The sequence below is a fragment of the Lampris incognitus genome, chromosome 1 (genome assembly GCF_029633865.1).
Source record: "Lampris incognitus isolate fLamInc1 chromosome 1, fLamInc1.hap2, whole genome shotgun sequence".
NCBI lineage: Eukaryota > Metazoa > Chordata > Actinopteri > Lampriformes > Lampridae > Lampris > Lampris incognitus.
The window spans coordinates 11724469-11795745 of NC_079211.1; the positions used below are offsets into that span (position 1 = coordinate 11724469).

The following is a 71277-nucleotide window of genomic DNA, read 5'->3' on the forward strand; positions in this document are numbered from 1 at the left end:
CCTCCGGCTTGGCTGGGCATCCCTACAGACACAACTGGCCATGTTTGCGGGTGGGAAGCTGGATATGGGTATGTGTCCTGGTCGCTGCGCTAGTGCCTCCTCTGGTCAGTCGGGACGCCTGTTTGTGGGGTTGGGGGTGGTGTGGTCCTGCCATGCGTTATGTCCCCTGGCGAAACTCCTCAGTGTCAGGTGGAAAGAAGCGGCTGGCCACTCCACACGTATCGGAGGAAGCAAGTGGTAGTCTGCAGTCCTCCCCAGATCGGCAGAGGGGGTGCAGCAATGACTGGCGACGGCTTCGAAGAGTGGGGTAGTTGGCAGAGTACAGTTGGGGAGAAAGGGGGGGGGTAATAAAACAAAATAATGGAATGAATTCAACCAAAGTGTCATAGAGGGGTGTGTGTATGGGGGGTTTCTTTACAACCCAACACACCAGGTGATTTCACCCATTAGTCTGCATCTGGTGTGGTTGGCGGGTTGAATGAAAACCTACGCACACACAGATCTTCACAGCACATCACTGAGTTGAGTGACAAACTGGAATAAGTGTAACACCCAACTCAATTTGACAGAACAAGTTTTGTTTTTTTGTAACATTTGGTCATTTATTTTCACTTGGTCTCAATTTGTAAAGTACATCTGACAAATTTGATTTTGACATTTGCAGACTCTGCCTTCCACTCTACCAGCTCAGTACATCTGTCCAAATAAAACGCTCAATCTCCAAAAACATTGAAGCAAATGTACAACTTGATCGGTAAAATAATCAAGAACACAATCTCAAGACATTTAAAATGCTCCCAAAAAAGGGTCAGATGCTGTGACTGGTCAGGGCTGGCTCCAGAGTCTCCAGAGGTCCTAATGAATATTTACAGTTGCTCTGTTCACATTTAGATGTGACTTTTGAGGACAAAAATCATCAAAAGCCAAAAAAAAAAAAAGCCTTCAGTGGGCACTCAGCACTTAAACATACGGGTCAAGGATTACGTGTGACTTGCCCAATTAGATATGAATGTTAAAATGACACCCTGGAAATCCTGGACCATTCCAGTATCGAGCAACCCCTCCCACCTCAAATGTAACACAAACGATACCCAAACTGCTTTTTAGCTTTTTTTTCTGTGAGTGCAGTTTTGTAAAGGAATCACAAGAAAAGGTAAACTAAGTTTGGCATGAAAAAACATGACAAAAATAAAGAAAATCCGCCAACAGGATGAATCTTCAACATAGTCAGTGGTGCAATACCCTGAACAGTTCATGATGTCAAATAGCATTTTGTTCAAAATTACCAAAAATTGACAACCCCCCTCCAAATAAAACCTCTCTGTTAAGTAGTCATTGTTAGATGGTGTTAACTAATTCAGAGATAGCAAAATTCATTTGGGTGCACAAATTCAAATTGTAGAGATGAATTAGTAATGAAATAGCCTTGATTTGTCGCAGATATTTTTCCTTCAATAAATTAAAAAAGAAAAAAAAAAGAAATGCACAGGACATTATACAGATTCACACAGGGCACCACTGATCCGTTCTCCCTACACGCGACCCTTTATGAAGTGCAGCATGAGTAACGGAGGTTGATTTCCCACGCCTGAAGTGCTGGCGCTAGACAGGGGATGGAATGAACTTTGATATGATCTCAAATGAGGGACACACGGCCTTAAAGACGGAATCAGGTATTAAATGGACCATGTGAACCTAAATTTGCACCTTCATCTTAAAAAAAAAAAACGGCCAAAATTCTCCGCTGTGATGTTAGTTATTCTGAGACATATTGGATGGATGGTGTTTTGGGGGGGGGGGGGGGCACACACAAAAAAAAAGTTCTTGAATGTTTTCCGTCTACTTTCAAATACCCATTACAGTAACTTCATCTTTTGAATTGCTAATTTATTTTGATCTTTACTGAAATATGATGTGACAAACAAAACTACTTATCTGGTTGTAATCCTCCTTTTACTTGACCAACTGGCATTAATTTGACTGAACAGGAGCAGGAGCAGGACATGGCAGAGACATGACAACGTGGCTTTATCCAGGTAACTTCGTGTGAGTTTAGATACTGAATGTGTCTGGGAGAATCTCAAAGATTTCACTTTTACAGAAAAACAGCCTGTGTGAGAATGCCAAGAACTGTATGTGTATTTCAAGTGTGTGTGTGTGTGTATGTTTGTTTGTGTTAAGGTCCGCAGTTTATGTTATCCATGTTCCATCATGAGTGAGGCAGTCTTCTCCTCTTGCTTTCGTTGGTTTCTTTGTATAAGGGCCTGTAGCGTAGTCCACTGGGTCCCTCGCTTTCCCTCTCCTGTTCAGTCCAGTTGGGTCTCCATCTTTACTGAAGCGCCACCGTCCAGTCTGCCCCAGCATTCATGCCGGGCTTGCGAAGCGTCAAAACTGACATGGAGGAGTCAAACTCAAACTCCACTTGGCGCTCCTGACCATCTGCAGAGAGAGAAAGCAAAAACACATGGGGACAGAGTGAGTCTACGAACATGTATAGAAAAGCCATCCAGCCATTAAAAATAAAACTATAAAATAATAGGAAGAAATCTCTTTCAAGCAGAGGACTGGATGTCAAATAAAGTTCTTCATAACCCAGCATTTAGCCCTCCTAGAAAATGTTTAATTTGCAGAAATTTAAGGAATGATTTTGACTGACTAGCTTCATGGTTACAGGGCATATTAACAAGGGAAAATTACATGGAGGAACATAAAAGCGGATGTCACATTTCTGTCAGACAGGCCAATAAAAGGTAAATAATTACCATCTAGTAATATATAGTAATATTTTTAATCCACATATTGCACTTTGGCCCTCTACGTTAAATTTCTCATGAAACAGCATTGAAACACTGTTAACTGACATATATATCTGAATGAAACAGAACTGTGGCACTTTGTGAGGGCAGGGAGATTGATTTGACTGAGAGTCAATCACAGCAGGACATTTCTGGAAAAATTTAGACACTGATACGCTATTGGCTAGTTTCAATTTGGCAGAAGATCACTTGTCTTCTCTTTATCTTACTCCCACACCTGCAAGTGCAGGCTGATGTAAAAAATATCATATTTGTCAGAAAGAAGAGACATTAATCTTCGAAACACAAAAACAAAATAAAAATAAAATTGATTTTTTTGATGAATTTCTGTGCAGATACGAGGAAACAAGAATAAATACATATTTTTAATTTCAGTGGACCTATAAAACCTTGAGTGACACATGTAGTGAGCCTTAAACCAATGATGGCGCGTGTGCAATTTGTAACCTGTGTAAAACAACCACATGACAAACGCTTCATGCACTCACCAGAAGTCTTGAGGGTGACCTTGCTGGGCTTACTGGCTCCCAGTATGAGGATGCGTTCAATCCAGGACTGGGTAGAGTATTGTGCATCTGGAGCCAGATTACTGTGAAGGAAAAAGGCGAGAACTAAATATTTAAGTACAAAACAATGTTTAAAAAAAACTGGAAAGTACATTTCCCGGAGAAAACATGTAGGCTAGCTCCCTGGGTGATTTATATGGGGGAATTTTTTCTTTAAAGTTAAATATCCTCATGTATACAAATTTCAACAAGTCTGGACATCTCCTCAAAGTAGCCAAATGTTTTCAAGTATGAAGGACTGATTAAAGCCCTTTTTAACAGAACTAAGACAGACAATACTCCTAAAACCCACATAGAAGAAAGGATGTTGTTGGCAAAGGACAGTCTCCTGTGAATGAACTCCTTCTTCTCAAAGTTGAAGGTGTGGCTGTCGTCAATGTAGAGCTCCCCCTCTGCAGCTCTCTGTCACAGAAAATCAGTCAGTCGGTTACATATCAAATAGGACACTGCTACCGGCTGGCCTGAGCGTTTAAACAGACATGGAAGGTACAAAAAACTCAAAAGTGCTAGACATCTTTGTGTTACCTGGGGGCCGAGGGCCACGTATAAGGTGTAGGGATCATTTTCCATGCACGAGGAAGACCTGCGAACTCTGACTTTCCTGGGAATAATGGATCCACCACGCTGGAATACAGGAATCTGGCAGTAAAGCAGAGAGGAGTCCACCATTATAAGTCAGAAATGGAAAAACCTATGTGCTCTTCAGGGATGCGAAGGAGCTCCATAAAGTAGAAAAATGTTAAAAAGTTTTCGTTTAAAGGGGTGAATGTGGACAATCTGCAACTACATGCACACATTTACACAGACAGACACAGGAAATGAGTGTGTTTGTTGGACATTGTGTGTACATCGTCTTACAGAGCTCATAGTGACAGGAATGTAAAGGTTCTGGGCTCCATTGTGTTTCTGGAAGGTGTGGACATCAAACCAGACCTAAGACAGAGAGAGGAAGACAGAATGACAGGTTAGAATATGGCTTAACCAACAAAACCTTCCATTTGCACTCATTCTAATGGTATATTGTATAAAAGTGCTTCTACTTGCATCAAATAACTCAAGTGTTTTTCCTTGATAAGGTCATGCTAACTTTGTTGAAATCATATCACCAGACAACAGAAGAGACTGCTGCCTGTAAGGCCGCTGTCCTTATTTTTGCGGAGTGCTGGAAGAGAGGGTGGCTTTCTCACCTCTCCTTTACCAGGCAGGTATGCAGTGACTCCCCTGGCCCCCTCCTCAGTCACAGGGTGCACAAGCAGGTCTCTCCCTGGGCAAAACATAGTGGAGTCAGACTACAGTGTATTGATTACATGTTAGATGTGTGGCTACTGGCTCTGAGGCCCAATATTTGCTCTCTCTTAAAACATCCAACAGAGATTATCAAGTACAGATGGCAACAAGCAAAAAGATATCTTAAAGTCCGTATCTGTACCAAAAGTTAATAGTTGAAGCAAAAGTCTAGGACAACACTGGCAAACACACTCCAATCCCCACCGCCCCCGTTTTTCTCCCCAATTGTACCCAGCCAATTACGCCACTCTTCCGAGCTGTCCCGGTCGCTGCTCCACCCCCTCTGCCGATCTGGGGGAGGGCTGCAGACTACCACATGCCTCCTGCGATACGTGTGGAGTCGCCAGCCGCTTCTTTTCACCTGACAGTGAGGAGTTTCGCCAGGGGATGTAGCGCGTGGGAGGATCACGCTATTCCCCCCCGAACAGGCCCCCCGACCAACCAGAGGAGGCGCTAGTGCAGCAACCAGGACACATACCCACATCCGGCTTCCCACCCGCAGACACGGCCAATTGTGTCTGTAGGGATGCCTGACCAATCTAGAGGTAACGCGGGGATTCGAACCGGAGATCCCCGTGTTGGTAGGCAACGGAGTAGACTGCTATTGCTACCTGGATGCCACACTTCCTCAATTTAACAAAACCAGAGGCTGAACATCAACTTTAAAAGAACTTTTCATTCACATAATTATGCAAGTAAAACTGTTAGATAACAGGTAGCGATCAGCAGTTTGAGCCAACAGAGAAAGCAGATGGAATAAACTTACGGACAATGTTAGGGAACACAGAAAAATATTACAGCTTGGTATTATTAAATATTACAGTTCAAGACCATTATGAAATTCAGTGATCAACTCAGGCCAGTGGCCGCTATTCAAAAATGAGGTGATGATCAATAAATTAAAAGAGATTTAATACTTAATCCAATAGTATCAAATCAGCAAAATCTGAATAATATGAAGCAGCACGTTCAAATTCACTTAGATATCAAATTTGTATTTAGGGATAGACACTGGATGCAGGTTTTCCAAGTTATTTGAAAATAGTTTCCAATAAATTCAAAAATCAAGTCTCCTGTTTTTCTCAGTTTAGGGAAAACATGACAGCTTTTGCATGCACTTGTCCCACTGCCTCTGACTCACCAATCAAGAACTGGTTGTCCATTGCAAACGTAGCAGAGTCCTGAGGATACTCCACCCACAAGGGTCTACAACAGAGATTAGAAGGATGGTGAGATATTGAAAACACACCAACAGACACACACACACACACACACAAAACCTTGTGCCTGTACCTCATGACTGGATGTCCAGTGTGATATGCATGGTGGAACAGCTGGTACCAGTAGGGCAACAGAGCATAGCGCTGGCGCACCACCTCACGGATCAGCGCAGTGTTCTCAGGGCCAAAGAGCCAGGGCTCGCGGCGGGGGGTGTCCAGGTGGGCGTGGGCCCTGAAGAATGGTTGGTAGGCTCCTGTCTGATACCAGCGCACCAGCAACTCACTGCTGGGAGTCTTGAAGAACCCGCCCACATCCGCTAAGAGACAAACAAGGTGGATATTAATCGACAGACAATACACCTGGGTCATTACCGATGTGTAAAAATTATTTAATGAAAATAAGGTGCCAAAGTGAAGCTCTGCACAAAGAATAAATCTGCAGTGAAAACCTCATTGGAGCTTCTATTTTTTAAGAAAGTGAAGGCCATGGACACTGTTAACCAGGATTATTTCCTTTCAACATAAGCCAAAGGAAAAATTCTGAATAAGCTCCCACAAAATCAGTAGCGCTAGGAGGAGTGTCGATGCACCAGCTTTACTATTTTAGTGAACCTACATTAGCTGAATATTTTGAAATGTTTTACTGGAAAGGAGTGTAATTATATTCTCTGGACTAAGCACCAGACCTAGAAATATTAAATATTTAAATCAGAAAATGGGAGTATACAATCCTGACTCTTAGGGTGATTTACCAGCAGTTATCAAACCTACCAACCTAAGATGACCAGTCATGACAATAGGTTTCTGTCCCCATGGTTACTGAAGCCACCCATCTAGCCTGGCTAACATCGGCTAATGCAGTGTTTGCGATACCTGACATTGTACACATATTTAATGGCTCCATTTTGGCATAAAGCACACCATCTGCTGCCACACCTTAGGAGTCGTTATTTAATGAATATCTATGCATATGAGAATCAGAAATTCTTTTACTACCATGTGCATTGCATGCATTAGGAAATTAGCTTGGTGTTGTTGGTACAAGAGAATAAAAGAATAAAACAAGATAAAATAAAAACAAAATAAAATGGGCATATGAAAAAATATATACATTGCACATACGTGTGCACGCGCGCGCGCGCACACACACACACACACACACACACACACACAGATAGATAAATAAATCAAACAGATCTAGAAAAAAAAACCTCACCAACTACCAGCTGATCTCCAACCCTCTTTTTCTCAGTAAAATCCTGGAAAGAGCAGTTGCTGCCCAACTCCATCAGCACATTTCCAACCACGAGTTCTATGAACCCCTTCAATCTGGCTTTAGAGCACACCAGAGCATGGAGAACACCCTTATCAAAATCACCAATGACCTCCTCATCACTGCTATTTCTGGTCACATCAGTACTTTCATCCTCCTGGACCTCTGCAGCCTTCGACACCGTTTCCCATATCATCATCCTAAAACGCCTCACCAGTGCAGCGCTCTCCTGGTTCCCGTCATATCTCTCTAACAGGAAACAGTCTGTCACCATCAGAGACTCTAGTTACACCCTGGCCCCAGTCAACCAAGGCATGCCCTAAGGCTCTATGCTTGGACCCCTCCTCTTTACCATCTACATATTCCGTATTGGTCAGATCATCCACCACCATGGTTTACGCTTCCACTGCTATGCTGATGACATGCAGCTGTATCTCAGCACTAAATAAGACAGCACTCATGCTTGTGGCTCCCAAGGCGCTGCTCCGAAAGGTTGGAGATCTTCTCCTCGACATGGATGGCTGCTCATTCTGCTCATCCCCAGAGGTCTGGAACCTGGGTGTCATTCTGGACTCCACTATCTCATTCAAGTCACACATCAAATCCATCACTAAATCTGCTGTCTTTCACCTCAAAAACACCTCCTGACTCCAGCCATCACTCTCAAACTCTGTGGCTGAGACCCTCATCCATACCTTGCAATGAAGCCCTGTCTAGGGTACCCATCAAAGCCCTAGACAGGCTTCAGTATGTGCAGAACTCAGCTGCCAGAGTTCTCACCCACACCAAGCCCTGGCAGCACATCACCCTCTAGTATCCATCAGACCTCCTCCACCCCTATATTCCATCCCGGAATCTGCAGTCCACAGACCCAGGCCTGCTTTCCATTTCCCAGACCAGCCTACGGACTTTTGGGGACAGAGCCATCGGTGTAGCAGCCCCGACCATTTGGAACTCTCTCCTAGAAGAGATCCACAACGCTGCTTCTTTGGACACTTAAAAAACTCCTGAAAACTCACTTTTTCATCCAGGCCTTTTATCTCTACTTGCTTCTATCATCCCCAGCAATCTTTGCTATTTTTATTTTCTGTTCTTGAATTTTTTGTTTCGTCTGCTCCACTATGTGTAAAGCATCCTTGGGTCACCTGAAAGGCGGTATATAAATTTAAGTTGTATGCAATATTCTAAATAAATGATGTGATTCGCTCGATACAAACAGGGTATCTATGTATGAAAATCCAGGATGACATCTACTAGCAGATGCAGTAATAGTTGGTGGACTTGTGTAGCCAGAAAATGTAAAATGTAAATTTCATCCTTTTGGTTACTTTTTACCCTTGAATATTAGGACATAAGACAGCCCTTGCCCTGAGCAGATATAACTATAACAAATATGATTTTTAAGTTTGGCTGAACTTTATTTTTGGCGAAGATCATTTTGAGCACTCATTTTTGTGGTTTTGTTGCTAATTAGAGGTCTAATTTGCAGAGCCATGGACCACAAAAGTTTCAAGTTGCTATTTTTTTCAGTTTGATCAGTTTTACAGCATCAGTGGTGGTTGAATGTCTGTATCCAAGCAAACTGAATCAAACCACCAGACTTGAAAAGTTCAACTCTAGACTTTGTAAGACTCTTCTCTTTTTCTAGCACCTTGCTATAAGGCAAGTGACGCTTACCCCCACAGAGAGAGATCCCGACCAGACCCAGACTCAGACACATGGGGATGGAGATCTTCAGATGTTCCCACTCAGCAGCATTGTCGCCTGTCCACACAGCACCTGCATTCAGATACACATGCACGCACGTACACGCACACACCTCGAGTCAGGTTTACACAAGCTGAATGCTACATGTTCCTGCTCTTTAATGGCTCAGCAGACATGTAAGACATGATTCAACGCTATTAGAATGGCTTGTTCATTAAATATGTGACCCAGTTTGAACAACAAATGTTATCTCAGATTGTTTGATAAAACATCACCAGTACATGCACCAGCCTGGCCACAGCTTCATGTAAACAAAATGCATTTAATCTTGTGATTTAAAAAAAAAAAAAGTGTGCCAGATTGAAATGCAGGTCAGCATAGCAGAGAAATAAAAGTAGATGGACAATAGAGAAAAAAATAGAGGGCTCACCATAGCGCTGTGACCCAGCAAAGAAAGCCCTGGTCAGGACAAATGGGCGCTCCACTCCCCCTGACCTCTGGATCAGGCCTTCTGCTGTGGCCATTTGCTATAGCAGTGTATACAAGACAGTTAGATCGCATTGGACACAAGACAAAAAGTTACAACGCACACAAATGTGAAAGATACAAAATGGCAAACGTACCACATAGAAGCCATAGAGGTTGTGCACGTCGCGATTCTCCCATGCGCCATGCATGGCGTCCTTGTGCATGGTGACCTCCGGCCCATTAAACACTGACGGTTCATTCATATCGTTCCAAGTGTACAGGTTCTTCATGGAGCCCTGGGGAAAGAGAGCGAAGGGTCATAATAAAGCTGAGAAGAATAAGGACTGAACATGGACATATTAACTTTCATTGCAATGGATCGAAGCTCATCTATGGCTCATCTATGGGCCATCTCATTGAAATCCTGCACATGGCACAACAGCTGACATTTGAAATTCTTCTCTTGGAAGCATTGTAGGCAACTAATTTATGTACACAGTCATGCACTGGTTATATTTTCCCCTTTCCAAAAAGATGAGGCAGAATTGTAGGGGTATTGAGCGTACCTCATACTGATCATAGGCAAACATGCTAGCCCACCAGGATCTCATCTCTGGGTTGGTGAAGTCTGGGTAGCCTGCATTACCTGAAGGGTTTCATCAAGGAACAAAGAAGCCATTATTTTCATTCGTTTCTAAATAACCCGAATGACCCCAATGAAATTAAAATATTTGCTTGACAGTGAATAGTCAATTTTATTTGTATAGCCCATTATCACAAATTAGCCTCATTTGCATGTGCTAAGAGTTTAATAATTCTCTTGCAACTTAGCAAAAATCAAGTCAACTGAACAGTTTATTAATAGTACAAAATAACAAAGCTATAATCCTCAAGATTTAGATGCAAACAATTCTCAACAGCTAATCCAAGATTATCTAAATCTTGAATGTTTTGTGGTTGCTCATTGTAACGGTAATTGCTGGGTTGGACACTCCCAGGAAAAACCAATCATCACATAGTGTTTTACATTTTCATCACAGCAGCAAAATGCAAACTAATAACAAAGGCAGGGACAAGTTTGAAGAAGCAACAAACTTGCTGTGGCAGAATAAGCTCATTAAAAAACCTGTACTGAAATACAACTGCATTAAATAGCTATCTTCTGGACAGTCAACGTCAAGAGAGAATTTCCTTTGATAAAATAATGGACTGTCAATCTCTTACCAGGCCAGCACCAGCCCTCGTAGTCTCCTCCATCTTTATTTTTTACGTAGAAGCCCCGAGAACGGATCTCATTGTGGATCTTGTAATTGCTGTCTACTTTGATGTGAGGGTCCACAATGGCCACCATCTATGGACAGATAAAGAAAAAGTGTGCATATACACTACCGTTCAAAAGTTTGGGATCACCCAAACAATTTTGTGTTTTCCATGAAAAGTCACACTTATTCACCACCATATGTTGTGAAATGAATAGAAAATAGAGTCAAGACATTGACAAGGTTAGAAATAATGATTTGTATTTGAAATAAGATTTTTTTTACATCAAACTTTGCTTTCGTCAAAGAATCCTCCATTTGCAGCAATTACAGCATTGCAGACCTTTGGCATTCTAGCTGTTAATTTGTTGAGGTAATCTGGAGAAATTGCACCCAACGCTTCCAGAAGCAGCTCCCACAAGTTGGATTGGTTGGATGGGCACTTCTTTGAGCAGATTGAGTTTCTGGAGCATCACATTTGTGGGGTCAATTAAACGCTCAAAATGGCCAGAAAAAGAGAACTTTCATCTGAAACTCGACAGTCTATTCTTGTTCTTAGAAATGAAGGCTATTCCATGCGAGAAATTGCTAAGAAATTGAAGATTTCCTACACCGGTGTGTACTACTCCCTTCAGAGGACAGCACAAACAGGCTCTAACCAGAGTAGAAAAAGAAGTGGGAGGCCGCGTTGCACAACTGAGCAAGAAGATAAGTACATTAGAGTCTCTAGTTTGAGAAACAGACGCCTCACAGGTCCCCAACTGGCATCTTCATTAAATAGTACCTGTTAGAGCCTGTTTGTGCTGTCCTCTGAAGGGACTAGTACACACCGGTGTAGGAAATCTTCAATTTCTTAGCAATTTCTCGCATGGAATAGCCTTCATTTCTAAGAACAAGAATAGACTGTCGAGTTTCAGATGAAAGTTCTCTTTTTCTGGCCATTTTGAGCGTTTAATTGACCCCACAAATGTGATGCTCCAGAAACTCAATCTGCTCAAAGAAGTGCCCATCCAACCAATCCAACTTGTGGGAGCTGCTTCTGGAAGCGTGGGGTGCAATTTCTCCAGATTACCTCAACAAATTAACAGCTAGAATGCCAAAGGTCTGCAATGCTGTAATTGCTGCAAATGGAGGATTCTTTAACGAAAGCAAAGTTTGATGTAAAAAAAATCTTATTTCAAATAAAAATCATTATTTCTAACCTTGTCAATGTCTTGACTCTATTTTCTATTCATTTCACAACATATGGTGGTGAATAAGTGTGACTTTTCATGGAAAACACGAAATTGTTTGGGTGATCCCAAACTTTTGAACGGTAGTGTGTGTATATATATATATATATATATATATATATATATATATATATATATATATATATATATAAAAAACAAACTAGTGACAAAAAAAGAGTAGAGGAGAAAGGTGACCTTTTGAACCCTTTTAGTGAGATCTGTTGAGATTCTAGTGGGCACAAATGAGGATCCCGTTCCTTTTCTAAGAGAGTGAGTAGCGATGTCTTTCTTTTTCTGTCCTTCAGCACTATCCTTACCTTGCGTTTCTTGACCATAAGAGCCTCCAGCATGTCTTTGGGTGTGGCAAACTTATGCGGGTCCCAGGTGAAGTAGCGCTTGCCGTCCGTGTGCTCGATGTCCAGCCAGATGAAGTCGTAAGGGATGTCGTGCTGGTCGAAGCCTACGTCCACAGACTGCACATCCTCCTGGTCATTGTAGTTCCAGCGGCACTGATGGTATGCCAGGCCCGCCAGGGGAGGGAAGGCTTGGGTGCCTGGTGGAAAGGAGGACAAAATGAGCTTGCCATTAGGCTAGGAAGGCTAAGACAGTCATTTCTTTGGGGGCAAAGACAGGCTAGTTGGTCAAGATCCATGAATACCCACACTGAAAACAGACCTCAGGCAGTACCAAAGCGGGATTGGCTTTAAAACAAATTACAACAAATTTAAAACCTCGAGGACCACACTTGAAATGAGTGCCTATTTCACATGTGAACAGGTATTTTTTTCCAAGCAGTGTCAAACAGATTTTTGCTTGATTTCTTTTAAACAAAGACCCCAAACTAATGGTGTATATGTCTTTTGTTGGATCACATAAATAATCATGACAACACTGTTGTGAACCTATAAAGAAGGATACGTTCATTTATTGTGGTTTTTGTAGGCTTAAATGATTGCCCATTGGACTATCTTGAAGCCCAACAAGAACATTTAGCAAAGCGGTAAGTTTCTCGATACTAAAGTAATCAGTTAAGTTTTTGTCTGTGTGATTCTAAATGATGCCTGACATTTGGGGTGGGGAAAAAAGAAGTATCCTTTAAGAAAGAGCAGCGTTTCTTAACTGTTCCCAATGTGACAGAAGGCTTCTGGTTTTTAGTGTCTAGAACCAACACAGCAGTGAAGGCATGGATCTAGTCCCATGTGTGCTTGTCAGGAAAATCTGGGAAAAACACATCCAAATCTCCACCCACACAGGCAATTAACTGCATGCTCCTATCACCTGTGAGGGAGGCATATTGGGAGAAGACATCATAGGGCGTTGGTCCCAGCATGATGAAAACGTCGATGATACCGCTCTCAGAGATCCAACGCACATCTGTCTGTGGCGTCTCACTGGAGCCCTGCACATAGTCCAGCATCTTCCCAAACACTGTCTGGAGACACAAACAATGGAGTGAGTGGAATGATCAATAGACACAGACAGAGAGAGAGAGAGACAGAGAGAGAGACAAATGAACAGTAAATGGAACAATATGGTAGTGAGGCAGATTAATCCTGGGCCTGTTGTTACCTTTCCTGCTGTGTTGGAGCTGATGTCTACCCATGTCTCTGCAGCATTGAGCCAGAAGATGCCGGTGGTGCGCTGGGCATTGTGGGCTAGCATGACTGGGACAGCGCCATACAGAGCCATTGGGTTGTACAGCTCATACTGGAACACATCTAGATTATAAAGCCGGTATGGCTCCCCACCGCTGAAACACACATGTATACACACCATGTAAAAAGTTATTAGACAACTGAATAAATATTTCAAAACTTGCTCACTACATTGACACTCCTCACTGAGTATTAAAAAACCAAACTGTCAGCGGTAACATGCAGCATGTTTTAAAAATACCATAATAGTAAAATTGCTATAGACAACACTGGAAACACATGGAGGTCAAAGTGTTAACACGTTTTTAACAATGGAGAACAATTTTGCCTGCTGGGCGATTTTCTTCATTTGGGTATACTACAACAGCAGGTGCTACATGATGCCGTGGAGGGTAAGGACATGAAGACCGCAAATGAACTTAAGTCAATTTCCCATTTGAAAACGTGATTGACAGGCATGCCATTGCCACTCACTCTGTGGTTTTTAGTTTGAGGGTGTCCGCATGTTCTGGAATGCCATAGACGTGCTCCACCCCAGGTAGAGAGAAATCTAAACTGATAGAGGAGGGGCCTGAGGAGGGAGAGCAAAAAAAGCATGGGTTAGCTAAGGCATGATAACAAACAGGAAGTGTAAAACTTTCTATAAGGGTCATTCGCTACCCCAAAAACAGATTTCATTAATCATTTTTATTCAGGGCATCCAGGTAGTGTAGCGGTGTATTCCGCTGCCTACCAACATGTGGATCGCTAGTTTGAATCCCCATGTTACCTCCGGCTTGGTCGAGTGTCCCTACAGACACAACTGGCTGTGTCTGCGGGTGGGAAGCCGGATGTAGGGTATGTGTCCTGGTCGCTGCACTAGCGCCTCCTCTGGTCGGGCGGGGCGCCTGTTCGGGGGGGGGGGGGGTAGCGTGATCCTGCCATGCGCTACGTTCCTCTGGCAAAACTCTTCACTGTCAGGTGAAAAGAAGCGGCTGGCGACTCCACATGTATCGGAGGAGGCATGTGGTAGTCTACAGCAGTGTTTCTCAACCGGGGGTACGCGGACCCCTAGTGGTCCGTGGTGTAATTGCAAGGGGTCCGTGAAAATAAAATATCTTTAAAAAAAAGATCCTATGACATTTATAGAAATAGGATTATTTTACTCAAATGTGACTGAGACCTTTATCTACCTAAACTATAAAGGGTAACAGGACTTTTTTCTGTAATTACATCTGTTTCACAAGTGTAATTTATTGTATTTTAATAAGCGATCTCGCTCCCGTTTGCATTGTTAAAAGTTACTGCATAAAAATTCTGTTGTTACATATATCTGAAAGTTACTGAATACATATTCTGTTTTGTTACATATATCTGAAAGTTACTGCATAAGAATTCTGTTTTGTTAACTATATCTAAGTTACAACTGAAAGCTCTTATTTTTGCCCCAAAGAGTGAATAAATGCTATAATGCAATTTAAAATGCAGTTTCTACTGTTTCTATCAAATTGCAACCCCCCTCCCCCAAGATCAGGTGGAGGGGTCCTCAGGATAGATCAAAAATACGCAGGGGGTCCAGGACCCCAAAAAGGTTGAGAACCACTGGTCTACAGCCCTCCCCGGGTTAGCAGAGAGGGTGCAGCAGCGACCAAGGCGGCTCGGAAGAGTGGGGTAATTGGCCGGATACAATTGGGGAGAAAAAGGGGGAAAACCAAAAAAAAATAAAATAATAGAAATAAAAAATGTATTCAAGGCAATCAATACTGTTATCTCAAAGCTAGGTTGGTGGATGAAGCAAGCAGGAACCATTTTATCAGCCAACAACACTACCAGTACGACATGTCCCATTTGATTCAAATTCCAAGTTAAACTTTTTCTCTCATATTGCGACGTCTCTAGTCCCAAAATGAAAAAAAAACAAAAAACAAATAAAAATGCAAAGATCAGTTCCACAGCGAGACTTGCTGATGCAGCAGATTTTAAAGCATAAGCACCAAGCAGAGACCAGAGGAGAGCAGGGGCAGAGACGCAAGGATACCCACCATTGGGTTTGCTGTCTGAATGCGATTTAAACGTTTCCTCCCACATCCCATCCTCCACCTTCTCCTCATCATCTTTTGCGGTCTGCTGAGAGAAAGAGGGGCAAACGATGACAGTGTTAAGAGTAGAGGAGAAAAAGGTATGGATATAAAGGCTTGTATTTCAGTGTTGAAGCTCACTACCTCCTCGGCCTGATTTGCCGGATCAGCTTCCTCTTTCTTCTCAGCCTCCGGGTCCGCTTGACTGCTTCACAGCAGCAAAAGGGAAGGGTGGGGATGCAAAGAAAGAGAGATGTGTCACAAAAAGGAGTTGCACAGTACTCATCCGTAACAAGATATGGGAGAAAAATCTCCCTGTGATATAAGAAATACAAAAAAAGAGACTGGTAATTGGAACTTTATGCCACACTGCTAGCTAACTAGTATTCTACTACATCCTACAGGATTTCACACTAATGACAAAGGGGATTGTGCAACTCCCTACCTTGTGGCTATATCAAGCTCTGCATCAGGGGACAAGACCTCTAGAGGCTGCAGCATCTAATACCCGCAAGTCTTTTTAAAGAACAAACTCTGCTCATTGGAGCCATCACATTACAGGGTTGGGAGGAGAACATTTCACCAGACCCCTAAAACGTGTCTTGGTTCTGTTTGAATCTTGGGTGGCCAATAACACGTTTAAATTGCATAATGAACAGAAATCTGGTGCACAAGTACAAAAAGGAGTTGTGACCAAATCTCTCTGCAGTAAACTATGAACTACAGCATAACCACAAAGAGAGGTGTCATTGTTGGATTTGGGGGACAGGGCTACAAGTCTAAAAGTTGGATATATGGAACCACAGGGACATAACCTACAGATGTATGTAGGGTAGAGTGCAATGTTCTTGCTTTAATTCTAAGTTAGTCCAGACACATCTCAGTTATCTATCTATGCATTATGTATTTTTTTCAGCAAGTGCATCAAGATCTCAGAAAAGGAAAAAAAAAGAAAACCAAGACGATTTAAGTTAGCCTAGCTGTTTGCGAAATTCAGTAAATCATGCAATTGTAGAGTTAGATTAATTTGCTACTGTCTGGCTACTAGAGTTAAATTCTAGGGACGTTATTCAGTTAATAAACACAGATCTGACATGACAAATAAAATATAGTGGAAATCAGTGCCATGCCTGCAGCAGGTCTAAATCTCAGGCTTTTCTCAGGATGATTTCACTTTTTTTGTTTCATGAAATGAGCTAAAATCATTATGCAGACTGCTCCCCCGAACATGTGAAGATGGCCCACTATGAAATAACAATTTGGCAATTTGATCTTCAAACCCATTTTGACTCAAATACTGCCATGCGCAAACTCTCTCACTCTCACTCGCACGCACGCACGCACGCGCACGCACACACACACACACACACACACACCTACCTCTTGCTCACGCATACCAGACTTTCCGTTCAGTACTCATTGCTATGGGAGATCTAGTAGTCCCTACTTGTTACATAACTATCGGAAGCATTAGCACAAGAAACAGAATACACACTTACAAAGCTTAAGGGTCTTTACCTAGAGAATACCCACTTGATATTATCCCACACGCTAGCCACTGTGCTAGTTACTTTATAGGAGAAACTAGGATGATAGGGAGAAGAGGACAGAGCAACGAGTCAGAGACAATACTGGAAAAATAAAACCATTTCACGGGAACAAAAAGAGAATCATCCTTTGGGTGAGGATGATTAAACACAAGGGCTGGTCAAGAGGTGTGTATGTGTGTTTGTGTGCCTGGATTCTCACGTGTCCTTGCGCATCCTCAGGTGCTCGAAGGCCAGCAGACCACGGGAGTTTAGGGACATTAGTACCTCATGCCCCTCCATGATGTCTAATCGGAAGGGCTGGGCACTGACGATGACTCTCTGGGACTCCGCCCCCAATGACAGAACCACTCCATTCTCATCCTTGGACAGGAGAGACAGGCTGCAAGAGGAGAGGAGCAAGATGATTTAAGTGGCCGTATCATGTTCTGTTGTTTACTCAACTAAAGCAGAATAAAGAAAGCCTTGTCAGTTGCCACTTTGCCCTGCGGAACATCCCCTTAATTAGTAAGAACTTAAAGCTACAACCCTGAAGACTATCATTTTTGTTTAACCCTACTGAAACCTATGGACAAATAACATTAAAGCTTCGACAGTGCTGTTACGCCAACGCCTTCTCTTCTGCCAAACAAATAAGGCCTGTTGAGACATTCAGCTTACTGATGTTATAGTATCTGTCAGTAAAGGTCTTCTACAAGCTTGGTCTACCATATATGTTTGCTAGTAACAACAACTTTGCTTCCACTTCAAACTCGCTGCTACTTGCCCTCTTCTACATTTGGCTTTCTTTTTGAAGATGTAAGAAGCTTTGTGCAGTTTCATCTTACCTGGTAAAATCCTAACTGACAGTAACCATTAAAATGTGTAACTGCAAAAGTGTCCATGATTTGGATATTTGTGGACAAGCTATTGCCTTAATTCTACCCATGAGAGTATCAAAAAGGACATTTTTTTGCATTTAAATCTACAGGATTAAAGCTTCAGGTAAGTAAGCCAATAAATATAAATAAATCAAGATTTCAAAGGATCCAAGTAACCTATCACAACATGTTCCAATACAGCCAAGTCATGCAAATGATAACTCTCAAAAACTCTCTAAATTTTAAACTTGAAAATAACATCTGACACACCCGCAGTGAGCAACTATACCAAAGATTGGAGGGGAAGAAACAATTTGAGCTGATGCCTGCAAGTTAAGTTTCAGTGTCAAAAGGTAGAAAGCAACAGCAACACATGTCATCAGCCAAACCCACACCACCACTAATGAACACGCTTTTCTTGTAAACCAGAACACACCCATCTTACATGTGTTCAAATTTATCACTGTCCTCTGATAACACCCACTCATCTGTCAGATCCTTGTCTACACCCTAGCCATCCATCTGTCAGGCTCACGAGGGACTTACGGCTCAGTAGGCGGCTCCTGGATGAGCACATCTGGGACCTCAAAGCGAGGCTTCAGTGGCTTCAGCTCATTAATCTTCACCCTTGTCATGTTGCCCTGGAGACGATAGAGCTCCAGCAGCAGACGCACCTTCAATAAATGTAGAAAGAGGTGAAAGAGGAGGAGAAAAAGAGAGATGAGAAAGTGAGGGAATAATGCAAAGGCATTTTATTACCATATCGAAAAAAAATGAAGTATCGCACAAGGCATTTCATTGTAACTTTTGTTAAAAGTTTAATTACCATTCTGTAATATCAATTGGTCAGTGAGAGGTAAATATGGGAGGTAGATCATGCAAAATACATCATTTGCAAGATTACAAATCCAAGGTTGTACATACATAACAGATTATTTCCCTCACTGAACCCCCCTTTCACGAAGTGTTTGTGGTATACCTTGTTGTTGTCATTGATGAGCTGCAGGGTGAGCCTGGTGTTGGTCAGCTCCATAGTCTCTAGCAGCGCTCGGTAGGGGGACTGGCCAGGCTTCAATGCTCGCTGACGCCTACGTTGACAAAAGAACACTTTTCACCATGGACTATTTACACTTTTCTTTTTCAAACAGCAGCACTGTTCTAGTGTTGCTCCTCTTCATGTTCTGTGTCTTTGTACCAAGTTCACTCACTTGCAGAAGGCACTCTGATCGCAGGTCTTGAAATTCCCCCGATCTACAGCCCACGTCCCACTGAGGCATACAGCCAGCCAAAGCACCAGGGCAGGCACCATCCTACAGACACATAACAGATGGACAGACGCCAAATTAAAGATTAGGTCACTGTCACAATGTAAGTGGTTGCAAGTTAATATTGGAGATTTGCCAGAATACCCTAAGAATTTGCTTAAGCAAATACTAGCAATTAATGGAGAGGCTTCTTATGTAGAAACGGGACAAGTGAGCTAGCTATGGAGAAAACAATGGACTTTGATCTGCTTGTGTCCTCCAGAGCTCAACCATTTCCTGTTTCCAAATTCTCTTGCGTAAACATCATTAGAGCGTTACATTTATTTTCACAAGTCGTTAAAGCTGCGACTTAGAACGTAATTTTCGCGTTATACATTTTGGTAGAATACGTTGTTTAGGAACAATCTGCCGCCGTTCTGTCAAATTTAAATTAGTTGGTGAGGTTATATTGAATTAGCTATTCAGCTACTGCTAGCTGACACAGTAACCGGTATTCTGGTGAAACGCAGCAGCATGAATGGATTGCTAATATTATTTTACTTTAAAAAATAATAAATTAATCTATCATTGACTCTTGAAAACCGATCAATGGGGTGACCAACGATAACATTTCATTTAACGCCAGGTACCGAAAAGCAGTGGGGTAGCTTGCTAACTTGGCTAACGAGGCTGTCAAGCCGCTAATTCAATTGGGGGATCTCGACTTTTCCCAGACGGTGTGACTCTTCCTACTTGCGATATAAATTATCTATTGAACGATTCGATTTCAGGTTTCGTAAGTGGGTTGCCACAGACACAAACTTTTAGCTGATGCGCGCCGACAAAACATCAGAAAAATGTTAAATACGCTATTAAAGAGCCTAACCGCTTTGTCTTACCTCCCATTGAAAGCGGCCATCTTGGTAATACTCCCGTTTAGCCACGCCCCTTGGAACTAGGACTGGGGCTGAACCAAAAGTCTCGAACCAGAGGGGTGTCAACTTTGTCATTTCACAAAAACAGCGGCGTATGGATGCTGTCGCAAAGATTACAATGTCAACTTAGTTTCGTCAACCAAAAGTATCAACATGTTTATTTTTTACCCTAAGGTGACCTACCTAAATTGTGAAAACAAAGATTTGATGTTTCGGCTCTACGTGGCTTTACCCTCTCCGACACAGACACGTCAGCTCGAAAGCCCAGGCCAGCAGGTCATTCATGGTCAATGCGGGCTTTGCAGGGTCGGCTGCATTCGGATCGGGTCTACGCATGTAACCGCGATTCCCTATGTCGCTACTAATTTGAACACGTTGCAACAACAGAAGAATGTTGTAAATAATGTATAAGACTGACAGGACACAGATTTAGACCAAAGGGACATTTATTTTTTTGAAATAGTCAAAACTATAATTGGCGTTTATAACAAGTCATATTTTGAATTGGATCAGAGAGAAAAAAGTACTTTGTGATGACGACGTGTAAATTATTTGATAATCTTTAAAAATTTTAGAGTTTCATTTCTCAACCCAAATGAAATATTAAGGCTATATTTTGTTGAGTAATATGGAATAAAAATATTAAAGGGGCAAATACTGTAATAAAACATGTTGGGTATGTGCCATTCATAGGGCCTCTTTTTTTTGTTTTTACAGGAAACAAAAGTTACAAAAGACTTGACTCTAAAGGCAAGATACAAAAAGTACACATACATAAAGAGCTACACTTGAAATGAACTTTACAACGTTAACAACTTTGCAGTCCATTCATCCAAGATCACAACATAGTACTCTTGCTCCCGTTCACTCTTTATCCTGAACCAGCAATTCCATCCGCCCCCCCCTACCCTTTTCAGTGTTTCCCTTGCTCTTAGAGTTGAAACCGCCAGCACAGGTGTCCCAATCTATCAATGTTTTTATGCAGAACACTATGAATTGGAGCCACATATCTTGCCACGTCGCCATCCCGTGAGAAATCCCTGCAAAACAGGCCCTTCTCTGAGCTGAAGACAAACTTTTGGGGCATGGGCCCATTGCCCCTCACATACTCCCACACAGCCAGCAGCAGTAGCCTCACCTCAAAGGGAGTGAGGTAGGGGAAGGCCTCATGGACGTTCTCCAGCACGGGAGGCAGCAGCTGGCCCTCTCCCATGCAGGACACCAGTAGGCAAGAAGCCTGGAGATGCCATGGAGAGTCTGTGGCCAAGGCTTCTCGAGATGCCTCCCAGTGGGCCAGAAGGGTGGCCAGGAGGCCCCGCAGCACCACAGAGCAGTAGCAGAGAGCTGGCCGCCCAGCCGCCACCACCTGGAGCAACGGGAACAGAACGGGGTGGGCCTCAAAGCAGCGGCGGATGTGGATGTCTCGCTCTACTGTGGTGCGGGCATGCTCCTCTGGTGGCCACAACAGCTCACCATTGGCCACGTCTGAGCAGATGTTTTCAACCAGCGTTACTGCCACGACCTTGGCCGCCTCTGCGTTGATTGGCGGTGGCTCGTCGAGATCAGACAGCTGATGGCGAGAGCCGTTGACACTGCCGTTGAGGGCAGAGGAGCTGCAGCACTGGATGGTCACAGCCAGCAGGGTCTGAACGTTCTGCAGAGAGATTAGTATGACAGCAAATTAAGACACATGTGGTCTTGACAGACAAAATACTTCAGCAGCATATTTAAAAACAACTGGAGATATCAAACAAAGTATAGTAACCTTGGTCATCTTACAGACAAGTAGCTGATCACATGTGACTGACATGGCTGGTGCAACAATATAAACACACGTCTCACCTGGATGACTCCAGCTGGGTCAGGGAGTAGTTTGGCTGTGCGGACCTTCAGCCCCTTACCGATCACCCCAGCGTGGAACACAGACCACACACTGCCGGAGAAGTTTACGGTGGTGCCAAATCGGCAGTTGACATCCAGGAGGGAGGCTCCAAGGTCAGGGGAAAGGGATGGGGAAAGCGGGGGATCACCAGCCATGTCTGCTATCTGCCCCCCAAACAGATCAGCATTGCCTTTGTGCAGTGACCCCTCCACCAGCTGCTGTAGCACTGACTTGAGGGTGAGCGGAGAATAGGCTGCCAAGCGGGACAGGAGCAAGACCGAGCAGTTCACCGCCTCTCCTGCTTGCTCCCCATCCCTTCCCACCTTCCCTCCTTCTCCTCTCCTCCGCAGCACCAGGAAGAAGTGAGTGACAGCAGCACGGGAGAGCAGGAGCAGATGTGCTGGAGAGCAAGTGCGAGGGAGGGGACTGGAGGACAGGAGACGGACAGCAGCATAGGACACGGCTGGGTCACCGTGGAGGAGGAGCGGACAAAAGTCATGGAGGTGTCCCGAGACAGCTGAGCCCACCTGGATGACCATGGAGGATTGGATACCTGCTGCTCCCCGCCTCTCTTCATCCTGGCTCTGGATGGCTGCTGCCAGGTTGATCAGTAGCTGCCGAAGCTGCCGGGGCCCGAGAGTGTGGGTGTGGATCTGGGCCACGCAACGGGTCACAGCTGCAGGGATGAGGCCCGGCAGGCAGGTGGAGAGTGGGGTGTGGAGCTGCCAGGCCAGGGCCAGCTCCTCTGGGTTGCGGGCCTGTGTGAGTAGCTGGCAGAGGGCTTCCGTCGCCACACTAGGGCCGCCATACACTGAGAGGAGGCACAGCAGCTGATGAAGCCAGAGGTGGCGCTTCCTCTCCAATCGCAGGGTCTCAGCACACAGTTCTCCAACATGAGCCTGGAGCTCTTCCAGGAAGGGAATGACTCTCTGGGCCTGGGAGGAAGCAGAGTGATGGGGGCTGCTTTCGCTTCCTTCTGAGCGGTTATAGACCAGCTTATGGAGGTGCAGTAGCAGCATCTGCAGTAGGCGGTCGCAGGCTTCACGGACCCCCTCATGAGGGGAAGGCGTAGGGCCAGAGATGATGACTGAGGCCGGAGTGGCCGTGTCGGCCAAGAAGCGGAGGACCCGTGCCCCTCCTGAAGGGCTCTGGCTGATGAGGTGGACGGCCAGGCCCAGCATGTTGTCCAACTCCTCCCTGGGAAGGCCCTGGAGCAGAGCCTGCAGCTGGAGGAGGACAGGGGGCCTGAGGAGTTCCACCAACTCTGCTGAAACGGCGCCCAGCAGAGTGGGGGACAGCGCGGCTAGCTGGAGGAGGAAGGGCACTGCTGCTCGGCGGAGCTGAGGGGAGCTCTCCCAGGAGGAAGAGGATGAAGAGGGAGAGAGGGGGCCTGAAGGGCTCAGACTCTCTTGGAACATCCTGAGCAGCTCCCGGCGGATGCTCTCAGAGTGGTGTGCTGCCAGGTGACCCAGGATTCCAACAACTGAGCCAATCTTGGGAACTCTGTTGCATTTGTCACCCCCTACCGGCCCAAGGTTTTGATCCATGGAGCCATGTGAGCAGTAATCCTTGAGGCCACAGGCAAGGACCCTGCTGATGATGGTTCCTGGGAAGGCGGAGCCAATATGGGCAACCACCCAGTCGAAGTGTGGGGAGTGCTGGACGGAGGTATCCAGAAGGGCATCCACACAGGCATCTGGGCACCAGGCCAGCATGGCAGCTAAGCACTGGGAATATGCCTCCATAAGGGAGCGGGTAGCGGCGCAGGACATCCAGAGTTGAAGCAACTCATTGAGGCTGGAGGAGTGGGGGGCGGCCCTGCGCCCAGCATGTTTGCTACTCAGCTTGCCCAATAAATCCACGGCCCAGGCCGACACCAGAGGGGCCCAGGCACGGGGGTTAAGATGGATGAACTCAGACAGCACGCTGTGTACCTCCTAGAAACAGACAGGAACTCGGTATTAATTTGATGATTAACTAATTTGATAACATTTTATTAGAAGGATAAACCCCTTGAGATGAACCATCTTGTTTTCAAGGGGGTCCTTAACACAAATATACAGAAAATACAGGAAATAAAGTAAACAACACAAATACACTCGAACATACACAGACAAAAGCTCTCCCGGGGCTAGCCACTCCGTCACCCAATGGTTCCCTTAAAATCCCAAAATACATACAGTAAATGTACACATACCCATACAAAGCTATACATGCATTAATATGCACCTACACATTACAGATTGATTATTTCCATATCTCAAGTATAATTAGAAGCAAGAGCAAGCTGTTTGAAGATGGATAAAAAGCGATGTCTTAAAGGGATGAAAGCAAGTAATAGATTCAATTGAACTGGCCAGGTTGCTCCAATCAGATGGAGCTTTAAATAAAAGCATAGCCCCCCCATTCCCTTAGAAATTCTAGGAATGAAGAAAAAAGGACGCTCAGTATGCCTCAGACTATACATGATCAATATGGAATTAAAATTGTTTTACGTAAGAAAGATAGTTAAAGAAAATCCATCTAAAAATAAATTGGAACCAGTGAAAATGTCTTCCTAGATTTAGGTTTTAACCAATTTCATGACTCATACATAAAACGGTGATGGGTTCTACAAGGACACCTCAAAACAAATCTACAGAGACTATTATAAACTACATTGACAGGTTGAAGATTTGTTTCTGATGTGTTCTGATAGACAACATGTGCATAATCTAGTATTAGTAATATCAACTGTGAAACAATTCTTTTCCTGACCTGTAGTGTGAAACAGTTAATAGAACGCCATAACATTCTCAGGCTGCAATTTATTTTCTTTATGACTGAGTCAATACGGGGCTTAAAAGAAAGATGAGAATCAAGCCAGAGACCCAAATATTTAAATTCCTCCAGTCCAGTCTAAGAAATTAATCGTCCAATTGGTCAAAGGCAAAAGGTCAGATCTGTTGCCAAACAACATATGATAAGACTTATTCAATAGAAGTTTGTTAAAAGAAAACCATATTTGAGCGGCAACAAAATCAGCCTGGAATGTACACTGGATTTCTGAGATGTCAGGCTTAGAAGAATAAATCCTAGCAACATCTGCATATAATAAAATATGACAACCAGAGCATATTTGGGTGAGATCATTAATAAAAATGGAGAACAGCAACGGCCCTAGATATAAAACTTCTGGTACGCCTTTTTCCATGATGATAAAATCTAACTGACTGCCCTGAAACGAGACAAACTGACATCTACGGTGAGGATATGAACTGAACCAAAGTCAAGTAAAGAATGTTTTGAAAGAGCAATAACACAAAGTTTGTCAAGGTGGAGGTAGTGATGAACCACCTCAAAAGCCTTACTGAGGTCTATAAATATTGTGCCTGAAAGCATATTGTTGTTCAATGAAGTGGATACATTATTGTTGAGTTTTAAAAGAGCAGTGAGGGGGCGTCCGGGTAGCATGGTGGTCTATTCCTTTGCCTATCAACACGGAGATCGCCAAATTGAATTCTGGTGTTACCTCTGGCTTGGTCAGGCGTCCCGACAGACAAAATTGGCTGTGTCTGCAGGTGAGAAGGTAAGTGTCTTGGTCGCTACGCTAGTGCCTCCTCTGGTTGGTCGGGGCGCCTGTTCAGGGGGGAGGGGGAACTGGGGGGAATAGCGTGATCCCCCCACGCGGTATGTCCCCCTGGCGAAACTCCTCACTGTCAGGTGAAAAGAAGCGGCTGGTGACTCCACATGTATCAGAGGGGGCATGTGGTAGTCTGCAGCTCTCCCCGGATCGGCAGGGGGGTGGAGCAGAGACCAGGACAACTCGAAGAGTGGAGCGATTGGCCGAATACAATTGGGAAGAAAAAGGGGGCGGGGGGGGACTGAAATCAGATTGGTATAGAGATAAGAAGTGAAAGTCATTAAGTTATTGAGATAATTGATTAAAAATTATCTCGTCTCATCTCATAATCAGCTGCTTCTCCGGGTTCAGGTCACGGTGGTAGCAAGCTAAGTAAGGCTCTCCTGATGTTCCTCTCCCCAGTAACGCCCTCCAGCTCCTCCTGGGGGATCCCAAGGCATTCCCTGGCCAGTTTGGACATGTAGTCCCTCCAGCGAGTTCTGGGTCTACCCCGGGGTCTCCCCCCCAGTTGGAAGTGCCCAGAAAACCTTCAAAGGAAGGTGCCCAGGAGGCATCCTAACCAGATGCCCGAGCCACCTCAACTGGCTCCTTTCGACGTGAAGGAGCAGTGGCTCTACTCCGAGCTCCCTCTGGATGTCCGAGCACTTCATCCTATTCTCTAAGGCTGAGCCCAGACACCCTATGGAGGAAACTCATTTCAGCCGCTTGTATCCGCGATCTCACCCTTTCGGTCGTTACTCAAAGCTCATGACCATAAGTGAGGGTTGGAATGAAGATTGACTGGTAAATTGAGAGCTTTGCCTTGCGGCTCAGCTCCCTCTTCACCACAACGGTCCAGTACAACGTCCGCATTACTGCTGATGCTGCACCAAGCTGCCTGTCAATCTCCCGCTCCATCCTACCCTCACTCGTGAACAAGACCCCGAGATACTTGAAGAACTCCTTCACTTGAGGCAACAACTCATCCCCAACACGGAAGGAGCATCCACCATTTTCTGGTAGAGAACCATGGCCTCAGACTTGGAGGTGCTGACTCTTTTCCCGGCCATTTCACACTCAGCTGCAAACCGCCCCAGTGCACGCTGGAGGTCATGTTCTGATGAAGCCAACAAAACCACATCATCTACGAAGAGCAGAGATGCAATTCTGAGGTTCCCAAAACGGACTCACTCCTCACCTTGGCTGCACTTTGAGATCCTGTCCATGAATATCATGAACAGAATTGGATACAAGGGAAAACCTTGGCGGAATCTGACACCCACCGAAAATGTGTTTGACTTTGTGCCGAGAATGCGGACACAAGAATGCGGACACAGCTCTCACTTTGGTTATACAAGGACCGGATAGCTTTCCTAACTGACCTGGTGCCCCATAGTCCCACAGTACCCCCCACAGAGTGCCCTGGAGTACACAATCATAAGCCTTCTCCAAGTCCATAAAACACATGTAGACTAGCTGGTCAAACTCCCATGCCTTCCTAAGCACTTCCGCAAGGGTAAAGAGTTGGTCCGTTGTTCCACGGCCAGGACGGAATCCACATTATTCCTTCCTCCTGGATCCGAGGTTCAACAATCGGTCAGAGCCTGCTTTCCAGCACCCAAGAGTAGACTTTCCCAGAGAGGCTGAGCAATGTGATGCCCCAATAATGGAACACACCCTCCAGTCCCCTTTTTTTAAATACGGGAACCACCACCCCAGTCTACCATTCCACAGGTACTGTCCCTGACCTCCACGCGACACTAAAGAGGTGTGTCAGCCAAGACAGCCCAACAATGTCCAGAGCCTTCTGCATCTCAGGGCGAATCTCATCCACACCTGGAGCCTTGCCACCGAGGAGCTTCTTAACTGCCTCAGAGACATCTGCCAGGGATATGGGTGGGGCTTCCCCCAAGCTTCAGGCTCTACCTCCTCCACTGAGAACGTGTTAGCCAGGTACAGGAGCTCCTCAAAGTGTTCTTTCCACTGCCCAATTAAATAATTTAATTTAAAAAATTTTGGATTAAAAATTAATTTTTCAAAAATTAATTTTGGTGTATGGCAACTGCACCTCAGTAGACCAGAAAGCTCTGCAGCAGGTCGTCAAGGCAGTCCAGCATATCACCGGTACCCAACTCCCAGCCATAAAAGACCTTTATCAGAAACGCTGCCTTCGAAGGGGTCTCAGCATCAGCAGAGATCCCACCCACTCCAACCATGGACTGTTCTCCCCCCTGCGCTCTGGGAGGCGCTACAGGAGCCTCAGAGCCCGCAAAACCAGGCTCAAAAACAGCTTCTTTCCACAAGCCGTTGCCCACCTGAACCTGGCCACCCACTGAATGTCTGTAGATATTTTTAAATATTTTGTACTCTTGCTCTTTTCTAACTTATTTTTAGCTTTTGGTCTTCATGTGTGTATATCTTATATTGTGTTTGCTGTGTTTGTCTGTGTCTGTCTTGCACTGTTTGGTAAAGCCACAGCCCTCATTTAATTTTTAACATGTGCCTACGCATTGTTTTTAATGACAATAAATTGAATTGAATTGAAAAACTTTTTCTATACTGTTAATAATGGACATAGGTCTATAGTTATAGAGATTGAGAGGGTCACCACCTTCAAGAAATGGCGTAACTCTGGCACATTTCTAAATTGATTTGCTATGACAATGTCCTGGCAGCCTGTCCAGGGTGGTGCCCCGCCTGCCACTCAATGACTGCTGGGATAGGCTCCAGCATCCCCGCGACCCTGAGAGCTGGATAAGCAGTTTGGGTAATGGATGAATGGATGGAATTACAATATGGTGGCTATGTCCAATGTTCCCACCCATCTTAGAACCATGTTCCAGGAAATTACTAAAACATTAATATATTTTTTACAAATATTCTTAAACTGAAAAGTGTCTCCTCGTGGTGATACTCCATAGGGGGGAAAATTCCTAAAGCAATGTGGGAGCCAATGATAAAGAAATGTCTTTTATGAAGAGAGAGATTGGGAAAGACCAAACCCAGCCACTGAGAATGCACAAGCCAGTGCAATCTTTTTTCTTTTTTAAAAAAAAATGTTCCCCCATTTTTCTCCCCAGTTGTACTTGGCCAATTACCCCACTCTTCCGACCCATCCCGGTCGCTGCTCTACCCTCTCTGCTGATCCGAGGAGGTTTGCAGACTACCACATGCCTCCTCCGATACATGTGGAGTCTCCAGCCACTTCTTTTCACCCAATGGTGAGGAGTTTTGCCAGGGGGATGTAGCACGTGGGAGGATCACGCTATTCCCCCCAGGTCCTTCTCCCCCCTGACCAGGCGCCCCGACCAACCAGAGAAGGTGCTAGAGCAGCAACGAAGACACATACCCAAATCCGGCTTCCCACCCGCAGACACAGCCAATTGTGTCTGTAGGGATACCCGACCAAGCCAGAGGTAACATGCAGATTTGAACCGGCGATTCCCATGCTGGTAGGCAACGGAATAGACCACTATGTCACCTGGACGCCCTAAGCCACTGCATTCTTAGTGCCAGTCCCAAGCCCGGATAAATGGGGAGGGTTGCGTCAGGTAGGGCATCTGGCATAGAATCTTAGCCAAATCAAATATGCGGATCATAAATCAGATTTCCATACCGGATCGCTCGAGGCCCGGTTTACTAAGGACCGCCACTGGTACTGCTAGCCAACAGGGTGTCAGTGGAAACAATGCTAATGTTGGGTGAAGGAAAAGGAGAGGGTGAAAGCCTGTGCATAGGCAGCAGGAGAGGAGGAACGGTAAGATTGTGGAGGTGAGAGTCGGAATTTTTAATGTTGGCACTATGACTGGTAAAGGGAGAGAGCTGGCTGACATGATGAAGAGAAGGAAGGTATACTGTGTGTGCAAGAGACCAGGTGGAAGGGGAGTAAGGCCAGGAGCATCGGAGGTGGTTCAAACTCTTCTACCATGGTGCGAATGGCAGGAGAAATGGGGTTGGGGTAATTCTGAAGGAAGAGTATATCAAGAGTGTGCTGGAGGTGAAGAGCATGTCGGTAAAAGCGATGAGTATGAAGTTGGAAATCGAAAGTGTGATGATGAATGTTATCAGCACATATGCCCTGCAAGTTGGGTGTGAGAGAGAAAGAAGAATTCTGGAGTGAGTTGGATGAAGTGGTGGCGATGTGCCAAGGAGGAGAGAGTGGTGATTGGAGCGGACTTCAATGGGCATGTTGGTGAAGGAAACAGAGGCAATGAGGAGGTGAGGAGCAGGTATGGTGTCAAGAAGAGGGATGTTTAAGGACAGATGGTGGTGGATTTTGCAAATAGGATGGAAATGGCTGTTGTGAATACATATTTCAAGAAGAGGGAGGAACACAGGGTGACATACGCATAAGAGTGGAGGAAAGTGCAAAAAGGTGGACTATATCTTATGTAGGAGGTGCGATCTGAAAGAGATTGGAGACTGCAAGGTGGTTACAGAGGAGAACGTAGCTATAGGATACCTTTGGAGACCAAGAAGAGGAAGAGAGTGAAGGCAGAGCCAAGGATCAAATAGTGGAAGTTGAAGAAGGAAGACTGTTGTGTGGAGTTCAGGGAGGAGTTAAGACAGGCACTGCGTGGTAGTGAAGAGTTGCCGGACGGGTGGGCAACCACTGTAGAAATAGTGAGGGAGACAGCTAGGAAGGTACTTGGTGTGTCATCTGGACAGAGGAAGGAAGACAAGGAGACTTGGTGGTGGAATGAGGAAGTACAGCAAAGTATACAGAGGAAAAGGTTGGCAAAGAAGAAGTGGGATATTCAGAGAGATGAAGAGCATAAACAGGAGTACAAAGAGATGCAGCCTAAAGTGAAGAGAGAGTTGGCAAAGGCAAAGGAAAAGGCGTATGGTGAGTTGTATGAAAAGTTAGACACTAAGGAAGGAGAAAAGGACTTATACTGACTGGCTAGACAGAGGGACCGAGCTGGGAAGGATGTGCAGCAAGTTAGGGCGATCAAGGATAGAGATGGAAATGTGCTGACAAGCGAGGAGTGTGTTGAGAAAGTGGAAGGAGTACTTTGAGGGGATGATGAATGAAGAAAATGAGCGAGAAGGTTGGATGATGTGGGGATAGTAACCTGCATGTACAAATAATAATAATAATGGTAATAATAATAATAATAAAATACATGGAACCACTTTGCTTTTGATAGTCAATTACCCACCTAAAAACATCTCACTTAAATTGAGAACAAACAAATACTTCTCCAGTATATAGTCCACAACAACAGTTGGTCATGAAAGACTGCCCCCCTTTATTCAAACACTTCAAAAAACAAAACAAAACAGGTATTTCAGTGCTTACAGCAACCAACAGGTTTAAAGTCAGAACAATTTAAACGGCAGCATTCAGCACTGTAACAAACATACAAAACTATCCTTTATAGTGCAGCTATGTGCAAATGGCACTGTAAAACACAACTTAAATATGTATAACAATCCAAATAAATAACCTAACATTAACAAACACAGTTGAAACTGACACTGCTGACCTAGCTGCTTTATTTTTAACAATCGTAAAAATACAACCAAAAAAATCACTTTGCCATTTCTCTGAAGCAAAGCTCTTGAACATATTAAGTTTGCTCACATAACCATGAGGGGTAAATTCTTCTTTAGGAACATAAGCTCCGCCGTCAGCCTGCTCCTACTTACATCAATAGTAACTGAGGCTGTGCTAAAGAGCTTCTCACTCTACAATTGTGCAGGCAGCACAGAGAAATTTAGCTACCCTGGCTGCCAAGGATGGCAGTTGAGGTTGGCTGGCTTTCCAGTAAAGCAAGGGATTGTCCGACCGTGGAATAGTTGCCTCAATGAGGTAGGTCTGCACTTGAATATGTGCACTTGTGGTTATCCCAGGACCAGGTAATACCATGCTATCCACCTGGATTTTGCTGGTAGTTGTGCCTGAAGCCTCCATCCATGGAGTCTTGTCTGCTGGCCCGGAGGCTGTAGTTTCAGATGTCGTCTTCAACACTTCCTCCATCTTCCCCACCTCTGCCATTAATACTTCCTTTCCAAGTCTCAAAGTGTCTGTATTTGTTAAGTACCTGGTATGAAAAAAATATATCAAATATTAATAGTCAAATAATTTCTTTAATGTCAAGTTATTTGTCTGTTCTTATACTGGATATGTGATTTGTGAAAATAATGAAATGGAAGTGGAAATTCCATAGAGGTGTGAGGAATTTATTACTCTCATTCTCTCTCTCTCTCTCACAACACAATGTTGAATCAGATTATAACACAGAAATTCCCTTACCTGTCTTTGTAATGTGGATCCAGCAGAGTTGCAACCGAGTATAATGGCTCAGATTCCATGTTGTTAAAACGTCTGTTGACCACGTCAAGGAGGGTACTTTTCATTGTCTTAATCCTCTGGTCAGCTGCGTTTTCCCGACTCAGAGCACGTTTCAAGACACACAATGGGGATGACATCAACTACAGATGCGGAGGAGGCACTCACCTCCCTTGTCATCTCCTCAAAAGGCCCCACTGGTTTGCTGTTAGTGTGGCCGACAGGTCATATTCAGCCATATACGCAGACAGTGCCCGTTTCTGTGCAATGAGGCTTTCAATCATGTACTGGATACTGTTCCACCTAGTTTGGACGTCCTGCTGCAGACGCTTAGGCTGTATATTTAGCTCTACTTGGATGTCTGCTAACCGTGAATAGGCAAGGGGCGAGTGTTTGAAGTGGCCTACTATTTTTCTCCCATTGGCTAGTGCAGTGTTTCCCAACCCAGTCCTCAAGGAACCCCAATCCTGCAGATTTTCTTTGCAACCCTGAATAAGTTCCTGTTTGTAGTTATTCAACTAATCAGCAATGAATTATGTCAGATGTTGCACACCTTGCATAATTAAGTGCTGTGAGATGATTGGTTGAGAGAGTAAGTACAAGCAGGGCTACCTATGCAGGGTTACAATGAAAATGCTGGGCTAGTGCGTCACTTACACTGTGCTGTGACAACAGTCCCTCATGCACAATTAGTTGCAGTGTGTGTGTGAAGCATCCTAAACTCGCCACGCCAAGCTGATCCATAGCCTTCTTCATATTTTGTGCATTATCCCTTAAAATTACATGCACTTTGTTTTTATTAATCTTCCATTCATGCAGCATTTCCTCAATGGCTGCCGTAATGGAATCCCCTGTGTGAGCCATGAAACTCCCGAGCATAAAACACCGCTTCTTTAAAGGTAAAATACGAGTCTATCCAATGCGCGGTCAGACTCAACAAGGACATTGGACTCATGTCTGAGCTCCAGGTGTCTGTTGTGAAACTAACCGTGCCTACATTCTCCAAGAGTTTGGAGAGAAAATTGTAAACTTCGTTGTGCATATAAGGGATAGCCTTTTCCGTTATATAATGGCAAAGTGTAGCGAAGCTCAAGGTGTTCAATTCAGTGTTGAAACCCCACATTTTCTACCACCAAAAGGGGTTGGTCGTCCAGGACAATAAACTCAACTAGTTTCTCCATTATCGATTTCGCCGTGTTGCTGTCTGGGGGCAGTTTCTCTCGCCTTTTTATTGACTCCATCAGTGTCTGCTGTTGGAGCGTTTTGCTTTTCTTTGCAGCGGTTGCACGCAGAAATTCCTGGTGTTGTTCCATGTGGTGTTTTTCCAAATGCTTTATGAAGTTTGTGGTGTTAAACCGACCAACAGCACTGCCACCCCTCAAACATTTGCATTGCAAATTTTGCATTCGGCTGTTGGATTTTTTTCCTCTTTAAGGTTGCAATACTTCCACACCACTGACATGACTATTCCACAGGTAGTTAACGCTCATACACATGCAACTAATTGGCTACTACTGTTGTTATCACTTGACAAACTGCACCGCTTAACCGGAAATGCGCAGCATGGGAAGTGCTAATATGAAGAGGCCAGAAAGATAAAGAAGAAGAAGAAGAAGATATAATATAGAAGCATTTAGGCAATGGTTTAAGCTAGATTTCCCCATGGTTTGTTTCGGATAGGTATCAGATAATATTTTTTTCTCCCCTCCAATATCCGATTCAGCATTCTGGGCCAGTATTGACCCGATACTGATGCCGTGGATTGGATCGGGACATCCCTACTTGTAACCATACCTAAGCAGGTACTCCGAGGTTTTTCATCTATTGATTATAATTGATAAGTGGAAATGCACAAGCATGATTCAGGCATAATGATATCATGCCACCCTTACTTGTATGATATCCTCAAGATTGCAGCCCACTGCAGCAGTGGGGTCGGCCTCGGTCTCCAGGTTATGGAAGAAGGCAGAGACGTGCTCGTCGTACACGCCTCTCAAATGCTCCAGCACCGCGCTTCGGCAGGCCGGGACGGAGCGCAGCAGGCGTAGGGCGCAGCGGGCATGCTCCCGGACACTCAACTTCCTGCCCTGAGCGGTGTCAACACCGCTGATGAAGGATTTGATCTCCTGGGACAGTTCTTGAGTGCTGGCAGGGGAGGAAAAAGAAGAGAATATTGGAAACAGGTGGAAAATGTGGATCAATAAGAAGAAACAACTGAAAGAAAGGTGAAAGGAGAGAGAAATGTTCTGAGGGTGGATGAGTTAGAGAGAGCAATGGGGACCTCATGCCACAAACATGTTTTCTTAATCTTCAAAAATTATTCTTTTTTTTTTTGCCACTTTCCGCCTTTATTTGATAGCAATAGTCGAGAGAGAGGAAAGGCAGGGGAGAGAGAGGGGATGACATGCAGCAAAGGGCCCGGGCCAGATTCGAACCCACGCCACAGCAGTAAGGACTCAGCCATATGTGGTACGCGCTCTACCAGGTGAGCCACCGGGACGCCCCAGTGAACATTTTTATACATTTTGTCAGTTTTCTTCTTTTATCATTACCTTTTTAATCTGTCCACTTTTACTTGATGTAAAGCACATTACAATTAAATATATTAAATGTTGTTCAGACTTAACTGGTTGATAAAACATTACAATGTAATATATGAAATGGTTGTTTAGAGTTAACGGATTGATAAAACATCCATCTATCCATCCATCCATCCATCCGTTATCCAAGCCACTTATCCCAATCGGGGTCGCGGGGATGCTGGAGCCTATCCCAGCAGTCATTGGGCGGAAGGCGGGGAGACACCCTGGACAGACCGCCAGTCCATCACAGGGCCCTAATAATACTAATACTAATAATAATGATAATAATAATAATAAACATTTTATTTAAAAGCATCTTTCATGACACTAAAGGTCACCTTACATCAAATACAATAAAACAAAGCAGTAAAAAATGTTAGTGCAAGCAACAATAAAACACACAATAGGCAACAGAGCACACATCAGCAGGAGTTTGAAAAATGAATTTGATGCTGTTAACATGTGTGTGCTAGTTAAAAAGGTGGGTTTTAAGCACAGCGTTACAATACAACGTTACAATGTGATATATGAAATGTTGTTTGGAGTTAACCGATTTGATAAAATGACTTAAACCTAGCTTCTCGGTATATGAGTCAAATAGCAACTTTCATTGGGTTTTTATGTGAGGGTACAGTCTCTGTAAACAGTTTACTATAAATACTGTGACTTGGTTGTGCGAGGCGGAGAACCAGCTCCTAGTTGTGGTACTCACCTCAGAGCGTTCTGCTGCGTGTGAGCGTGTGAGGTCTGCATCGCTTTCATGGGATTCCCATCAAAAACGACAGACATCGCTTGGTCTTTTAACATTAGAGCGTTACATTAAAATAACCCTTTACTGCGGGGCGTGGAGATAGTTAATCACCAGTCTTTAATATTGTATATTCAATCGGTTTTCGGGAAATGTCATCGATACGGCGATCCAGAAAAAAAAACGGAAGACGAATCTTCTTCGTTGTCATTATAACAGGGAGCCGAAACGGACGCCCGCGTCACCTGCGCCACCGAGCGGTATTAAGCGGTCAACAAACTTTAAAAAAAAAAAAAAAGAAAGAAAGAAAAGAAAAGAAAAGAGTAAAGAAGTCGACACAATGATCCGGAATTAAAACAGGACATCCAAATAAAATTAAAATAAAACGTCCATTTTCCGAACCGCTTATCCTGCTCTCAGGGTGGCGGGGGTGCTGGAGCCTATCCCAGCAGTCAGTGGGCGGCAGAGGGGGGGGCAGGGGGGGCACCCCGGGCAGGCCGCCGGACTGTCACGCAGGCGACCTAAATGTTGAAAAGCAAAAGAAAAACTTCGTTGCTGCAACTTCTATGACTGTTTTTTCTTTCAAAAATGGAGTTCCATTCTGTAACAATATCACATTCAAATATAAATTGTACAGTAATATAAAATAAGACACGATTCTAAATAGATATTACAGTGTAGTTAAATTTCGACTTTTATAACAATGGTAGGCTACTACAGTTGCGGTAACATTGTGTTTAATTAAGACTTGCATGTTTCTGGTGTTAGCTACACATGTTTTGGCCCTTTGGTGCTGGGTTGGTCTCGCCACCTTCAAGTCTTTACACACACACACACACTGTAGCGAATTCGGGGGACAACGCAACCACAGAAACTGCCGCGGCCGGGAAGCGAACCCGTATCGCCCGCACCGCAGGCAACATCGCTAACCGCTTGACTAAAGCGGTCAGATCCGCGAGCCAGCGGCCAGCGTGTCTACTTATCCATGCACGTTACAATATATATATATATATATATATATATATATATATATATATATATATATATATATATATATATATATATATTGTCGCGGGACTGGGTTTAGATGTTCTTATATTAAGTAGTTGGAGGCTGGGAATTATGGTGCGACAACACAGTCTCTGGCGTTAATTAGCCGGGCTAGGCTACGGGTTTAGCAACCCACCTTGCACTGCTCCTGCAGTCTGCAGACGATGACGGACGCTGGCTAGCCTGGCTGGGATGGTCTCACTCTGCAGACACTCGCACTGTCACTGGCTGCACACTCTGATCTCTCTCTGGGGGCTGGTAATCACTCTTACTGGTTCTATTATGGTCGTCGCTGGTTAGTCACTGTCTAGCGTCAGCTCAGTCGAGGTGTAGGAGTCAGGAATGTTACGTCTGATCGCTAACACGTTATGCTAAGCTAACACTGTGTGACAGTCTGTAAACCACTATAACAACTAACTCACGCTGTGCTGTGCAATGGATAACAATAGGCAGCACGCACGCATTCCTAAGTCTCTTCTCATTGGCTAACAGGGTCTCGCGTTACTTTAGTCAGACTGTCTGTCTGTCAGGGAGCTGTCCCGCAACACTACCCCCCCTTTAGATTGTTGAGTCCCTTCAACATAAAGATAAAATAACTCTGGGAACTAGAGTCGGAATTACACCCGGGACAAAACACCCGGCACACAACTAGGCCCGGAACTAAGGGCGTCAAAATAAACTGGTTGGGTGGTCACTATTAAAGTAGGACTCCTGTGACTAGCCTAGTAACCCCCTAAGTCAACTAGTCACGTCCGTCAAGATCAGTCTCGAACAGAGTCCCGGAGCCAGGCAGGCGGCCGGACTGGTCTGCCCCGTCTAGTGGTGGGGAGGGGCAGGGGCTCAGCAACGTCTGCTTCGGCTCCCTCTGGGTCAGGGGCGGAAGACTGCCCGCCTGGAACACGGGCTGCGGCCTCTCGGCGTCGAGTAGTGGTCGGCTCCCCTGGAGAACTGCTGGCAGCCAAGGGCGGAGACAAGGAGGGAGACACCTGGGCGCTCGTGGGGCTTTCATGGGGCTTTCGTGGGGCTTTCGTGGGGCTTTCATGGGGCTTGAGCTTGAGCCCGCTGGCTTGGACCCGCTCGAGGACGATGGCCAGGTTCTTCAACCCATCTTCAACACTGCGGCCAATGACGATGACGTCATCTAGGTACACGAGGAGGCTCTTCCACTGCAACCCGCGCAGGACAACCTCCATGGCCCTCTGGAAGGTGCCTGGCGCGTTGCAGAGTCCGAAAGGCATTCGGGCGTACTCGTACAGGCCATAGCGAGTAATGAAGGCCGTCTTGCATCGGTCAGCAGGATGGACTCCAATTTGCCAGTATCCACTCTGCATGTCTAACGTGGAGAACACGGTTGCGCCTTCCAGGGTGTCCAGACACTCTTCAATCCTTGGAAGCGGGTACGCGTCCTTCAGCGTCAGTTCATTGAGTCTTCGGTAGTCGATACACCATCGAACGCCTCCATCTTTCTTCCTCACCCGGACCACAGGTGAAGCCCACTCAGACGTCGATGGCGTTATCACTCCAGCCTTCAGCATTTCCTGGAGGTGCTGTTCCTCCTCTTGCTGGAACCCCAGCGGTGTGCGGCGGGTTGCCTGGCGTACTGGGCGTCCCTCTCCGGTGTCGATGCGGTGCTGGACAGCATCAAAACAGCCCAGGTCGTCGTTTGCTGCTGCAAAGACCTCCTTGTGCTTGACCAGAAGCTGCAGTAGGGCTCTCTGCTGCCCTTCTTCGAGCTCCTTACTGGCGGCTGCATACAGGGATGACAGATGGTCTGGTAGATCCAAGGCTGTTGCGGACTCCAGCCGTCGCACTGACACTTGTTCCTTCTCCGCCGGGTTCGTGGGGTTCGGCTCTAGGGACGGGGTTTCCTCTGCCTCAACCAACACGCCCAAGCAAACACCTCTCCTTAGGGTCACTTCGCGGGGCGACAAGTTGCATAGTCGCACAGGGACTCTCTTGGCAACGTCGACTACTACACTGCCTGAAGAGACTCCTTCTGCAAGGCCAGTGGGCTCCAGGACGGCAGAAATTCCTGGCTTTGGGCCTTCCACTAGACCCCAGACGTCGCGTTCGCTCTCCGCTGGTAAAGTCGAGGGGCACTCCAGCAGTACTCTGGAAACCGTGTACTCTCCTAGCGACCTGCCTATGACGACAGTGCCGATCGGTTCTCCATCAACGTGTACTTGTCCTCCGACCGAAACTGTGACTCTGGCGGCTAGCATAAAGTCCAGACCCAGGAGAAAGGGGTCGCGGATGGGTGTGACGTAGACGTCCCAGTCCTTGGTCTTACGGCCCAAGCGGATGGTGACTCTATACTTCGGAGTCTCGGTCATTTCTTTCCCCTCCTCCGCGTTCCTCAGGACGGCAGTCCCCACACTTGGCTGACCAGCTAGCTCCAGCTGACGGAAGGTGTCTTCAGACATGACGGTCGCCTCCGCGCCGGTGTCCACAACGCACTTGAGTTCCAGTTTGTTGACCGTGATGGGCACTACCAGACTAGGACCATCTCCTGCTGCTCGGTTTATGCGGGGTGCTGGCTGGCTATCGGCCTTTTCCTTGACGTGAGGGCTCGGTGAGCGGGAGGTGCAGTCTCGTTGGAAGTGGCCCTAGCCTCCACACTGGTAACAGGAGCCTCTAGGGGTGGCGCCCGGACTCGGTGATTGGTAACGCCGCTGCCCATTAGTGCTGCTCGCCGGCCGCTCTAGAGTTCTGCCCCGTTCCTCCTTCTTCTGTTCGGCTGTGTCGGATGTCAGCTGCGGGGGGGACGGTTTCCAGGAACGCCGCATTTCCTGCAGCAGCGCCGCTACCTCGGCTTTCAACTCCTTGATGTCAGCATTTAGGTCGGACTGCGTCGCGCCGGTGGCCGTCGATGTCGGGTTTGGCGCTCCCCCTTTACGCTCCGCTGGAGTACTGGTGACAAGGGGTTTGGGATGGTGACTTCTGTTGCGGCCATCCGCTACTGGGCCGACATTCTCCATTCCCGGGGGCAAAGCATATTCACGGGGTCTCACATCCGGTCCGTCTGGACGGGGGACCAGTGGAGTAGTTAACTCCATGTCCTGCACCTCCAATGTTGTAATGCTATGACTGGCTCCATGGCCACTATCAAAGCCCTCCTGATAGCCATTGAATGGCTGCGGGGAACTAGGGAGCGGGTGGAGTCCCGTGCTCAATTGCTGCACAGCGGGAGGTTGGGGATGTGGCACAACTCGCCCGACAAGTACCCCTTTAAGCATGCACTTCACCTCCTCCATTGATTGTTCCTGCTTTTCTTGGTTAAGGAGGGACCGCTCAAACATTTGGGCTAGACGACACATCTGCTTTTCCATTTCGCTTTCCACAGCGCTATCCTCTCCCCCCCCTACAGCACCGTGCTCCACGTGCTCGATCTCCTCAGTAGGTTCCAACATCATCTAGATCACATGCAACGATGGCCTTGATAAAGTGCTACTGCACGTAATTAGCCGGTTGCTAGTTAGCAAGGACGCTAACGTAAATAGCAATAGCACCGCTATTCTGTATGGAGACAGAATGCAATCCAATTTCACCACTTCTGAACACCACTTGTCGCGGGACTGGGTTTAGATGTTCTTATATTAAGTAGTTGGAGGCTGGGAATTATGGTGCGACAACACAGTCTCTGGCGTTAATTAGCCGGGCTAGGCTACGGGTTTAGCAACCCACCTTGCACTGCTCCTGCAGTCTGCAGACGATGACGGACGCTGGCTAGCCTGGCTGGGATGGTCTCACTCTGCAGACACTCGCACTGTCACTGGCTGCACACTCTGATCTCTCTCTGGGGGCTGGTAATCACTCTTACTGGTTCTATTATGGTCGTCGCTGGTTAGTCACTGTCTAGCGTCAGCTCAGTCGAGGTGTAGGAGTCAGGAATGTTACATCTGATCGCTAACACGTTATGCTAAGCTAACACTGTGTGACAGTCTGTAAACCACTATAACAACTAACTCACGCTGTGCTGTGCAATGGATAACAATAGGCAGCACGCACGCATTCCTAAGTCTCTTCTCATTGGCTAACAGGGTCTCGCGTTACTTTAGTCAGACTGTCTGTCTGTCAGGGAGCTGTCCCGCAACACTATATATATATATATATATATATATATATATATACACACACACACACACACACACACACACACACACACACACACACACACACACACACACACACACACACACACACACATATATAGTATTGTAGTGGGAAATGCCTGGGGATGTACTTGGACTGTTGCACTGGGCACGTGCAGCTAGAGGACCAATCACAGGTTAGCTCGCGCTGTCACAGACGCAACTATATTAGACACCGCGGGAGAGACAAAGCGCCAGAACTGTTTAGTAACCATATCGTAGACTGTCACCTTAGCGTGGGATAGAGCAGGGAAACCTAGCGTATCCTGGGCTGGACAGTAGATACGGTGGCTAGCAGTGGTAGTGTTAGCAGCAGACTGCCTCGGTACCTGTAGCTAGCTGACTACCCCCGAGAGCTTCCCCAGAGAGACTGAGAGAGACATTCACCCGGTCACACCGGAGCCAGAGTACAGAGAGAGAGAGAGACACGCACCCCGGAGAGCAGCCATCCATCTCCCGCCCCGCCTAGAGCTCAGCCGCCCTGTTCCATCACCAGCCCTGGTCCCGAGGTGAGCTTGCTAACCCATTAGCACACGGCTAACTAGCTAACTAGCAGGCTAGCCCTAGCATTGGCGCAGCTATCTAGCTAACGGTGGTGAAGCCCGGTTTGTCGCACCTAACAGTCCCCGCCTCCATCCATAGTTATCCGGGCTATAGAAAAACCGCGACAAGTGGTGTCAGAAGTGGGATAAAAGGTTGGGATTCGCCATAATCTCAACACCGGAGGATCCTGCCCCGGTCACATGGCGGCATAATTCAGCCTGCACACTGTGAGCTAACCCAGCTAGCAAGAAGCCATTTTGTACCTCTTCGTGAAGTAGAACCCCAACGAAAAAAGAGAATAAGAAACTTCTTTATGAAGTGGAACCCAAACGAAAAAGTGAATAAAAAGACTCATTAGTTTCTCAACGCCATTCACACTGTGAGGATATTGTTTTTCACCGAGTTTCACCCTGAAAGTGCACAAAAGGACGTCCAGTGGCGCTAGCTAATTAGCATTGACATTCTGCAGCATTTCAAAGCAGCATTTAGCAGCTTTTTGGCGGCATCGCTATAGCTAGCTAGCAACTGAGTGAGTCAGCCATTTTGTGAAGCACTGTAATTTCTTCAGCAGTCACGTAAATCAGTGGAAAAATAAAAATGTCACAGGACAAAGAAAACGTAAAAGAACAGTCTGAGTTGAGTCTGGATGGTGCTGGTGTGGGGACAGAAGACCCCGGAGAGCACGCCTGGATAAAGCTCCTCCTGGCGCAGATGGAAACCATGAACCAGACCCAGGTTCAGATGCAACGCCAGATGGAAAACATGGAACGCCAGACCCAGGTTAAGATGCAACGCCAGATAGAGATGCAGATGGAGGCCCTCACAGCGCGTATCGATGGACTAGCGGAAGCGGTGGCTAAGCGATCTCGTCCCCCCACACCTCCCATTCAGCGCACCGATTGGGCCCGTCATCGTTCAGATATCCAAGGTGAGCCTCCCGGTTTGTCGCCCATCGCTCAAGTAGTGAAGCAAGGGGTTTCTCCTAGTAGCCCTCAAAGCGATAGTGGTGTAGGGTCGGCAGGGGCTGTGCTCGGAGAACGAACTAGCAGAACGGTGCAAGACATGAGCCTACTCTCGCAGTTCACCCCGGCCCGGGAGAACCCAGGGGCCAGACAGCGAGACGGCGCTGATCACCTGTTGCCAGCAGCTATGGCCGCAGTGGCTAACTTGAGCGAGCGGCGCAACGAGGAGACGCCAGCCAGGCCGAGCAGCAAAGCGGCCCCAGCAGCCCTGCGCTATACAGGAAATGGACCCAGTGAGCCCGCACCACTTACCAGCACTCCGATCGGTCATGGTGGAAAAAATGGAGCGACTGCAGTACCACCCCCCGACGGGATGCAGGGTGGCCAAATGTCCCTGGACAGCAACGGCGGCCGAAACCTGCTGGATGACAGCGTTGGAGGGCAGGCAGGTTCCTCTAGAGGTCAACAGAGCCAGACAGGAGACCTTCAAAGTCGGAGCGGCAACCGAAGCTCACAAGGTCCCGACCGAGGACACGAAAATGACATCAAGCTCCTCGCCACTTTTGATGGTAAGGGCGACCGGGATAGTTTCGTTGGACCATTCGAACGGATGGCGAGAAAGAGGGGCTGGACCGACGAGACCTGTTTGGACGCCTTGTATCTCCGACTGAGGGACAACGCCATGTCTTTTGTCATCGCGCAGCCGGCTCCGATAAAAGATGACTACCACGCGCTCATCACCCAGTTACGCCGCCGCTACGGTAAAGAGCTGCCTGAGGGAAGTGCGCGCCGTAAACTCAGCGAGGTTAAGCAGGCCAGAGAGATGACCCTCTATGAGTTTGGCGAGGAAGTGAGGAGACTTGTCACACTGGCATACCCGCAGGTTGGTGTTACACTGCAGGAGGCCTACGCTGCAGAAGCCTTTCTGCGCGGGCTGAAGAACCAAAACATCGCGTATGAAGTCCTGGGGGCAGAACCCAAAACACTAGCTGAAGCAATCAGGAAGGTTGAGGCACGCGAGTATGACTTTAAAGCGACGCTGGGGCGAGAGGTTGAAGGAAAAGGGAGAATCCGGCGAGTAGCATGGGAAGACGAGCGGCGTCGCGATAGCTCTCCAAGTCCTCCGCCGGTAGGAGACAGCATGAGCACCCCCGAGCTCAAGACCCTGGCCAGTGGCATCGACAACATTAACAAGGTGAAGTTGCACAGGCACATCAGCCCAGACCACCTACTCCAAGTGTGTTCTCGAGTATGTCCACTGCTGGAGAAAGAGGTTCCTGCCAGCGTGCCTGGTCTCCACAGCATCCTGGGAGCCGGCAGGCAGAACCTCCTGCGTACCAACAAGAGCTGCAAGCATGTTGTGTGGAAGGGCTCAGCGCTGGCTGCTCTGCACTGTGGACAACCCCCAGAGCCTCCTATTATCTATGGGAGTCCACCCAATATCGTGGAGACGAGCAATGGGCGTCGGCTCAATGGCTCCTACCGTCTACGCCAGCTACTGCCTACAGCTGTCTACCAGCACATGAAGATGCACAAGAGGATTCTGGGACATCTCTCCTCTGTCTACTGTGTCACCTTCGACCGCACCGGGCGACGCATTTTCACGGGCTCAGGTGACTGCCTGGTGAAGATCTGGGGCACAGATGACAGGCGCCATGCTCTGTTGTCTGCTCCAGCACCAGCCATAGGGCCGCAGGAAACACCTGAAGGAGGTCCTCCCGCTGCTGACATGGAGGAGCCGGGGGCGCAGAGAACAGAGGAGTACGAAGGAGTGACAGAGCAGGAGGAGATCGATGAAGACCTTGATCTCCGGCTGGAGGACCTGTTCCACGCAAACGACGATGGAGGACCCAGCACACCAGGCTCCCCGGCTCGGTTCCAGCCGCTCCAACACACTGCTGCCAGCTACTCTTCAGGCGAGTCGACAATCACCCAACGTCGTGGGACAGCAGCCTGTGCTCCGGGCGGGCAGTCCAACGCCCCTGACCCAGAAGGAGACGAAGCCGACGCCGCTGAGTCCCATCTCCCGTACACCACCAGACGGGGCCGGCCAGTCCGGAGGCCCGCCTGGCTCCTAGACTAACTTTGACGGACGTGACTAGTTGACTTGGGGGTTACTAGGCTAGTCACAAGAGTCCAGTATGGATAGCGACCACCCACATTTGTTTGACGCCCTTTGTTCCGGGCCTAGTTCATTTCGCGGGTGTTCTGTCCCGTTTATCGTGTTAGATTAATCAGACTGATCTTTGTAGTCTGTTGTTCATTTATGTTGAAGGGACTCAACAGTGCTGGAGGGGGGCAGTGTAGTGGGAAATGCCTGGGGATGTACTTGGAATGTTGCACTGGGCTCGTGCAGCTAGAGGACCAATCACAGGTTAGCTCGCGCTGTCACAGACGCAACTATATTAGACACCGCGGGAGAGACAAAGCGCCAGAACTGTTTAGTAACCATATCGTAGACTGTCACCTTAGCGTGGGATAGAGCAGGGAAACCTAGCGTATCCTGGGCTGGACAGTAGATACGGTGGCTAGCAGTGGTAGTGTTAGCAGCAGACTGCCTCGGTACCAGTAGCTAGCTGACTACCCCCGAGAGCTTCCCCAGAGAGACTGAGAGAGACATTCACCCGGTCACACCGGAGCCAGAGTACAGAGAGAGAGAGAGACACGCACCCCGGAGAGCAGCCATCCATCTCCCGCCCCGCCTAGAGCTCAGCCGCCCTGTTCCATCACCAGCCCTGGTCCCAAGGTGAGCTTGCTAACCCATTAGCACACGGCTAACTAGCTAACTAGCAGGCTAGCCCTAGCATTGGCGCAGCTATCTAGCTAACGGTGGTGAAGCCCGGTTTGTCGCACCTAAAAGTCCCCGCCAACATCCATAGTTATCCGGGCTATAGAAAAACCGCGACAGTATATACACACGTGTGCGCCACACGTGTGTGTGTGTGTGTGTGTGTAAACAATGTATCCCTCACTGTCAATATTGAAATGCACGCGTGCATAATTGGGAAATTAAGGATTTGTGAATAGTAACATAATTTTGATGTAATCCACTATTGGACATAAAAACTGCACCAGTCCAAACAAAATGCTCTATAGTTTAACAGGGAAAGAATGGCAGAATTAAAAGCAGAAGGCATAACCTCTTAAAAACGTTATTTATATTAGGCTACACCGTCTTTATTAGGCTCGTCTGTGATAGTTTAACCTACAAAAAGACTCACTGGCCAGGGGGTCGGCATTGACTGACAGCAATGATTGATAATGCTGTCCTATCGGTTAGTGCAGAGCTCTCGTTGATCAACCGAAGAGATGACGTTTACAGGGCGGATCGGGAATCGAAACTCAACCGCGGCCTCAGCCGAACAGCCTGCGGCGGATCTCATTGGTGGAGGAGCGGAGAGGCGGGTCTAGTTTCCGTTCCGAGATGGCGGCGTAAGGACGGCCGTTCCGTGGGACACGCCCCCTGTGTCTATAAAGCAGTCAGCTGATCGTCAGCGGCTGTTGTGGATGAAAGACCCCGGTTCAGAGACGGCGTCGTCAAACCGGCTGTGAAGGTAGGTAAGAGTCGACATTTTGAATCCCGCTTTACTTCACCCGGAGTAATGTTTTCCTGAAGGATTGGGGCATCGAAGAGTTCGTGATGCGTGTTTTTATGACGCCATGATCAATATGTTGACGGGATGAACAGTTAGGCTGCGGTCACGCATGCGCGATCCCAGGCGAAGGACCATCGCCTGTCTCGTGTACTGAACAGGCTGTTACGCATGCGGAAATCCTGCTGGTTTGTAGTCTGTTTTTGAGCGGTTGTAACGTTTTACGTGTTAGTTCGATGACGCCTGTTATGCTGATATGTGGCAATGTACATTTTGTGGTTTATTAGGCTACCAGGCTTTGTCGCCAACTTTAATTCTCTTACTCACTGGCTCTCGTAAGCTAAGACGCACTTAGACTAAACGTACCCGACATAACACTCTTGGCTATATGATCACTATGTAGTAAATGTACTACCACCACCACCACTACTACTACTGCAACCACTTTATGCAGCATAGCTACATGATTATTAAGTAGCAAATGTACTACTACTACTACTTCAACTTCATATAGTACAGCTATATTATTATTTTGTAAATGTACTACCACTTAATACAGTACTACTATATGATTGATATTGTAACGTGCATGGATAAGTAGACACGTTGGTCCTTGACTAAAGGGTCGGACCCTTTAGTCGACTGGTTAACGTTGTCGCTTGCGGTGCAGGAGATAGGGGTTCGCGTCCCGGCTGTGGCGGTTCTCGGGCTGCCCCCCGAATTCGCTACAATAAGTAGCAAATGTAATTCTATTACTTAGTACTGCTGTGATATGATTACTATGTGACAAATGTGCTTATGCAACTACTTCAAATAGCACCACCATGATATGCTAACAGTATAGCAAATGTACTACCACTACTACTTTGCGCAGTACTAAGATTATGATTAGTAATGTGTTGCTGTAAAGCCCCTTGAGGCAAATTTGTGATATTGGGCTATAAAATTGACTTGAGTATGGATTACTACAAATATTTTGTAGATTACTACCATGTTGTGATAACTATGGAGCGCTCTATGATGCCAGTTGGTAATCACTCAGATTGACTTGTTTGCTGACTCTCTTCTAAGTCATTTTGGATAAAAGTGTCTGCAAAATGAGTTAATGTAAATATTAGTGTAAATCTGCTAAGCAAACCAATGCTGACTGCCTCTGACTGACTGGACATGACTACAGCTGGCCGTACATAACTTGTATAATACACCATTTTCAAGAGTTCATTGATGATAGGAACATTTTGTATCATGGAGTTGCGCATAGTTGTGTCTCCTCTACTAGCTGATGGCTATGCATAATATCGTTTGGGCAAAAATGCTTTTTCATTTCTTTATAACATCCTGTTGACATGATGACTCATTTTTTTCCCAGGTGCTGAATCTTATTTGAAAAGTGAAACCAGTTTGAGGGTTGAATAAATTCTTGCATAATCTGAAAGAGAGAGAGGAAAAATCATGGCCCCAACACTGGTTAGTAAATGTTGTCATTGCATGTATACATTACCTGTAGAATTAGTTTTATTTATCGCAGTTTAAATCACTCACGTTTGCAGCTTTTGTTTGTTTCATGTCATGTCTGGTTCATTCAGGACTACTTTACAGCCAAACGAATTTAACTTTTTCCCCCTTTGTCTCAACTCCAGTATGACGAGAAGCCAGAGCCTGGGGACCTAGTTGAGATCTTCCGTGGTTCCTATCAACACTGGGCTGTGTACGTTGGCGAAGGTTATGTTGTTCACTTGGCGCCACCCTGTAAGTTATTCATTCACACAACACAGTCTTGATAACCTTCACCAAATACTGACCCAGCATAGTTGTCAATTCAAAGTAATCGTTCAGGAACCAAGAACTACAGTGAAGTGAAATTAAACGGGGCCTGGATATAGAAAAAACTAATGCATGGGGAAATTGGCCCAGATTGTATCAGGCGCCCCCTAAAATCGACGTCGCAGACATGCTCGAATTTGTTGGTACCCTTGCAGCTCGTTGACGTAATTCTTCATTCCTTCTGAGAAGTGATGAAATTAAAAGCTGTTTTGTCATGTACACTTGCATGCCTTTGGTATGTCTTAGAATAAAGTAAAGAAATTGAAAAGAGATGAATTATTGCTTATTCTACAAAGATATTCTAAAATGGCATGGACACATTTGTTCATACCCCTTAGAAAAGATAATGAATAATTGGATTATAGTGATATTTCAAAGTAATTAGTTTCTTTAATTAGTATCACACATTTCTCTAATCTTGTAATCAGTCATTCAGCTTATTTGAATGGAGAAAAGTCGTCACTGTGCTGTTTGGTATCATTGTGTGCACCACACTGAACATGGACCAGAGAGCGCAAAGGAGAGCGTTGTCTGAGGAGATCAGAAAGAAGATACTAGACATGCACGGTAAAGGTCAAGGCTACAAGACCATCTCCAAGCAGCGTGGTGTTCCTGTAACAACAGTTACAAATATTATTAAGACGTTTGAGATCCATGGAACTGTAGCCAACCTCCCTGGGCGCGGCCGCAAGAGGAAAAAAAATCGACCCCAGATTGAACAGAAGGAGAGTGCGAATGGTAGAAGAAGAAGAACCAAGGGTATCTGCCAAAGAGATACAAGCTGAACTCCATGGTAAAGGTACGCCAGTTTCTGATCACACCGTGCGTCGCTTTTTGAGGGAAAATGGGCTCCGTGGAAGAAGACCCAGGAGGACTCCACTTTTGAAAGAAAAACATAAAAAAGCCAGACTGGAATTTACTAAAATGCATATTTACAAGCCACAATCCTTCTGGGAGAATGTGCTATGGACAGATGAGTCAAAAGTGAAGCTTTTTGGCAAGTTACATCAACTCTGTCTTCACAGATGAAAAAATGAAGTTTTCAAACAAAAGAGCACCATACTTACAGTGAAACATGGAGGAGGCTTGGTTATGTTTTGGGGCTGCTTTGCAGCATCTGGCACAGAGAGCCTTGAATCTGTGCAAGGCACAATGAAATCTCCAGACTATCAAGGCGTTCTGGAGCGAAACTCACTCCCTGGTGTCAGAAAGCTCTGTCTCAGTCACAGGTCTTCCAATAGGATGACCCAAAACACACAGCTAAAAGCATCCAAGAATGGATAAAAACTATTCTTGGATTGGGGGTGCCCCGGTGGCTTACCTGGTAGAGCGCGTACCACATAAGGCTGAGTCCTAACCGCAGTGGCTCGGGCCCTTTGCTGCATGTCAACCCCTCTCTCTCTCTCAACCATTCATTCATTCATTCATTCATTCATTATCCAAGCGGCTTATCCTTACTCAGGGTCGCGGGTCTGATTTCTATGAAATATGGAAAAAAACAATGGTGGCTGCCAGTGACTTTTGTCAGTTTCAAGTTATTTCAGAGAAGATTGTGCATTCTTCATTTTTTTGTGTACAACAACAAATTTGAGCACATCTGTACACATTTGAAAGAAGTTACACAACCAAGCAGGGCGATTTAGTGACAGAGACAGTCGATATTTGCAGCCACAATAACATCTACCAACCTCATTTGCAATTTGTATGAGATCTCATGCTGTAATTCTTTCCTTTAGGAAATGACATCTTTCATACTGTATAGGAAACTTGAAGTGTAGGAGACATTTCAGTTTAAAACACTGTCAAGTGGTGCAGCCATTCACCTTTCTTGTTCTGCAGGGTCATTGATATAAATAGCTATATGTTGCACAAACTAAATATAACTGTTCACTTTCTCTCCCTCTTACTGTTTCTCACTCTCTCTCTTCACCTTCATGTTTAGCGGAGGCTTCAGGGGCACAGTCCAACAGCATGATGTCCGCCATCAGTGACAAGGCCATTGTGAAGAAGGAAGGGCTGTGGGATTTGGTCAAGACCGACCAATGGGTGATCAACAATGACCTGGATAAGGACTACGAGCCGCGACCGGTCCGCAATATCATCAGGGACGCCCTTTCACTGGTGGGCACGCAGCTGCCCTACTGCGTCCTCAGTTGGAACTGCGAGCACTTCGTCAACGAGCTGCGCTACGGCAAGGGGGAGTCCCGGCAGGTAGGGCTGGACATTGTTGTTTGTACTTAATAAAGGCCAAGAGTCTGTGGTGACCAGAGGCGGAACTTCCGAGGGTAAAGGGGGTGTGGGCTCGTAGTTTGTAGGGGTCCCCGGTAAAGTCACAAATTATGGTTTGAGCATGGACTTTACACACCTGCCACACAGGGTGCCCATCAAAGATGTACATTTTATTACCGACTGAGGGGGCTGAGGGGGGAGTCTGGGAGCTATATATTGCAGACAGCCATGGTCTCTCCAATGATTTCTTCTCTCAGTCACCACGTAGTCTAAGCCATCATGGTACACTCAAGTCATGATTCATGATGCTGGGTTCATGATATGATTTTCTCACGATTTTTTTTTTAACAAAATTCAATTCAATTCACTTCAATTTATTGTCATTAAAAACAATGTGCAGGCACATGTTAAAAATGAAATGAGGGCTGTGGCTTCACCAAACAGTGCAAGACAGACTCAGACAAACACAGCAAACACAATATAAGATATACACACATGAAGACCAAAAGCTAAAATTAAGTTAAAAGAGAGCTGGAGTACAAAATATTTAAAAAATATCTACAGACATTAAGTGGGTAGCCAGGTTCAGGTGGGCAACAGCTTGTGGAAAGAAGCTGTTTTTGAGCCTGGTAGTGCGGGCTCTGAGGCTCCTGTAGCGCCTCCCAGAGTGCAGGGGGGAGAACAGTCCATGGTTGGGGTGGGTGGGATCTCTGCTGATGCTGAGACCCCTTCGAAGGCAGCGTTTGTGATAAATGTCTTTTATGGCTGGGAGCTGGGTACCGGTGATATGCTGGGCCGCCTTGACGATCCGCTGCAGAGCTTTCTGGTGTACTGAGGTGCAGTTGCCGTACCACACTGAGATGCAGATGGTCAGGATGCTCTCTATGGTGCGATGGTAGAAGTTGGTGAGAATTTTGGGAGGTAGACGGGCCCTCCTCAGCCTCCTCAGGAAATGAAGGCGTTGTTGGGCCTTTTTCACAAGGGCCTGGATGTTTAATGTCCACGAAAGGTCCTCGCTGATGTGGACTCCAAGGAATTTAAAGCTGGAAACACGCTCCACTTCCACCCCATTGATGTGTATGGGGGAGTGGCTGCAGCTTCTAGACCTCCTGAAGTCCACAATCGGCTCCTTTGTGAGACTAAAGACAAATTGGGACTGAAAAAGATTCCTTTATTTCTCAGACAAATTTACAAAAGAATTTCTCTTGTTTTTCTCTATCAAATTAAAGAATCCTTTTTTTTCTTTTTTTTTTCTGAAGTAGGGTATAAACTATGCAAAGCGATACATCGTTCCTTTTCTTTGTAAAAGTGAAACTGAAAAATATCTTGATGCATGCACAATAATCCAGGGAAGAAAATCAAAGAAAGTTGAATCAGTTCATCCGGCCACATGGTTTACTGAGAGAAACGTTCCATCATTCATCGAAGTGACCTCTTCAGTCTAAACTGAAGTGTACGCTGTTAAGTGCCAGGAGGATTGCCGTGACTTGCACATTGGGGAAACTAAACAAATGCTGACCAAGGGGATGGCACAACACAGGAGAGCTAACACGTCAGGCCAGGACTCCGCAGTCTACAGCCATCTACAGGCCAGGGGCCACTCTTTCAAGGATGAGGATGTGCACATCCTTGATAGGGAGGAACGCTGGTTTGAACGGGGAGTCAAAGAGGCCATCTATGTGAAAAGGGAGCAACCATCCCTGAAGAATATATCTTTCGCCATCTTACAATGCTGTGACTGCAACTATTCCCCAGTCCTCTGTGAATAGTACACATTGCCAGTGAAACTCTAGTTAATGGTCAAGCCCATATTTTCATATCATACTGATCGTTGGTTTCGGTCATTATGTAGCTGTATTGTTTATAAAGGGTGGGAGTACCTACAGTCAGTTTAGACTGATGAGGTCACTTAGATGAGTGATGAAATGTATCTGTCAATAAACGTGTCCAGATGAATTGATTCGACTTTCTTTGACGTCAAAAGACCTCAAAAGTAGCCAGCGCCCTCTGCTGGAGTATCACGATTCATTTTTCATCTCGCCGATTTGAATCGTCACATATTTTCTAATTTGCTGGAGACTAACTGTTAAAATCCAGACAGCCAAAACTGAGATTTTCAGCACCAAATATAGCTTTCATTGTTTCCAGTCCTAGATCGTATTAAAAAAAAAAATCGCTTCTATGCACCTTTGCCTTTGTGCACCGCCTGTTGACAGATGAACTGGCCATCTGGAGCGCCGGTGGGCTGGTGGCTCTGTGGGCCGCTTGAGCAGCTCTTTTTTTCCCTTCTTGAGCAGCCCATTGTACAAAAACAAGAGCGAGAGGGGTGTGTCGTCGGCCCACTTTGATTATGCACCCGCCCACATCCTCCTCCTCAACACCCCCACTACCACCACTTTTGGCACTCGGGCCCACCCAATCAGAAGGCTTCCTTTTCCCTGGATCACCCAGGGAATAGCAGTCAATGAATACTGTTAGAATTATGTGACTACGCGACCAATAAAAATAAAACAGTTCTTGCTTCTTGTTTACCATATGATGATGATGATAGGTCAGATGTTTTGAGTGGCAGTGCATTTCGCAAATGCCAGATTGTGAGCAGGCCCTCCTCTTTCACTCTGTGAATCCCGCCCACTGCACAGAGGAGGCCTACTTTCCGTTAGCTAGCTGCTTTTAATGTAGGTTAAGAATAAAATCATGGCCAAACAAAGCAGTCTGCTTAAGTTTGCCACAACAAGGCGTTGTGCGGAGCAGGAGGAAGAGAATTCAGCCCACGTTCAGTCATCATTCTCAACCCAGACACCTGCTTCCACTCCAGTTTCTCCTCAAGTGCCAAGTAGTAACGATGCGTAGGGAAAGCCTACGTGGCTGCTAATGCAGCCCTTTCCCTGTCAGCAACTGGACCATTGAAAGATTCTTTTCAACTGTCAGTCAGATAAAAACTGGTATCAGGACATCAGTGATAACATACGGACTGAACTCTTTGTCCCTGCCCCCCTTTGAAAGAGAACTGACTGACTCGTTGGACTATAATGAAATAATTGCAGTGTTCAACATCAAGCCTCCTGCTGTAATCATCTTTATGTAAGCTCATTTACAACTTCAGACTGTAGTAGCCTATTTTCCATTTCAGTATTATTGTTTATTGGGTAATATTTTTGTTGGATGTACAATTGGATTTTGTGTGTGGGGGTGGCCTGGTGGTGACAAACCTTTCACTTGCTCTTAAAATAGCTCTGTATTAGTGTTACAATAGCCTAGAGTATCCATCCATTATGCTTATGGTGGTGGTGCGGTAGTAAGGGCTGGTGTGTTTGTATATGCGTCTATGAGACAGGGGTGGTGGAGTATCTGCAGTCTGGCTGTGGTGGGCTGGTCTGGGTAGAAAAGTCCAGGGCTATTTTTTTAGTCCCAGTCCATCCCTGCCTGTTGACACCTATGTCGTATCAGACTTGAACCTAGTTTTTTTTCTTCTTATACTTACTTGCGTTGTCGCCTCCCCGTTGATAATTTGATAATAATCCTGATAATAATCCTGATAATTTGACTCTTGCCCATAAAAAAAGGCTTGATAGACTCATCAAATGGGCTAGTAAGATTTCGGGGAGAAATCAAGCCCAGCTTACTGACCTTTATAATAGGGAGGTGTTCAGAAAGGCTACTTTCCTTCTGGAGTGCCAAGGTCCACCCCCCTTCGGCCAGAGTTTGAGCATGTTACCCTCAGGTTGTCAGTTGAGGATGCCCTGTATTAGGACTAAGAGATACAAGGCTTCCTTTGTCCGTACTGCCATCCAATTGTTAAACAGTAGATAGTATTCATTCTGTTGTCTGCAGATCGCTTGTTTCCATGGTCTGTATGTTTGAACTCCTATGGTTCTCTTGGGTGGCACGGTGGCGCAGTGGTTAGTGCGGTCGCCTCACAGCAAGAAGGTCCTGGGTTCGAGCCCCGGGGTAGTCCAACTTTGGTGGGTAATCCCGGGTCGTCCTCTGTACAGAGTTTGCATGTTGTCCCCGTGTCTGCGTGGGTTTCCTTCAGGGACTCCGGTTTCCTCCCACAGTCCAAAGACATGTAGGTCAGGTGAATTGGCCGTACTAAATTGTCCCTAGGTATGAATGTGTGTGTCGGCCCTGTGATGGCCTGGCAGACTGTCCAGGGTGTCTCCCCGCCTGCCGCTCAATGACTGCTGGGATAGGCTCCAGCATCCTCGTGACCCTGAGAGCAGGATAAGCGGTTCAGATAATGGATGGATGGTTCTCCTTGCCCACTATGTCCTGTTGTTGTTTTTTTGTCCATCAGTGATACGTCAATTCTGCCTTGGTGTTTGTATGTTTTGTTTTGTGTGAGAGTTTTATATATACTGGCTGCAAACTAATTTCCCTTTAAGGGACAATAAAGGCACTTTGACCTTTCACCTTGACTAAATCCTTGCTTGTGTTGTATTAACTGTCATATGTGTCACTTTGGATAAAAGTGTCTGCTAGATGAAATTGTAAATCGTATAATCTCCAACCGACTAAATGTTTCTCCCTGTGTGTGTGTGTGTGTGTGTGTGTGTGTGTGTGTGTGTGTGTGTGTGTGTGTGTGTGTGTGTGGTTGTGTGATATCTCCCTGCATAGGTGCGTAAGGCCGGGGAGACGCTCATGTACGCGGGCGCAGCCACAGCGATCGGCATAGGCATCGTGGCTCTGGCAGGGGCCTTCTTTGGAGGCAAAGACAAAGAAAAGAAGAACAAGCATTGATTGACTTCACAGGGCACCTCTTTTGGGAGGGGAGGCGTTTATGACTAATAGCCAATCACCAGCAAAACCTAATTGATACTTTAATTGATCAGTCTGAACCAGTAACAGCTAACTCATATACACAAGCCTTGGGGGTTTGGTGGGTAGGAGTGTTCACTTCTCTGACTTCGAATCCTAAGTCATCCCTAATCCCATTTGTTTTCTTTCAGCCCGAGGACGTATTTACTGTTAGCTGATTTAAACATACTTGTTGGGGGGGGGGGGGACCTCGCCGGGTTAACATATCAGATTGTTTCTTCCAATAATAAAAAGGATTTTTCATAATTTTTCAAACTTTTTAAAAAGATTTATACTGACAAACTAACGGCACAAAAAGAGCAAACGCAACAGAGGAGACAGCCGTCATCGTCTGGTCGGCAACAGTTTAGCGGAGGAGATCTCTGCCGCACCCACGAGGACGGTCTGATAAGCTCATTAAGATGTTACTCGGAATAAGTTTTTACCTTGATAAAACCGTGTTTTGTTGATAGTGACTAGCGGGAAGGATTTTAAAAATCTGTCATTGGGAAAATGTACTCTCGTACAGACATGTACACCAACAAATACTGGTGGCGGTACCGTTCTGTTAAATGTGCAGTTGCAGGGCAACAGGAGTGGTGTGGAACATGTTATGCTCTCTACAACACATAATATGTGTTACATAATGTATCGTGCATTTTCAAGTCTTATTCCCAGCTAGATGCCTGTATGCCTATACTATATATATGGTGTTATGTTATGTAACAATTCTTGCACTTTTTTTGAATAAAGAGTTAATCATGTGAATCTTGACGCAGTTTTGTCTTGTTTTCAGGCAGTAAATTCTGTCATTACTGTCCCACCAGTGATATTACAGTTTCCTTTTCCTATCAGCTGGGGTCTGTGGAGGATGCATTGTTTCCCTGCACTTTGTATAACTGTATATATTGTGCATTGTTCTGCTATAGCTTGTTTAAGTCTTAAGCGTCTCTGTGAGTAGTTGCTGTAAATCTCTTTCCTCGACACCTACTGCGTGTCTATCTGCCCTGGAAGAGGTATAACCTCTGACGCACTTCTTGACATTTCTCCCACTTTATTTCCACACGTGTTTAATGTGGAGTTTTTCCTCATTGGGATCGAGGGTTTACAGATAGGGGATGACGTACATTGGCACAGAACGTAAACTGATTGTGAAGTCCTCTGGTCTGGGACATGGATTTAGGGCTATCAGGAACACCTGTAACTTTCTATCATCCATAAACCCAAATGCCTTGATAAGAAGTCAGGAGCAAAACATCTGCAGAAACAACTGGGTCACCGGTTAAAAGCTGTTGTGTTCTCTGTCTGAAATGGAACGAGCCTGGGTGTCCCCCCCCCCTTTTTTTTCTCCCCGATTGTACTTGGCCAATCACCCCGCTCTCTGAGCCGTCCCGGTTGCTGCTCCATCCCCTCTGCCGATCCGAGGAGGGCTGCAGACTACCACATGCCTCCTCTGATACATGTGGGGTCACCAGCCGCTTCTTTTCAGCTGACAGGGAGGAGTTTCACCAGGGGGACATAGCATGTGGGAAGATCACACTATTCCCCCCAGTCCCCCCCCCCAAAACAGGCGCCCCGACCGACCAGAGGAGGCGCTAGTGCAGCGACCAGGACACTTAAGTCCCATATACAGAGTCTGGTGAAAAAGTTGAAATTGAAGTTAGGTTTTTATTTTAGGAACAAGTCTTGGTTTTTCTCTCAATGTCAGGCAAAGACTAGTTGAAGCAACATTCTTGCCTGTTCTTGACTATGGTGACTTACTGTACACGAAGGCATCAGCCCATTGTCTCCATATGGTAAGACACTGTGTATCATGGAGCATTACGGTTTGTTACAAACTGTAGAGCCCTCACTCATCACTGTGTCCTTTAGTCCAAAGTCAGTTGACCTGCTCTGTCAACACGGCGACTTAGTCACTGGTATGTTTTTATCTATAAGGCCATTCTAGGTGCCCTCCCCTGTTCTTTATCTACAGTGGCTTGCAAAAGTATTCATACCCCTTGAACTTTTCCACATTTTGTCACGTTACGACCACAAACAAATATATTTTATTGGAATTTTATGTGCAAGACCAACACAAAGTGGCACACAATTGTGCAGTACAAAGAAAATTATACATGATTTTAACTTTTTTTTGCAAATAAAAAACTGAAAAGTGCGGTGTGCAAAAGTATTCAGCCCCCTTTTCTCTGAGTGCAACCAATTACCTTCAGAAGTTGCCTGATGATTGCTGAATGATTGACTGTTGACCTAATGACTAAATAGAGTCAACCTGTGTGTAATCTAATCTCAGTACAAATACAGCTGTTCTGTAACGGCCTCAGAGGTTTGTTAAGAGAATATTGGGGAGCAAACAGCATCATGAAGTCCAAGGAACACACCAGATAGGTCAGGGATAAAGTTGTGGAGAAGCTTAAAGCAGGGTTAGGCTATAAAAAGATTTCTCAAGCTTTGAACATCTCATGGAGCACTGTTCAATCCATCATCTGGAAATGGAAAGAGTATGGCAAAACTGCAAACCTACCAAGACACGGCCGTCCACCTAATTTACAGGCCAAACAAGGAGAGCACTGATCAGAGATGCAGCCAAGAGGCCCATGGTGACTCTGGACGAACTGCAGAGATCCACAGCTCAGGTGGGGGAATCTGTCCACAGGACAACTATTGGTCGTGCACTGCACAAATCTGGCCTTTATGGAAGAGTGGCAAGAAGAAAGCCATTGTTAAAAGAAATCCATAAGAAGTCCCGTTTGCAGTTTGCCAGAAGCCATGTGGGGGACACAGCAAACATATGGAAGAAAGTGTTCTGGTCAGATGAGACCAAAATTGAACTTTTTGGCCTAAATGCAAAACGCTATGTGTGGCGGGAAAACTAACACTGCACATCACTCTGAACACACCATCATCCCCACTGTCAAACATGGTGGTGGTAGCATCATGCTCTGGGGGTGCTTCTCTTCAGCAGGGACAGGGAAGATGGTCAGAGTTGATGGGAAGATGGATGGAGCCAAATGCAGGGCAATCTTGGAAGAAAACCTGTTGGAGTCTGCAAAAGACTTGAGACTGGGGCGGAGGTTCACCTTCCAGCAGGACAACGACCCTAAACATAAAGCCAGGGCTACAATGGACTGGTTTAAAACACAACATATTCATGTGTTAGAATGGCCCAGTCAAAGCCCAGAGCTAAAGCCAATTGAGAATCTGTGGCAACATCTGAAAACTGCCATTCACAAACGCTCTCCATCTAATCTGACTGAGCTTGAGCTGTTTTTTCAAAGAAGAATGGGCAAAAATGTCAGACTCTGGATGTGCAAAGCTGGTAGAGACATACCCCAAAAGACTTGTAGCTGTAATTGCAACAAAAGGCGGTTCCACAAAGTATTGACTCAGGGGGGCTGAATACTTTTGCACGCCGCACTTTTCAGTTTCTTATTTGTAAAAAAAAAAAAGTAAAATCATGTATAATTTTCTTTGTACTTCACAATTGTGTGCCACCTTGTGTTGGTCTTTCACACAAAATTCCAATAAAATATATTTATGTTTGTGGTCGAAACGTGACAAAATGTGGAAAAGTTCAAGGGGTATGAATACTTTTGCAAGCCACTGTATCTTTCTGTCCATAAAACATGGCACTTATGGGTTACGGTCTCAGGACACCTTGCAAATGACTGTTCCTAAAGTTCGGACTGAGCTGGGCAAGAAGGCCTTTATGTTTTCTGCACCATCTGCCTGGAATAGCCTGCAGAATAGACTTAAACTCCAGGACTTGGTTACTCGATCCGAATTTAAAGGTATGGTTAAGTCTATGGAATCTGAGTCTATTGGAAATTGTAAATGTTTCAATTGATAACAGGCTTGTATCTTTTCCCTTCGTTTTTATGCTATTTTGCATTTTGAGCTGTTCTGTTGTCTTCATGTGAGCGTGTGCTGAAACTGGTGTACTGCTGCCATTCTTGGTCAGGTCTCTTGTGAAAGCGATTATAATCTCAATGGGACTAACCTGGTTAAATCTAAATGAAAACATACCCACACCCGGCTTCCCACCCACCGACACGGCCAATTGTGGCTGTAGGGACACCCAACCAAGCTGGAGGTAACACGGATTCGAACCAGCCATCCCCGTGTTGTTGGCAACGGAGACCACTACGCCATCCGGACACCTGGGTTTTTTTTTTAAGGGAGACTACACACATGCTGTGGCTGTGTGGGTTTCGCTGTGGTTCATGCTGCAGTCAGGTTCTCTCCTTGGTAAAACCCTGCAGGAGTATTAACCAGTACAGCCGGCCCAGTCTGTCCACTAAAAGCTGTTTCCACTGTTACATTCACGAACACCTCGTAGCTCAGACGATCACTGCTACGCCATCAGAATCAAGTACTGGGCAGCAACATTTCAGGGCTGGCGTATCTCCTCAGACACACATCTCTCAAAGCAAATGAACCTGTTGTGTTTTACTTCTCAGGTGCGACAACGTAGGCCAGACTGAAAAGGATTTCAAATGTCCCATTGCAGTACGCTCACTCCAGACCATCACCGTGGTGCGTAATTAGTAGTTTGGCCTTTGTATTCCTTGACGAACACAGACAAACCACAAATTACTTCCACCCGCTTCTGTCTTGTGCCGGCTTCCCTAGACGTTGCCACGTCAGGACCATCAGGTTCCATCTCTGATTAACGGTTCGCGTGGGTTAAATGATAGTTACACCTAAATCACTCAGACCATCTTCAATAAATGAAGCTGCCATTGAGGAAAGTTCGCCAATAGAAAAAAAATAAACTCTGAAATTTAAAATGTGTTCTTGCAGAATGCACAAGTTGGTGACACAACACGATACTGCTCCTATACAAACAGGATGGGCTAAATGCAGAAAACAAATTCGTTGTAAGATAACAACACTACAAGGTGAATGGGTCAATATTAGCAGACTTGGCTGTCACAAATTGAGCGAGTACAGCAGGTTGGGTGCCGGCAGCATCCGTTTTGGTGGGACTGGTACATATGTGCTTACATCTTAAAGTGAGTGACGGTTAGTGACTCACTGACAACTGCGTCTGGCATTACTCACAGGCAAACAGGAGGACCCGAATCCACTGGATATCATTTAGCAGGATATCTGGAGGTTCTCTCCTTTATATTCACATATGCCAAGAGCACCTTACTGCTAATTCTTTTCAAATTTCAACAGATAGGACCTTGGACATATTCTCAATAGGACACAGTGGCGAGGGGTCGCCATGATAACCATTCTGAGCAGGCCCAGATTTTTGTCTAGCCGCTCTTATCTATGAATTTATAATGACATGCCTTATTGATAACCAAAGGGCAAACAAATATGAGGTCATTATTCTTCTAGTCTTTCAATCTTTAACTATTTACCTAATGGGGTTACTGAATAGTTGTGCTGTTTAATCATGCAGAGATAAAAATCACCTCTGGTACACATAGATCATAAGGTTGAGATGCTAAAACAAAGCCAAAGCCATTTTGTGAAGCGCTGCATTATTACTCGATGGGGGTAACTTACAAGTGCGAGGATGTTGTGAATTCATGAGATTTTCCGGTCTACACAGGCTATGCCTTTAGAAACACTTAATGAAACCAGGGAAACCAAAGATGTTCTTCAGGAGATAACTCAGTACACCACTGTAGTGCTACGAGACCTCCGTTAAGAACACTCAAACCCTGAACCTGAAGCTCGTCATGTTAGAATACAGATAACACACCATTTTCAGCTCTGGTGTCAAATTTTGATTTATTTTCATAAGGGACATTTGATTTCCTGTTAACCTTTTAGGACATCCAGCAGTGTAGTAATATCCATCCAAACAGGATGCCAATGCCCCTGCCCCAAGAAATTAGTTGCTTCCCTCTCTATTGTTCTTTAAGTGTTTCCTTCATCGCTTAATACAGATTCAGCAGGAAAGGATCACTCCCCGAGAAAAAAATAAACTGTATTCAGGATTTGATAAATGGAATTAAGTAACACCTAATATTCTATTACCATTTGATATATAACCAATTTTAGATGATAATCTTCATATATATATGAGCAGCACGGTGGCACAGTGGTTAGCAGTCGCCTCACAGTAAGAAGGTTCTGGGTTCAAGCTCCGGGGTAGTCCAGCCTTGGAGGTCGTCCCGGGTCGTCCTCTGTGTGGAGTTTGCATGTTTTCCCCGTGTCTACGTGGGTTTCCTCCGGGGGCTCTGGTTTCCTTCCACAGTCCAAAGACATGTAAGTCAGGTGAACTGGCCGTACTACAAATTGTCCCTAGGTATGAGTGTGTGTGTGTGTGTGTGTGTGTGTGTGTGTGTGTGTGTGTGTGTGTGTGTGTGTGTGTGTGTGTGTGTGTGTGTGTGTGTCGGCCCTGTGATGGCCTGGCGGCCTGTCCAGGGTGTCTCCCTGCCTGCTGCCCAATGACTGCCGGAATAGGCTCAAGCATCCCTGAGAGCAGGATAAGCGGTTCAGATAATGGATGGATGAACGGATGATAGGAAACACAAAGAAAAGAAAAAAAATCTAACCAGTGAGATGCATGGAATCTTTATTAGATCATTATGAGTAAGAGAATGCAGGGTACCTGGAGACCTCTCATCAGCTAAATGGCAGGTAGGCCCACATGCTGCACGCTGCAATAGTTGTGTCTTATAGTGTATACAATGGTCCATAAGGTGTTGGAATAAATTTCCCTGGAGTTCTGTTGGTAGGTTTCCAATGCCACACAGGCCACTACACCCAGTGGAATGAGGACCCCCAGGGTGATGATTATCAACCGGGCCCAGTTCACCAGGTGCCTGGTGCAGGTATGCCAGCCGCTTAGCACAGAGACAAACAGATACATGTGAAGGAAGAGGATGCAGGCAGAAACAGAGAATGTAAGCACAAATCTTGTCTTATGATATCAAACCTACCTACCTTTTCACCCGACCCTTGACTGCATCCTGTTTCACCCACTCCTTCTGCTCTTCCACCTCAGTATCCTCCTACATTGACAGACTGCTTTAGAACAAATGGTATTTATTTTTGCCAGTCGGAGAACACTGACGTCTTCATCCAAAGACGCGTCAATCTACACAACCACATGGCATCTTTCCAAAACAATCTGGATTTGGGCATTTGAGTGGTAAGATACAGTTATTTGTGTTAGTACATGGTAATCTCAAGGGAATATAACGATAATTTCTCCTGTTTTTCAACTTTGGTTGAACAGTCAAAGCAGGAGTGAAAGAGTTAAATGCTTTCAAGTAAAAGATGAGATGTCCTGAGCAATGTAGTCAATCAGTCATGTATTAATAGCTATAAACTTGTGTCTTTTTTGTGACTGTTCATCTTATTAACAATGCAATCCAGGACGTGCGCCCAAATTCAGAAAGCACTCACTGCTGATGAAGAGGCCAAAAAGTCAATTTCTTCTGCCAAGGAAAGGGGGTGGTCAGGTGATCCACCCTCTGCTGCCATTGACCCATCCTGTTCAGCACTAACAAACAAATAGTAGTTGTGCAAGAAAAGGAGAGGATTAAAAAAATAGCTGTATGTTTAATTACAAAATAAGGACCCGCTGATAGAAATACACTGCCATAAAGGAGGTTTGTGTTTTACCATGAGGCGTCTTCCTGATGCATCTCCAGCTGGCTCTTGAAGTCCTGGATCCTCAGCTTGAGGTCCTTGGGGAGAGACAAGGGAGGTTCAAAAGTCTCCGCTAGAAACACAGATGATGCCTGTAAAACGTTATTATGTGAACATCTCCCAACTTGTGGTGCTTCACTTTGGGATTTGAATTAAAATGTTTACACTTTCAGTTCTGTATATGAGCTGTGACGTATTTCTGCAACCATCTCTGAACATACACTGTGTGGCTTCTATCAGCAGATCATGTGAATATCATGTAAACAGCTAGTGACACACAACTGCACATCTGGTTTATGCATCTAATCATAGTGACTGGCAAAAGATGGAGAATCCTGCAAACATGCTCCAAGAATGGACTTGAAATTGAAAAACCTTATGACAATCCTTTTCTCATTTGTAAATCTGTCAATAAAACAACAGCAATAATTTCTTCAAGCCAACTGGTGCTGCGTTAATATAATGAAGACTTTTACTTTAGTTTTACTACTTTAGGCTGCTCCTGTTAGGGGTCGCCACAGCGGACCATGTTTCCATCTCTTCCTGTCCTCTTCCTGTTCATACTGCTGCTCGCTAATCATTACCTCTCCTCTTAATCTAGCTTCCGCTACTCTTTCTCATATCTTCATGCTGATCAACTTTATACTCTGTAGTTACTACAGCTCTGCACATCACCCATATTCCTGAAAATCAGTATCAGTATGCTTCTTCTCCACTCCTCAGGCATCCTCTCACTTTCCAAAATTGTGTTAAACAATCTAGTTAAAAACTCCGCTGCCATCTCTCCTAAACATCTCCATGCCTCCACAGGTATGTCATCTGGACCAACTGCCTTTCCACTCTTCATCCTCTTCATAGCTGCCCTCACTTCCTCCTTGCTAATCCACCGCACTTCCTGATTCACTATTCCCACATCATCCAACCTTCTCTCTCTCTCCTTTTCTTCATTCATCAGCTCCTCAAAGTACTCCTTCCACCTTCTCAACACACTCTCCTCGCTTGTCAGCACATTTCCATCTCTATCCTTCATCACCCTAACCTGCTGCACATCCTTCCCAGCTCCATCGTTCTCTGTCTAGGCAGTCGGTACAAGTCCTTTTCTCCTTCGTGTTCAACCTCTCATATAACTCACCATACGCCTTTTCCTTTACCTTCGCCACCTCTCTCTTCGCTTTACGCTGCATCTCCTTGTACTCCTGTCTATTTTCTGACTATCCCACATCTTCTTTGCCAGCCTCTTCAATTCAATTCAATTTAATTTATCGTCATTAAAAACAATGTGCAGGGCCGCTCTGGTGGCCGAGTGGAATAAACTGCCGTTCTTGCAATCCGCTCGTCATGTGGCTGGGAGGTTCGTATCCCAGACTCGCCGTAACCGGTCACGGCCAGAGCGTCCACGGGGTAAGGCATTCATTAGGCCACCCTTATCCGAGGGATAGTGGGTGTAGATCGGTGTAGTGTTCGGGGACTCGTCGTTCTCCATCGACCCCTCTGGCCCACCCGGGCACCTGCAGCCAAGCAACTGAAAGCATTCTCCCTACGCCTCCTTCGTGGCTTGAAGGTGATGCAATCCATGCGAGGCTTCAGTGTGTAAAATAGCGAGAGCAGCCGACACGAGTTTGAAGGAAGCTGGTGTTACGCCTATCTCCTTCCTGTGGGAACGTGAGCCAGGGGAGTTATTTGACAAGAGTTCCGGCCATATGCCATTGGGTTAATCAGGTGGGATAAGGGGAAAAACTAGAAATAAATTTATATTAAAAAAAACCCAATGTGCAGGCACATGTTAAAAATGAAATGAGGGCTGTGGCTTCACCAAACGGTGCAAGACAAACACAGCAAACACAGTATAAGATATACACACATGAACACCAAAAGCTAAAAATGAGTTAAAAAAGAGCAAGAGTACAAAATATTTAAAAAATATCTACAGACATTCAGTGGGTGGCCAGGTTCAGGTGGGCAACAGCTTGTGGAAAGAAGCTGTTTTTGAGCCTGGTATTGCGGGCTCTGAGGCTCCTGTAGCACCTCCCAGAGCGCAGGGGGGAGAACAGTCCATGGTTGGGGTGGGTGGGATTTCTGCTGATGCTCAGACCCCTTTGAAGGCATGCAGCATTTGTGATAAATGTCTCTTATGGCTCAGAGCTGGGTACCGGTGATATGCTGGGCCGCCTTGACGACCCACTGCAGAGCTTTCTGGTCTACTGAGGTGCAGCTGCCATACCACACTGAGATGCAGCTGGTCAGGATGCTCTCTATGGTGCAATGGTAGAAGTTGGTGAGAATTTTGGGGGATAGACGGGCACTCCTCAGCCTCCTCAGGAAATGCAGATGTTGTTGGGCCTTTTTCACAAGGGCCTGGGTGTTTAATGTCCAGGAAAGTTCCTCACTGATGTGGACTCCAAGGAATTTAAAGCTGGAAACACGCTCCACTTCCACCCCATTGATGTGTATGGGGGAGTGGGTGCAGCTTCTAGACCTCCTGAAGTCCACAATCAGCTTCTTCGTCTTCTGCACATTGAGGACAAGATTGTTGGTAGTACACCATGATGTGATACGGCCAATGACTGTGGTGTCATCTGCAAACTTAACTATAACATTTGAAGGGTGAGTTGGCAGGCAGTCGTGGGTAAAGGGGGAGAAAAGGAAGGGGCTCAGAACACAGCCTTGAGGGGCACCTGTGTTGAGGGTCAGGGTGGAGGAGGTGGTCCTCTGTATACTTTGCTGTACTTCCTCAGCCCACCACCAAGTCTCATTGTCTTCCTTCCTCTGTCCAGACGACTCACCAAGTACCTTCCTAGCTGTCTCCCTCACTATTTCTGCAGTAGTTGCCCAGCCATCTGGCAGCTCTTCACTACCACCCAGTGTCTGTCTTAACTCCTGCCTAAACTCCACACAACAGTCTTCCTTCTTCAACTTCCACCATTTGATCCTTGGCTCTGCCTTCACTCGCTTCCTCTTCTTGGTCTCCAAAGTCATCCTACAGACCACCAGCCGATGCTGCCGAGCTATATGTTCTCCCCTGTCACCACCTTGCAGTCTCCAATCCCTTTCAGATAGCGCCTCCTGCATAAGATATAGTCCACCTGTGTGCACCTTCCTCCACTCTTATACTACATCACCCTGTGTTCCTCCCTCTTCTTGAAATATGTATTCACCACAGCCATTTCCATCTTTCTTGCAAAATCCACCACCATCAGTCTGTCATGGGTGTGTGATCTGGGTCATCGGGGCTCGCCCGTCCCCATTCTGAATGTTGTTTCGGTTCACCTGCGCCCGATTGCCCAGCTTCATTCACCTGTTCCCCTTTATCCGATTGGCTGTGCGGTTCCTGCCCTGTCCTGCGCACCTGTGCCCAATCTCCCTGATGGGCTCCCATATGTACTATATATTCCCCTTGGTTGCCCAGGCGCTTGGTTGGATTGTCTCACAGAGACTCTTACAGAGATTCTTGGTCACCAGATGCGCCACGTCCTGTTGCGAGCCTTCCCTGCTGTCTGTAAGTTCGGTGTTTGATTAAAGCTTTGTTCTAGCCCAGTTTATCTCCGCTGTCTGCCTGTGAGTCCTCTTCCTGCTCCCAGAGTGACACTCCTTCCACATTCCTCTCCTTGACACCACACCCATCACCTCTTCATCGCCTCTGTTCCCTTACCTTCACCAACATGCCCATTGAAGTCCACCCCAATGACCATTCTCTCCTGCTTGGGTACACTCTCCTCCACTTCATCTGACTTTTTACCATTTTTGTGATTTTTGTTTTCTTTATATTCTAATATATGGCAATACAATGGATACATTGACAATCTAGCATCAAATTCTTTTTATAATTGAATGACTCTCATATTGATATCATTTCCATGGTGAGAAAGTTTGAAAAGCCCAGGACATTAAAAACCTCTTCAAAATTAATTTTGACATTTACATGGCAATACATTTAAAACCATGTCTGCTTACCTTCATGTTTAAAAAGCTGTATCTTAACAAATAGCTTTGACTGCTAATAAAATTTGTACCTTAATGATGCTGGAGGACTCATTTCTTGCTTCCTCTAATTCCTGCAGCTGCCAGTTTTGCTATTAGACACACGCAGACACACACACACACACACGCACGCACTGTGAGGGCAATTTACATGTGTATGTTGCTTACTTTTAATCATTGACCAGATCAGCTATACTATGTTTACAATGTCTGAATGGATGCCTGGGGGCTCATGTTTAGAAGGACAAAGGTGGTGTTAAAAGTGCCTCTTCATGTAAATATGGTACGGGCCTGATAACACAGGGAGGTATGAAAGCCCTTTGAGTGCCATGGGAGGCGGTCCTGGAGGGATCCTGGCAGAAGACAGGATGAGGGACAGTATGCACCATTGTGGTGGAAACTACCTTGTCTTCTGGGTACATATCATTGTAACCGAAACAATGGGTGTTGTTCTACTGCATGGTATAAAGACGGTGTGCTCCAAGATCGGGGCTCACACAAGCGTCTACGCTTGTGTGTCTATTCATTAAACCTATATTAAAATTGTGTGACAATACTGTAAGAGATTTTTGTCTCGCTCCTCATTTAATGTCAGAGTGAAATTAAATTATTTCTTCCAACACACACACATAAAGGGAACACCAGATGTTAATGGCTCAGAATGTTATTGATTGAAAACCTCCTTGGATTTTGCTTGAGCTCATCAAAAAGTAAACATATTCATATTGACAATGAAGCATAAAGATAGTTTGACTGAAAAACTCATTGAGCTGATTAATCAGGCACTGCTTGAGACTTTAAGATGATCTGTCTGTGGATGAAGTCCTTGTAGAAACTGTAAAATGTTCCTACCTGATGGATAATCTCATCCCTTTGTTTCAGCTCCAGCTTAGTCTCCTCCTTTTGTTGCTAAGAAAACACCCACAGGATATTAAACAACGTTAAATGACAAATCCATGACCTGTCAAAGCTGTAAAAATAATGAAGAGAGACAGGCAGAATTGCGTGACTACAAATAGTGTACATGGTGCCACCTGAAGGGTTTGAAGTGCAGCTCCAAGGTTGCTGATGTTGATCTCATCTTGTTGTCCCTGGTGCTGGAGTCTGTTGAGCTGAAGAACAAACCAACTCAAAATTAGAGTTATGCAGTATGCGGGAACTGAAGGAGATTTCTGTCACATTTCTGTTCTGAACTCCTATGTGGCTTGTTTGCAATAGAGATGGTCAATGAGCATGACTGAAATTCAGGTTCAGCTTCTGTACCGGGAAGTCGGCCAGGTTAAGCTCATCCCAAGGGACAGCAGTAAAACATTAAGACTGTTCACCTGTGGTGGACCCATGATCAATTACAGTACAACACTACAGGAAAGCTCATTAGAGGCCCATGTTGTGACAGCTTAGCAGGATTAAAAAACCATACCATGGTGGTGAAAAGAGGAATGGAAGGGTAGACAGAAGACTTCACAGGTGGAACATTTTAACTGTGAAATGGTGATATTCAGGACATCATACCTCAGCTGTGATCTTAGCATCCTGCTCCCTGAGAACATTTTGTTCCTTTTCCTGCACGAATAAAAAGCACATAGACGAGGGGCCATGAGCAGAGACGTAATAGTTTTTAATTAGAACGTTATCAGACTTGTGGTTATTTTGAGATGAAAAAGAGAAAACGGTGAAGAAGAAATTTGTTTATCAGAAAATGAGAAAAATAACAACAATAACTGCTGCATGTCATATAAAGAGCTAGCAACATAAGTTGTTTCTAGAACTTATTTCAAAATGGTTGCTCAATAAGGACATTGACACAGTTGAAGCAGTTGACTGCTGCTTTCCCCAGACATATTTTGAGTGTTTCTAGGTTAAAGAAAATTAGAACAAAAGCCTCATTCTTGGTATTGATTATGTTGGGCTGGGGTTGACCTGAGTTTTAGCTATTTATGTTGTAGTATCTGTGGGTAGTTTTTTTATGAGGTCATTATCTGCTTGCTAACTTAGAAACTTGTTTTTTCTTCAAACTCCCTGCTACCTACCTTCAGTTTTTCTGCTACAGTGAAGACAAAACAGCAGTGATGGAAAGCATCAATATTTGCATGTACATCTTCAAGATTTGTATTTCAAAATGAAACTCACACTCAGAATGTGAAAATTTGTTGGTTATCTGTCATGACTGAGTTGCTTTGACTGCCGCTACAATGATGTATGACTACATCCATCCATCCATTACCCAAGCTGCTAATCCTAATTAGGGTCACAGGATGCTGGAGCCTATCCCAGCAGTCATTGGGCGGCAGGCGGGGACACACCCTGGACAGGCCACCAGTCCATCACAGGGCCGACACATTCAAAACTAGGGACAATTTAGTATGGTCGATTCACCTGACCTACATGTCTTTGGACTGTGGGAGGAAACCAGAGCACCTGCAGAGGAAACCCACGCAGACACGGGGAGAACATGCAAACACCACACAGAGGACAACCCGGCACGACCCCCAAGGTTGGACTATCCCGGGCCTCGAACCCAGGACCTTCTTGCTGTGAGGCGACCATGCTAACCACTGCGCCACCCTGCCGCCCTATATGACTACATTCATTCATTCATTCATCATCAGCCACTTCTCCGGGGTCAGGTTGCAGTGGCAGCAAGCTAAGTAGGGCACTCCAGACGTACCTCTCCCCAGCAACGCCCTCTAGCTCCTAATGGGGGGATCCCAAGGCGTTCCCAGGCCAGATTGGACATGTAGTCCCTCCAGCGAGTTCTGGGTCTACCCCGGGGTCTCCTCCCAGTTGGCTGTGCCTGGTAAATCTCCAAAGGAAGGCGCCCAGGAGGCATCCTAATCAGATGCCTGACCACCTCAACTGGCTCCTTTCGACGCGAAGGAGCAGCGGCTCTACTCCAAGTTCCCTCCGGATGTCCGAGCTCCTCAACCTATCTCTAACGCTGAGCCCAGACATCCTACGGAGGAAACTCATTCCAGCCACTTGTATTTGTGATCTCATCTTTTCGATCACTACCCAAAGCTCATGACCATAAGTGAGGGTTGGAACGAAGATTGACTGGTAAATTGAGAGCTTTGCTTTACTAATAATTTTAGTAATACATACATGTATTACTAAAATTAAATAAATTTCTGGTCATAATACAACACATAATCTGCTACCCTATTATAAAACACGGCCTTGTATTGTAAGCAGTACTTTTACATACTGTATATATGTCATATGTTATACAGTTCACTTTTTTAATCTTGACTTACAAGGCAGGCAGCAAAACAATACTTAATTCATCAAGAGAATAAGAGAGCAGATCAACAGTGAAGCCAATGGTTGATGTCACATTATAACTAAACACTTTTCAATTAGGTGTGTACTTCATTGTTGGGAGGCAATATAAACTTAGCACAAAAAGTAAGGAAATTTGTATTTGGTAGATTATTTCTTTGTTGTAACAATGCTTCTTGGCAATAAATCTTATATCAGGCACCTGGTTGTCAGCACCTGGGGTACCAGAAGCTCAAAGCAAGAGTCAATAACAACAGCAAAATAAGCTGTTTGGAATTGGCAGAGATTTGGCAAATTTTTCATGGGCGCAACCCACATACTCAGCTCTGCTGCTCATCCCACAAATGCATGTTCCTTACAAATGTGGCACCATTTAAAAGGGAAATAAACAGGCTTTCCAACGGTATAGGATTTATTGCCAAGAAGCATTGTTACAACAAAGAAATAATCTACCAAACACAAATTTCCTTACTTTTTGTGCTAAGTATAGTTCTGTACAAAATGCTCGATGATGTTTTAAGCCCCCAACGTACTCTTCAAGGCAGCGCTGCATAGAAGGCACTCCCCGCCCCCTACAGTTTCAGCCAATCACAGCACTGGCGCTAGATTTCAACTTTTTCCCTCCTTCTGCAGTGAAGGAGTTCGACTCAAACAAACGTCAATCTTAAAAGTGCAGCGTTTGACATAAATATCCTTTTAAACGAAAATTTGACTCATGTACATTCACAAAAAGACCCTAGATTGCATTTTGGCAACAGTTTTGCTTTAACTTACTTAGCTGCTATGTCTAGATGTCTTACAACTTATCTAGCAACAACTGGATGCCTAAAGGAGTTTTGGAAAGACACCCACTCAACCATGCCTTTGTGCAGCTCACTTAAAACTAGGTTGTCTCGTAGTTGTTTAAATAAGCAGACTGGGAGACATAGGCTAATGCCGAACTACATAGCAATAGCACTACTCAGTCGCTCTCATAACCACCCAAAAAATGAATTGGCTTCCTGGAACTTAGCTACCGCTAACTGCTAGCCCATTACTAAGTAAACTCTGTCCTGCACGGATAAGTTTAAAAGTAGTACATGCCAACATAAACTGAACGCTCACCACTGCCAGCTATTTGAACAGATTGACTGCATTTGAGCTAACCTTGGCTTTAAATAGTTAGCTAAAATCTACCATTGCAATCTGTTTAAAGTTAGCTAGCTAGCTGAGGTGTCCGTTCAGCAAAGAAATCCCTAGCAGCTAGTGTTGGCTATATTTCAAAGCATATGTCATTTTTTTTTAAAAACCTTTTGATTGGATGAAACTGTTGGGGGCGGGGAGTGCCTTCCATGCAGTGCTGCCTGGAAGAGTACGTTGGGGGCTTAAAACACCATCGAGCGTACAAAATCTGTATTTGTTTGATGACGTCACTCACCAATTCATGGATCTCCTTTTCTTTGCTGATGTTCATACTCTGTTCATTGGCCAAGAGATGCCTGACCTCACAAAGATCCAACTCAGCCTGCTCCATATCACTGATGGTCCTCTCAAGACTGGAAACATAAATATAAGTTGACAAACTCCTGTCATCTTTTTCCAAAAAAGATGCCACAAGGCCATCTACTACTGCATTTAAATCTCTAGTCTGACAAGCACTAGTGTTTATTTGATAACACAGCAGTAGTTTAGGATCTCTAACTGCAAATCAATGCAAAAGTAGTCACAGAAGTGTGTTAGGGTGAGACTGACCATGTTAAGGCTAGCAGGTAACACTACTTTGGTCAGATATGCAGAGTGACTTGTTACAAAGTGAGGTTTGATGGTATGTTGGACCAGGAAGGAGGAGGAGGAAAAAAAGCAGCTCAATAATTTTGTTTACGTTTTCACTTGGTTTGTGAGGGTTGTGTTCCTCGACAGCAGCTCCGTCACCTCGTCATCTGCCGTTTCCAGCAAGCGCCTCATCTCTTCATTCATTTTCTTTAGCTGACTTTGACTGTGTTCGAGCTCAGCTATTCTTTCATACATCTCTGTT

The 71277-nt window shown here is 45.6% G+C and overlaps 3 protein-coding genes across 9 annotated transcripts; 1 reads left to right on the plus strand and 2 right to left on the minus strand.

Annotated features, from left to right (window-relative positions):
- Positions 1–588: 588 nt before the first annotated feature.
- Positions 589–20099, minus strand: ganabb (glucosidase II alpha subunit b). Of its 6 annotated transcripts, none has more exons than XM_056278443.1 (25): positions 20091–20099; positions 19156–19257; positions 18927–19035; positions 18494–18621; positions 17290–17469; positions 17059–17124; positions 15685–15745; positions 15505–15586; positions 13958–14054; positions 13398–13578; positions 13107–13260; positions 12146–12381; positions 10562–10688; positions 9904–9983; positions 9493–9633; positions 9300–9396; positions 8840–8941; positions 5963–6206; positions 5811–5875; positions 4570–4646; positions 4241–4315; positions 3908–4021; positions 3675–3784; positions 3305–3405; positions 589–2439 (listed from the first exon to the last, which is right to left on the minus strand). In XM_056278443.1, exons 2-25 carry the CDS (start codon positions 19254–19256, stop codon positions 2330–2332), a joined length of 2838 nt encoding a protein of 945 aa, XP_056134418.1. In that variant the 5' UTR covers position 19257; positions 20091–20099; the 3' UTR covers positions 589–2329. The 6 variants fall into 6 exon arrangements, with proteins under 6 accessions (XP_056134418.1, XP_056133811.1, XP_056133042.1 ...); XM_056277836.1 differs by having other exon boundaries at positions 15505–15589; XM_056277067.1 differs by having other exon boundaries at positions 15505–15589; positions 15685–15748.
- A 472-nt stretch (positions 20100–20571) lies between these two features.
- On the minus strand, positions 20572–35478 carry ints5 (integrator complex subunit 5). Its single transcript, XM_056292615.1, has 4 exons — positions 35199–35478; positions 33797–34049; positions 21969–23945; positions 20572–21780 (listed from the first exon to the last, which is right to left on the minus strand). The coding sequence occupies exons 1-4, from the start codon at positions 35291–35293 to the stop codon at positions 21058–21060; spliced, it is 3048 nt and encodes a 1015-aa protein (XP_056148590.1). The 5' UTR covers positions 35294–35478; the 3' UTR covers positions 20572–21057.
- A 9879-nt stretch (positions 35479–45357) lies between these two features.
- On the plus strand, positions 45358–55145 carry LOC130114142 (phospholipase A and acyltransferase 3-like). 2 transcript variants are annotated; one of them, XM_056281926.1, is made up of 5 exons: positions 45358–45494; positions 46903–47000; positions 47174–47282; positions 49300–49568; positions 54204–55145. In XM_056281926.1, exons 2-5 carry the CDS (start codon positions 46986–46988, stop codon positions 54324–54326), a joined length of 516 nt encoding a protein of 171 aa, XP_056137901.1. In that variant the 5' UTR covers positions 45358–45494; positions 46903–46985; the 3' UTR covers positions 54327–55145. The 2 variants fall into 2 exon arrangements, with proteins under 2 accessions (XP_056137901.1, XP_056137909.1); XM_056281934.1 differs by lacking the exon at positions 45358–45494 and adding an exon at positions 45754–45868.
- The last annotated feature ends 16132 nt before the right edge of the window (positions 55146–71277 follow it).

Coding starts and splice junctions, on each gene's coding strand:
- ganabb (XM_056277067.1), bottom strand. CDS start 19,256: ATGGTGCCTGCCCTGGTGCTTTGGCTGGCTGTATGCCTCAGTGGGACG. Junction 17,125..17,289: donor CTGAGGATGCGCAAGGACAC/GTGAGAATCCAG, acceptor CTATCATCCTAG/TTTCTCCTATAAAGTAACTA. Junction 12,382..13,106: donor CCAATATGCCTCCCTCACAG/GTGATAGGAGCA, acceptor CCTTTCCACCAG/GCACCCAAGCCTTCCCTCCC.
- ints5 (XM_056292615.1), bottom strand. CDS start 35,293: ATGTTAAAAGACCAAGCGATGTCTGTCGTTTTTGATGGGAATCCCATG. Junction 23,946..33,796: donor ATCTTGAGGATATCATACAA/GTAAGGGTGGCA, acceptor GTCTGTTTCTAG/GAGGTACACAGCGTGCTGTC. Junction 21,781..21,968: donor ACCCAGCTGGAGTCATCCAG/GTGAGACGTGTG, acceptor ATCTCTCTGCAG/AACGTTCAGACCCTGCTGGC.
- LOC130114142 (XM_056281926.1), top strand. Junction 47,283..49,299: donor TGTTCACTTGGCGCCACCCT/GTAAGTTATTCA, acceptor CTTCATGTTTAG/CGGAGGCTTCAGGGGCACAG. Junction 49,569..54,203: donor GCAAGGGGGAGTCCCGGCAG/GTAGGGCTGGAC, acceptor CTCCCTGCATAG/GTGCGTAAGGCCGGGGAGAC.